The sequence below is a fragment of the Haliotis rubra genome, unplaced genomic scaffold, assembly GCF_003918875.1.
Source record: "Haliotis rubra isolate DU_JTF1 unplaced genomic scaffold, ASM391887v1 Scf271, whole genome shotgun sequence".
Lineage (NCBI taxonomy): Eukaryota > Metazoa > Mollusca > Gastropoda > Lepetellida > Haliotidae > Haliotis > Haliotis rubra.
Genome location: NW_025766792.1, coordinates 77794 through 144643, shown reverse-complemented (window position 1 = coordinate 144643; position 66850 = coordinate 77794). Strand labels below are relative to the sequence as shown.

The 66850-nt window shown below is 39.6% G+C and overlaps 1 protein-coding gene across 1 annotated transcript; it reads right to left on the bottom strand.

The window, feature by feature from the left end:
- Nucleotides 1-39695: 39695 nt before the first annotated feature.
- Nucleotides 39696-48917, bottom strand: LOC124280695 (transmembrane protein 26-like). The gene is made up of 3 exons (XM_046716681.1): nt 48703-48917; nt 43309-43468; nt 39696-41623 (listed from the first exon to the last, which is right to left on the bottom strand). Exons 1-3 carry the CDS (start codon nt 48915-48917, stop codon nt 40514-40516), a joined length of 1485 nt encoding a protein of 494 aa, XP_046572637.1. The 3' UTR covers nt 39696-40513.
- Between the last annotated feature and the right edge of the window lie 17933 nt (nt 48918-66850).

The following is a 66850-nucleotide window of genomic DNA, read 5'->3' as shown; positions in this document are numbered from 1 at the left end:
ATCTGTGACCTGCCCAAGGGACGCTACTCTGAGCAGCTGGCGGTTCCCCGTCTGTCATCAGTAAGGTACAGGGCAAGGACATATTCGCAATAAAGTCCAATATCCGGGAACGTTCCACAGACATTTCCTTTGCATCAAATGTTTGTCTGACTTAACTGTCAAATATTTGCAGCTAATTAAAACCATATCGCCCCTGTGGTCCCGATGCATCAATATCCGGGCTGATATCACCCTATTTGTAATCTCGGTGTATATTTTCTCAACCAAGGAAAGCAGAGAACGAAATTTCCTGTTGATCGAGAACTATGGTAAATCTTTCCACCAACGGTACCGACACTCTGCATAATAACAGAGCACGGCAGAAATCACGTTCAGAGCGTATGTTTGCTCGGTTAGGTGGGATACATCACTGTTGTATGTATGGTGGGATATATTGCTGTTGATGTATACACGTACGTAAGGTGGGATACATCACTTTTGTATGTACGGTGGGATACATTGCTGTTGATGTATAGTTGTAAGGTGGGATACATTGCTGCTGTTGGTTAGGTGGGATAAATCGCTGTTGTATATAAGGTGGGATACATCATTGTTGTATATAAGGTGGGATACATCACTGTTGTATATAAGGTGGGATACATCACTGTTGTATATAATGTGGGATACATCAATGTTGTACATAAGGTGGGATATATTGCTGTTGATGTATACTTGTAAGGAGGGATACATCACTGTTGTATATTAGGTGGGATACATCATTGTTGTATGTAAGGTGGGATACATTACAGTTGTATATAAGGTGGGATACATCACTGTTGTATATAATGTGGGATACATCAATGTTGTATATAAGGTGGGATATATTGCTGTTGATGTATACTTGTAAGGTGGGATACATCACTGTTGTTTATAAGGTGGGATACATCATTGTTGTATATAAGGTGGGATACATCACAGTTGTATATAAGATGTGATACATTACTGTTGTATATAAGGTGTGATACATTACTGTTGTATATATTGTGGGATACATCATTGTTGTATATAAGGTGGGATATATTGCTGTTGATGTATACTTGTAAGGTGGGATACATCACTGTTGTATGTACGGTGGGATACATTGCTGTTGATGTATAGTTCTAAGGTGGGATATATTTCTGCTGTTGGTTAGGTGGGATACATCGCTGTTGTATGTAAGGTGGGATGTATTGCTGTTAATGTATACTTGTAAGGTGGGATGCATCACTGTTGTATATAAGGTGGGATACATCATCGTTGTATATAAGGTGGGATACATCACAGTTGTATATAAGGTGTGATACAGTACTGTTGTATATAAGGTGGGATACATCATTGTTGTATATAAGGTGGGATATATTGCTGTTGATGTATACCTGTAAGGTGGGATACATCACTGTTGTATGTACGGTGGGATACATTGCTGTTGATGTATAGTTGTAAGGTGGGATACATTGCTCCTGTTGGTTAGGTGGGATACATTGCTGTTGTATATAAGGTGGGATATATTGCTGCTGATGTATACTTGTAAGGTGGGATACATCACTGTTGTATATAAGGTGGGATACATTACTGTTGTATATAAGGTGGGATACATCATTGTTGTATATAAGGTGGGATACATCACTGTTGTATATAAGGTGGGATACATCATTGTTGCATATAAGGTGGGATACATTACTGTTGTATATAAGGTGTGATACATTACTGTTGTATATGAGGTGGGATACATCATTGTTGTATATCAGGTGGGATATATTGCTGTTGATGTATACTTGTAAGGTGGGATACATCACTGTTGTATGTACGGTGGGATACATTGCTGTTGATGTATAGTTGTAAGGTGGGATACATTACTGTTGTATATAAGGTGGGATACATCATTGTTGTATATAAGGTGGGATATATTGCTGTTAATGTATACTTGTAAGGTGGGATACATTACTGTTGTATATAAGGGGGGATACATTACTGTTGTATATAATGTGGGATACATCATTGTTGTATATAAGGTGGGATACATCGCTGTTGTATGTAAGATGGGATACATCGCTGTTGTATATAAGGTGGGATACGTCACTGTTGTATATAAGGTAGGATACATTACTGTTGTATATAAGGTGGGATACATTACTGTTGTATATAAGGTGGGATACATTACTGTTGTATATAAGGTGGGATACATCCCTGTTGTATATAAGGTGGGATACATTACTGTTGTATATAAGGTGGGATACATCCCTGTTGTATATAAGGTGGGATACATCCCTGTTGTATATAATATGGGATACATCACTGTTGTATATAAGGTAGGATACATCGCTGTTGTATGTAAGGTGGGATACATCGCTGTTGTATACAAGGTGGGATACATCACTGTTGTATATAAGGTGGGATATATTGCTGTTAATGTATACTTGTAAGGGGGATACATTACTGTTGTATATAATGTGGGATACATCAATGTTGTATATAAGGTGGGATATATTGCTGTTGATGTATACTTGTAAGGTGGGATACATCACTGTTGTTTATAAGGTGGGATACATCATTGTTGTATATAAGGTGGGATACATCACAGTTGTATATAAGATGTGATACATTACTGTTGTATATAAGGTGTGATACATTACTGTTGTATATATTGTGGGATACATCATTGTTGTATATAAGGTGGGATATATTGCTGTTGATGTATACTTGTAAGGTGGGATACATCACTGTTGTATGTACGGTGGGATACATTGCTGTTGATGTATAGTTGTAAGGTGGGATACATTGCTCCTGTTGGTTAGGTGGGATACATTGCTGTTGTATATAAGGTGGGATATATTGCTGCTGATGTATACTTGTATGGTGGGATACATCACTGTTGTATATGGTGGGATACATCACTGTTGTATATAAGGGGGGATACATTACTGTTGTATATAAGGTGGGATACATTGCTGTTGTATATAAGGTGGGATACATCCCTGTTGTATATAATGTGGGATACATCGTTATTGTATATAAGGTGGGATACATTACTGTTGTATATGCGGTGGGATACATCACTGTCGTATATGCGGTGGGATACATTACTGTTGTATATGCGGTGGGATACATCATTGTTGTATATAAGGTGGGATACATCATTGTTGTATATAAGGTGGGATACATTACTGTTGTATATAAGGTGGGATACATCACTGTTGTATATAAGGTGGGATACATCGATGTTGTATATAAGATGGGATACATTGCTGTTGTATATAAGGTGGGATACATCACTGTTGTATATAAGGTGGGATACATCACTGTTGTATATAAGGTGGGATACATCACTGTTGTATATAAGGTGGGATACATCACTGTTATATATAAGGTGGGATTCATTACTGTTGTATGTAAGGTGGAATACATCATTGTTGTATTTAAGGTGGGATACATCACTGTTGTATATAAGGTGGGATACACCACTAGTGTATATAAGGTGGGATACAACACTGTTGTATGTAAGGTGGGATACATTAATGTTGTATATGCGGTGGGATACATCATTGTTGTATATGCGGTGGGATACATCACTGTTGTATATAAGGTGGGATACATTACTGTTGTATATAAGGTGGGATACATCACTGTTGTAAATAAGGTGGGATACATCATTGTTGTATATGAGGTTGGATACATCCCTGTTGTATATTAGGTCGGATACATCGCTGTTGTTTATAAGGTGGGATACATTGCTGTTGTATATAAGGTGGGATACATCACTGTTGTATATAAGGTGGGATACATCATTGTTGTATATAAGGTGGGATACATCACAGTTGTATATAAGATGTGATACATTACTGTTGTATATAATGTGGGATACATCATTGTTGTATATAAGGTGGGATATATTGCTGTTGATGTATACTTGTAAGGTGGGATACTTCACTGTTGTATGTACGGTTGGGTACATTGCTGTTGATGTATACTTGTAAGGTGGGATATATTGCTGCTGTTGGTTAGGTGGGATACATCGCTGTTGTATGTAAGGTGGGATATATTGCTGTAAATGTATACTTGTAAGGTGGGATGCATCACTGTTGTATATAAGGTGGGATACATCATTGTTGTATATAAGGTGGGATACATCACAGTTGTATCTAAGGTGTGATACATTACTGTTGTATATATTGTGGGATACATCATTGTTGCATATAAGGTGGGATATATTGCTGTTGATGTATACTTGTAAGGTGGGATACATCACTGTTGTATATAAGGTGGGATACATCACTGTTGTATATAAGGTGGGATACATCCCTGTTGTATATAAGGTGGGATACATCACTGTTGTATATGCGTTGGGATACATCACTGTTGTATATAAGGTGGGATACATTACTGTTGTATATAAGGTGGGATACATCATTGTTGTATATGAGGTTGGATACATCCCTGTTGTATATTAGGAGGGATACATCGCTGTTGTATATAAGGTGGGATACATTGCTGTTGTATATAAGGTGGGATACATCACTGTTTTATATAAGGTGGGATACATCGTTGGTGTATATAAGGTGGGATACATTGCTGTTGTATATAATGTGGGATACATTGCTGTTGTTTATAAGGTGGGATACACCACTGTTGTATATAAGGTGGGATACATCACTGTTGTATATAAGGTGGGATACATCACTGTTATATATAAGGTGGGATTCATTACTGTTGTATGTAAGGTGGGATACATCATTGTTGTATTTAAGGTGGGATACATCACTGTTGTATATAAGGTGGGATACACCACTAGTGTATATAAGGTGGGATACAACACTGTTGTATGTAAGGTGGGATACATTGCTATTGTTGGTCAGGCAGACATCCATTTTTGTACGTAGACTTCCTATCACCTTGATGTGGAGGGAAGGCCGACATGAGGCAGTCCGAGTAGCTGCATCCATGTGTGTCGTGAGACTCGGCAAACGGGATCGGGTTGGTGCACATCATCTGTTCCCACTTGAATAGATCGATGTTCATGCCGTTTACTCGGGAGTGTCTGGTCCAGAGCCGACTTGCTATAGACGTCCCGTTATATACTGACAGTAAACAACTGAAACATTTAACATGGGTTCCACGTGCTGCAGATGGGCGTATGATGTTTACTGTGCCAATTGCTCTCGAAATGATTGGTGATGATCAGACAGGTTAATTTTGCTGTGCTTTAACAGTTTGGGCGGAATGTTTGAAAGTGATTGAGACAGAGCCTTCAAACATTATCAGCTACAAGGTAATTTAGTGGGAAAAAGAAAGTCAACCCTTGAAAACTGGATTTTACAAAACGATTACAAACATTTTCAAAACGACCGAATACAGATGTTGTCACACAGCAAATGTAAAGTCCAGCAGTCTGTTTCAGCTTTAGATACGTTTTAGTGGCCATACATCTTTTAGCTGCTAGTAATAGCGCCACAAGCACCTGTGCATATACGTACATAGTCCTTAAGGATTACAGCAATGTACATGCTATTAAATATAATGGCTACCCTTACAAACACTGTGTGCCACAAGTGAATAATATAATCGTTCAGGTGGAAACAGAATGGTCTCTCTTGTCATCCGAATTAATAGGTAAGCGGAATCGGTGATAGATTGATAGTTTAGTGTGTTGAAAGTTCGATCAGTTATCGATGCAAGACTGTCGGCGCCAAGACCGGATCTCTCCCCACTGTTTAGCGAAGGGAATCTCTGTGCCTCTTTCAAGCTTCATTGAACGACAAAGTTGAACATTGCTTTAGTGTTAGATCAGTCACAGTGCACTGCGTTGTAGAGGGTTGGCTGGGTTAACCCTTCCTGTGAAAATATCAGTCACAGTGCACTACGCTGTAGAGGGTTGGCTGGGTTAACTCTTCCTGTGACAATATCAGTCACAGTGCACTACGCTGTAGAGTGTTGGCTGGGTTAACCCTTCCTCTGACAATATCACTCACAGTTCCTGCGCTGTAGTGTTGGTTCAGTTAACCCTTCCTTTAGTGAAAAATCAGTCACAGTGCACTGCGCTGTAGAGGGTTGGCTGGGTTAACCCTTCCTGTGAAAATATCAGTCACAGTGCACTACGCTGTAGAGGGTTGGCTGGGTTAACTCTTCCTGTGACAATATCAGTCACAGTGCACTACGCTGTAGAGTGTTGGCTGGGTTAACTCTTCCTGTGACAATATCAGTAACCGATTGGTGTGGGTGTGGGTGTGGTCAAGTGAGTGTGTGGGTGTGGTAAAGTGTGAGTGTGGCAAAGTGAGCGTTTGGGTGTAGTCAAGTGAGTGTGTGGGTGTGGTAAAGTGAGCGTGTGGGTGTGGTAAAGTGAGCGTGTGGGTGTGGTAAAGTGTGCGTGAGGATGTGGTAAAGTGAGCGTGTGGGTGTGGTAAGTGAGCGTGTTGGTGTGGTAAAGTGAGCGTGAGGGTGTGGTAAAGTGACTGTGTGGGTGTGGTCAAGTGAGTGTGTGAGTGTGGTAAAGTGTGAGTGTGGTAAAGTGAGCGTGTGGGTGTGGTAAAGTGATCGTGTGGGTGTGGTAAAGTGATCGTGTGGGTGTGGTAAAGTGAAAGTGTGGGTGTGGTAAAGTGAGTGTGAGAGTGTGGTAAAGTGACTGTGTGGGTGTGGTCAAGTGAGTGTGTGAGTGTGGTAAAGTGTGAGTGTGGTAAAGTGAGCGTGTGGGTGTGGTAAAGTGAGCGTGTGGGTGTTGTAAAGTGATCGTGTGGGTGTGGTAAAGTGAGCGTGTGAGTGTGGTAATGTGAGTGTGAGAGTGTGGTAAAGTGACTGTGTGGGTGTGGTGAAGTGAGTTTGTGAGTGTGGTAAAGTGTGAGTGTGGTAAAGTGAGCGTGTGGGTGTGGTAAAGTGATCGTGTGGGTGTGGTAAAGTGATCGTGTGGGTGTGAGTAAAAGTGAAAGTGTGGGTGTGGTAAAAAGTGAGTGTGAGAGTGTGGTAAAAGTGACTGTGTGGGTGTGGGTCAAGTGAGTGTGTGAGTGTGGTAAAGTGTGTGAGTGTGGTAAAGTGAGGCGTGTGGGTGTGGTAAAAGTGAGCGTGTGGGTGTTGTAAAGAGTGATCGTGTGGGTGTGGTAAAGTGAGCGTGTAAGTGTGGTAATGTGAGTGTGAGAGTGTGGTAAAGTGACTGTGTGGGTGTGGTGAAGTGAGTGTGTGAGTGTGGTAAAGTGTGAGTGTGGTAAAGTGAGCGTATGGGTGTGGTAAAGTGTGGGTGTGGTAAAGTGAGCATGTGAGTGTTGTAAAGTGTGCGTGTGGATGTGGTAAAGTGAGCGTGTGGGTGTGGTAAAGTGAGCGTATGGGTGTGGTAGAGTGAGCGTGTGGGTGTGGTAAAGTGAGCGTGTGGGTGTGGTAAAGTGAGCGTGTTGGTGTGGTAAAGTGAGCATGTGGGTGTGGTAAAGTGACTGTGTGGGTGTGGTCAAGTGACTGTGTGGGTGTGGGTGTGGTAAAGTGAGCGTGTGAGTGTGGTAAATTGAGCGTATGGGTGTGGTAGGATGAGCGTGTGGGTGTGGTAAGTGAGCGTGTGGGTGTGGTAGAGTGAGCGTGTGGGTGTGGTAAAGTGAGCGTGTTGGTGTGGTAAAGTGAGCATGTGGGTGTGGTAAAGTGACTGTGTGGGTGTGGTAGAGTGAGCGTGTGTGATTGGTAAAGTTAGTGCGTGGGTGTGGTAAAGTGAGGGTGTGGGTGTGGGAAAGGGTGGGTGTGGTAAAGTGAAGCGTGTGGGTGTGGTAAAGTGAGCGTGTTGGTGTGGTAAAGTGAGCGTCTTGGTGTTGTAAAATGACTGTGTGGGTGTGGTCAAGTGACTGTGTGGGTGTGGGTGTGGTAAAGTGAGCGTGTGAGTGTGGTAAATTGAGCGTATGGGTGTGGTAGGATGAGCGTGTGGGTGTGGTAAAGTGAGTGTGTGGGTGTGGTAACGAGAGCTGGTGGGTGTTGTAAAGTGAGCGTGTGGGCGTGGTAGAGTGAAAGTGTGAGTGTGGTAAAGTGTTCATGTCCATGTGGTAAAGTGAGTGTGTGGGTGTGGTAGAGTGAGCGTAGGGGTGTGGTAAAGTGACTGTGTGGGTGTGGTAAAGTGAGCGTGTGGGCGTCGTAGAGGGAAAGTGTGGGTGTGGTAAAGTGAGCGTGTGGATGTGGGAAAGTGACCGTGCGGGTGTCGTAAAGTGAGCGTGTGGGTGTGGTAAAGTGAGCATGTGGGTGTGGTAGAGTGAGCGTGTGGGTGTGGTAAAGTGTGCTTTTGGGTGTGGTAAAGTGAGCGTGGGTGTGTGGTAAAGTGAGCGTGTGGGTGTGGTAGAGTGAGCGTGTGGGTGTGGTAAAGTGAGCGTGTAGGTGTGGTAGAGTGAGCGTGTGGTCGTGGTAAAGTGTGCTTGTGGGTGTGGTAGAGTGAGCGTTGGGTTGTGGTAAAGTGAGCGTGTAGGTGTGGTAGAGTGAAAGTGTGGGTGTGGTAAAGTGAGCGTGTGGGTGTGGTAGAGTGAGCGTGGGGTTGTGGTAAAGTGAGTGGGTGGGTATGGTAAAGTGAGCGTGTGGGTGTGGTAAAGTGATCGTGTGGGTGTGGTAAAGTGTGCTTGTGGGTGTGGTAGAGTGAGCGTGGGGTTGTGGTAATGTGAGCGTGTGGGCGTGGTAGAGTGAAAGTGTTGGTGTGGTAAAAAGACAGTATGGGCGTGGTAAAAAGACCGTGTGGGTGTGGTAAAGTGAAAGTGTCGGCGTGGCAGAGTGAGCGTTGGGTTGTGGTAAAGTGAGCTTGAGGTTGTGTTAAAGTGAGCGTGTTGGTGTGGTAAAGCGAGCGTGTGGGTGTGGTAAAGTGAGCGTGTTGGTGTGGTAAAGCGAGCGTGTGGGTTTGGTAGAAAGACCGTGTGGGTGTGGTAAAGTGAAAGTGGGGTTGTGGTAAAGTGAGCTTGGGGTTGTGTTAAAGTGAGCGTGTTGGTGTGGTAAAGCGAGCGTGTGGGTGTGGTAAAGTGAGCGTGTGGGTGTGGTAAAGGGAAATTGTGGGTGTGGCTGAGTGAGTGGGTGAGTGAGCGAGTGAGTGACCTTAGTTTTACGCCACACTCAGCAATATTCCAACTATATGGCAGGGGTCTGTTAGTAATCTAGTCTTGACCAGGCAATCCAGTGAGCAGCTGCATGAACATGGATCCACGCAAATGGGAACCGGTGGCATGTGCCAGACCACCCGATCCCGTTAGTTACTGAAGATAAATTCTAACCCGGAGCGTCGATGTGTTAACGTCAATGTGTGGGTGTGGTAAAGTTAACGTGTGGGCGGGTGACAGGGAGATAAAATGAGAATAGTTGTGAGGGGGGCCACTGAGCGCGGGGGAATTAATGACCGTGCGATGCGAGTTCGACCAGTCAGACAATCTGCGAAATCGGATATTTTACGTTCGCTTTGCTTCTTGGGTGTTCTCTTCATCGATGTCCCACAATTGTGAATACAGTGTCATTTAGAAAGTGGTAAAATGTAACATATGTAACATATAGATTCCAGTAACTTTGTGGGGTTGAGTCTACGGGAAACAGAAACACTTCGGGTCAGTATTACAGCAACTACTGATACTGCTTCTGCTGCTTTTACAACCACTACTGCTGCTACTACTACTACTACTGCTACTACTACTACTACTACTACTACTACTACTACTACTACTACTACTACTACTACTACTACTACTACTACTACTACTACTACTACTACTACACTAATGTCTAATTCAGTCAAACAAAGAATTACACAAACAAAAACAACTATCCACCAAAACTTTATATACCTGTCTCGCACTTTCTGACAAAAAATCGAAGTGTAAAGCGGAAAATACATTATTAAGACTTTAGATCGCACTATAAAGTGGAAAATCACATTATTAAGACTCTAAATCGCACTATTAAGCGGAAAATCATATTATTAAGACTTTAGATCGCACTATTAAGCTGAGAAATCGCACTATTAAGTGGTTCTATAGCAATATTAAGAGGTTAGATCGCACTATAAAGCGGAAAAATTGTACTGTGTAGCAATTAGTTAACACTATTAAGCAGAAAACTCGCATTGTAAAGAGGAAACATTGCACTATTAAGGGGTTAGATCGCATTATAAAACGGCAAAATCCAACCATTTAGATAGCACTATTAAGTATAAAAATAGCATTATCAAGTAACAATGGCACATTTCAGAGGTTAGATCCCCTATCAAGGGAAAAAATCGCACTATTAAGAGGTTCCACTGGAGTATTAAGCGAATAAATCGCACTTTTAAGAGGTGCGATCACATGCCATCAAGTACAGACATGACACTTTCACCCTACATGTGTTTACATATACTGTAAAGAACAGACATCACACTTTCACGCTTCTTGTGTTTACATATACCATAAAGAACAGACATCACACTTTCACCCTTCATGTGTTTACATATACCGTAAAGAACAGACATCACACTTTCACCCTTCTTGTGTTTACATATACCATAAAGAACAGACATCACACTTTCACCCTTCATATGTTTACATATACCATAAAGAACAGACATCACACTTTCACCCTTCATATGTTTACATATACCATAAAGAACAGACATCACACTTTCACCCTTCATGTGTTTACATATACCGTAAAGAACAAACATCACACTTTCACCCTTCTTGTGTTTACACATACCATAAAGAACAGACATCACACTTTCACCCTTCATGTGTTTACATATACCATAAAGAACAGACATCACACTTTCACCCTTCATGTGTTTACATATACCGTAAAGAACAGACATCACACTTTCACCCTTCATGTGTTTACATATACCGTAAAGAACAGACATCACACTTTCACCCTTCTTGTGTTTACATATACCGTAAAGATCAGACATCACACTTTCACCCTTCTTGTGTTTACATATACCGTAAAGATCTGACATCACACTTTCACGCTTCTTGTGTTTACATATACCGTAAAGAACAGACATCACACTTTCACGCTTCTTGTGTTTACATATACCGTAAAGAACAGACATCACACTTTCACCCTTCTTGTGTTTACATATACCGTAAAGATCAGACATCACACTTTCACCCTTCTTGTGTTTACATATACCGTAAAGAACAGACATCACACTTTCACCCTTCTTGTGTTTACATATACCGTAAAGATCAGACATCACACTTTCACCCTTCTTGTGTTTACATATACCGTAAAGAACAGACATCACACTTTCACCCTTCTTGTGTTTACATATACCATAAAGAACAGACATCACACTTTCACCCTTCATATGTTTACATATACCATAAAGAACAGACATCACACTTTCACCCTTCATGTGTTTACATATACCGTAAAGAACAAACATCACACTTTCATCCTTCATGTGTTTACATATACCATAAAGAACAGACATCACACTTTCACCCTTCATCATGTGTTTACATATACCGTAAAGAACAGACATCACACTTTCACCCTTCATGTGTTTACATATACCGTAAAGAACAGACATCACACTTTCACCCTTCTTGTGTTTACATATACCGTAAAGAACAGACATCACACTTTCACCCTTCATGTGTTTACATATACCGTAAAGAACAGACATCACACTTTCACCCTTCTTGTGTTTACATATACCGTAAAGAACAGACATCACACTTTCACCCTTCTTGTGTTTACATATACCGTAAAGAACAGACATCACACTTTCACCCTTCTTGTGTTTACATATACCGTAAAGAACAGACATCACACTTTCACCCTTCTTGTGTTTACATATACCGTAAAGATCTGACATCACACTTTCACCCTTCTTGTGTTTACATATACCGTAAAGAACAGACATCACACTTTCACCCTTCTTGTGTTTACATATACCGTAAAGATCAGACATCACACTTTCACCCTTCTTGTGTTTACATATACCGTAAAGAACAGACATCACACTTTCACCCTTCTTGTGTTTACATATACCGTAAAGAACAGACATCACACTTTCACCCTTCTTGTGTTTACATATACCGTAAAGAACAGACATCACACTTTCACCCTTCTTGTGTTTACATATACCGTAAAAGATCAGACATCACACTTTCACCCTTCTTGTGTTTACATATACCGTAAAGATCAGACATCACACTTTCACCCTTCTTGTGTTTACATATACCGTAAAGAACAGACATCACACTTTCACCCTTCTTGTGTTTACATATACCGTAAAGAACAGACATCACACTTTCACCCTTCATGTGTTTACATATACCGTAAAGAACAGACATCACACTTTCACCCCTTCTTGTGTTTACATATACCGTAAAGATACACTTTCACCCTTCTTGTGTTTACACATACCGTAAAGACAGACATCACACTTTCACCCTTCTTGTGTTTACATATACCGTAAAGAACAGACATCACACTTTCACCCTTCTTGTGTTTACATATACCGTAAAGATCAGACATCACACTTTCACCCTTCATGTGTTTACATATACCATAAAGAACAGACATCACACTTTCACCCTTCTTGTGTTTACATATACCGTAAAGAACAGACATCACACTTTCACCCTTCTTGTGTTTTACATATACCATAAAGAAAGACATCACACTTTCACCCTTCTTGTGTTTACGTACACAGATACCGCCAAAAGACATCACACTTTCACCCTTCTTCATGTGTTTACATATACCGTAAAATACCATAAAGAACAGACATCACACTTTCACCCTTCTTGTGTTTTACATATACCATAAAGAACAGACATCACACTTTCACCCTTCATGTGTTTACATATACCGTAAAGAACAGACATCACACTTTCACCCTTCTCTTGTGTTTACATATACCGTAAAGAACAGACATCACACTTTCACCCCTTCATGTGTTTACATATACCGTAAAGAACAGACATCACACTTTCACCCTTCTTGTGTTTACATATACCATAAAGAACAGACATCACACTTTCACCCTTCTTGTGTTTACATATACCGTAAAGAACAGACATCACACCTTTCACCCTTCTTGTGTTTACATATACCGTAAAGAACAGACATCACACTTTCACCCTTCTTGTGTTTACATATACCGTAAAAGAACAGACATCACACTTTCACCCTTCATGTGTTTACATATACCGTAAAGAACAGACATCACACTTTCACCCTTCTTGTGTTTACATATACCGTAAAGAACAGACATCACACTTTTCACCCTTCTTGTGTTTACATATACCGTAAAGAACAGACATCACACTTTCACCCTTCTTGTGTTTACATATACCGTAAAGAACAGACATCACACTTTCACCCTTCTTGTGTTTACATATACCCGTAAAGATCAGACATCACACTTTCACCCTTCATGTGTTTACATATACCGTAAAGAACAGACATCACACTTTCACCTTCTTCATGTGTTTCACATATACCGTAAAGAACAGACATCACACTTTCACCCTTCTTGTGTTTACATATACCGTAAAGAACAGACATCACACTTTCACCCTTCTTGTGTTTACATATACCGTAAAGAACAGACATCACACTTTCACCCTTCTTGTGTTTACATATACCGTAAAGATCAGACATCACACTTTCACCCTTCATGTGTTTACATATACCGTAAAGAACAGACATCACACTTTCACCCTTCTTGTGTTTACATATACCGTAAAGACATCACACATCACACTTTCACCCTTCTTGTGTTTACATATACCGTAAAGAACAGACATCACACTTTCACCCTTCATGTGTTTACACATATACCATCACACTTCTTTAAAGATACAGACATCACACTTTCACCCTTCATGTGTTTACATATACCGTAAAGATCAGACATCATCACACTTTCACCCTTCTTGTGTTTACATATACCGTAAAGAACAGACATCACACTTTCACCCTTCTTGTGTTTACATATACCGTAAAGAACAGACATCACACTTTCACCCTTCATATGTTTACATATACCGTAAAGAACAGACATCACACTTTCACCCTTCTTGTGTTTACATATACCGTAAAGAACAGACATCACACTTTCACCCTTCTTGTGTTTACATATACCGTAAAGATCAGACATCACACTTTCACCCTTCTTGTGTTTACATATACCGTAAAGATCAGACATCACACTTTCACCCTTCTTGTGTTTACATATACCGTAAAGATCAGACATCACACTTTCACCCTTCATGTGTTTACATATACCGTAAAGAACAGACATCACACTTTCACCCTTCTTGTGTTTACATATACCGTAAAGATCAGACATCACACTTTCACCCTTCTTGTGTTTACATATACCGTAAAGATCAGACATCACACTTTCACCCTTCTTGTGTTTACATATACCGTAAAGATCAGACATCACACTTTCACCCTTCTTGTGTTTACATATACCGTAAAGAACAGACATCACACTTTCACCCTTCTTGTGTTTACATATACCGTAAAGATCAGACATCACACTTTCACCCTTCTTGTGTTTACATATACCGTAAAGATCAGACATCACACTTTCACCCTTCATGTGTTTACATATACCGTAAAGAACAGACATCACACTTTCACCCTTCTTGTGTTTACATATACCGTAAAGAACAGACATCACACTTTCACCCTTCTTGTGTTTACATATACCGTAAAGAACAGACATCACACTTTCACCCTTCATGTGTTTACATATACCGTAAAGATCAGACATCACACTTTCACCCTTCTTGTGTTTACATATACCGTAAAGATCAGACATCACACTTTCACCCTTCATGTGTTTACATATACCGTAAAGAACAGACATCACACTTTCACCCTTCTTGTGTTTACATATACCGTAAAGAACAGACATCACACTTTCACCCTTCATGTGTTTTACATATACCGTAAAGATCAGACATCACACTTTCACCCTTCTTGTGTTTACATATACCGTAAAGAACAGACATCACACTTTCACCTTCTTCTTGTGTTTACATATACCGTAAAGATCAGACATCACACTTTCACCCTTCATTGTGTTTACATATACCGTAAAAGAACAGACATCACACTTTCACCCTTCTTGTGTTTACATATACCGTAAAGATCAGACATCACACTTTCACCCTTCATGTGTTTACATATACCGTAAAGAACAGACATCACACTTTCACCCTTCTTGTGTTTACATATACCGTAAAGAACAGACATCACACTTTCACCCTTCTTGTGTTTACATATACCGTAAAGATCAGACATCACACTTTCACCCTTCATGTGTTTACATATACCGTAAAGAGACATCACAGACATCACACTTTCACCCTTCTTGTGTTTTTATATATACCGTGAAAGAACAGACATCACACTTTCACCCTTCTTGTGTTTTACATATACCGTAAAGAACAGACATCACACTTTCACCCTTCTTGTGTTTACATATACCGTAAAGAACAGACATCACACTTTCACCCTTCTTGTGTTTACATATACCGTAAAGATCAGACATCACACTTTCACCCTTCTTGTGTTTACATATACCGTAAAGAACAGACATCACACTTTCACCCTTCTTGTGTTTACATATACCGTAAAGATCAGACATCACACTTTCACCCTTCTTGTGTTTACATATACCGTAAAGATCAGACATCACACTTTCACCCTTCTTGTGTTTTACATATACCGTAAAGATCAGACATCACACTTTCACCCTTCTTGTGTTTACATATACCGTAAAGAACAGACATCACACTTTCACCCTTCTTGTGTTTACATATACCGTAAAGAACAGACATCACACTTTCACCCTTCTTGTGTTTACATATACCGTAAAGAACAGACATCACACTTTCACCCTTCTTGTGTTTACATATACCGTAAAGAACAGACATCACACTTTCACCCTTCTTGTGTTTACATATACCGTAAAGATCAGACATCACACTTTCACCCTTCATATGTTTACATATACCGTAAAGAACAGACATCACACTTTCACCCTTCTTGTGTTTACATATACTGTAAAGAACAGACATCACATTTTCACCCTTCATGTGTTTACATATACCATAAAGAACAGACATCACACTTTCACCCTTCTTGTGTTTACATATACCGTAAAGATCAGACATCACACTTTCACCCTTCTTGTGTTTACATACACCGTAAAGATCAGACATCACACTTTCACCCTTCTTGTGTTTACATATACCGTAAAGAACAGACATCCCACTTTCACCCTTCTTGTGTTTACATATACCGTAAAGTACAGACATCACACTTTCACCCTTCATGTGTTTACATATACCATAAAGAACAGACATCACACTTTCACCCTTCATGTGTTTACATATACCATAAAGAACAGACATCACACTTTCACCCTTCTTGTGTTTACATATACCGTAAAGTACAGACATCACACTTTCACCCTTCATGTGTTTACATATACCATAAAGTACAGACATCACACTTTCACCCTTCATGTGTTTACATATACCGTAAAGTACAGACATCACACTTTCACCCTTCTTGTGTTTACATATACCGTAAAGATCAGACATCACACTTTCACCCTTCTTGTGTTTACATATACCGTAAAGATCAGACATCACACTTTCACCCTTCATGTGTTTACATATACCGTAAAGTACAGACATCACACTTTCACCCTTCATAGGTCCAGTCATGTTAGGTCGTTATTACCATAGTTTGGTCTTCAGCAAGTACGGTTATAACGAAGGGACCAGTCATGTTAGGTCGTTATCACCATAGTTTGGTCTACAGCAAGTACGGTTATAACGAAGGGACCAGACATGTTAGGTCGTTATTACCGTAGTTTGGTCTACAGCAAGTACGGTTATAACGAAGGGACCGGACATGTTAGGTCGTTATTACCGTAGTGTAGTCTACAGCAAGTACGGTTATAACGAAAGGACCAGTCATGTTAGGTCGTTATTACCGTAGTGTGGTCTACAGCAAGTACGGTTATAACGAAGGGACCAGTCATGTTAGGTCGTTATTACCATAGTTTGGTCTACAACAAGTTCGGTTATAACGAAGGGTCCAGTCATGTTAGGTCGTTATTACCGTAGTTTGGTCTACAGCAAGTACGGTTATAACGAAGGGACCAGTCATGTTAGGTCGTTATTACCATAGTTTGGTCTACAGCAAGTACGGTTATAACGAAGAGACCAGTCATGTTAGGTCGTTATTACCATAGTTTGGTCTACAGCAAGTACGGTTATAACGAAGGGACCAGTCATGTTAGGTCGTTATCACCGTAGTTTGGTCTACAGCAAGTACGGTTATAACGAAAGGACCAGACATGTTAGATCGTTATCACCGTAGTTTGGTCTACAGCAAGTACGGTTATAACGAAGGGACCAGTCATGTTAGGTCGTTATCACCATAGTTTGGTCTACAGCAAGTACGGTTATAACGAAGGGACCAGACATGTTAGGTCGTTATTACCGTAGTTTGGTCTACAGCAAGTACGGTTATAACGAAGGGACCGGACATGTTAGGTCGTTATTACCGTAGTGTAGTCTACAGCAAGTACGGTTATAACGAAAGGACCAGTCATGTTAGGTCGTTATTACCGTAGTGTGGTCTACAGCAAGTACGGTTATAACGAAGGGACCAGTCATGTTAGGTCGTTATTACCATAGTTTGGTCTACAACAAGTTCGGTTATAACGAAGGGTCCAGTCATGTTAGGTCGTTATTACCGTAGTTTGGTCTACAGCAAGTACGGTTATAACGAAAGGACCAGTCATGTTAGGTCGTTATTACCATAGTTTGGTCTACAGCAAGTACGGTTATAACGAAGAGACCAGTCATGTTAGGTCGTTATTACCATAGTTTGGTCTACAGCAAGTACGGTTATAACGAAGGGACCAGTCATGTTAGGTCGTTATCACCGTAGTTTGGTCTACAGCAAGTACGGTTATAACGAAAGGACCAGACATGTTAGATCGTTATCACCGTAGTTTGGTCTACAGCAAGTACGGTTATAACGAAGGGACCAGTCATGTTAGGTCGTTATCACCGTAGTGTAGTCTACAGCAAGTACGGTTATAACGAAGGGACCAGTCATGTTAGGTCGTTATTACCATAGTGTGGTCTACAGCAAATACGGTTTTAACGAAGGGACCAGTCATGTTAGGTCGTTATCACCGTAGTTTGGTCTACAGCAAGTACGGTTATAACGAAAGGACCAGACATGTTAGATCGTTATCACCGTAGTTTGGTCTACAGCAAGTACGGTTATAACGAAGGGACCAGTCATGTTAGGTCGTTATCACCGTAGTGTAGTCTACAGCAAGGACGGTTATAACGAAAGGACCAGTCATGTTAGGTCGTTATTACCATAGTTTGGTCTACAGCAAGTTCGGTTATAACGAAGGGACCAGTCATGTTAGGTCGTTATCACCATAGTTTGGTCTACAGCAAGTACGGTCATAACGAAAGGACCAGTCATGTTAGATCGTTATCACCGTAGTTTGGTGTACAGCAAGTACGGTTATAACGAAGGGACCAGTCATGTTAGGTCGTTATTACCATAGTTTGGTCTACAGCAAGTACGGTTATAACGAAAGGACCAGTCATGTTAGGTCGTTATTACCATAGTTTGGTCTACAGCAAGTACGGTTATAACGAAGGGACCAGTGATGTTAGGTCGTTATCACCGTAGTTTGGTCTACAGCAAGTTCGGTTATAACGAAGGGACCAGTCATGTTAGGTCGTTATTACCGTAGTTTGGTCTACAGCAAGTACGGTTATAACGAAAGGACCAGACATGTTAGATCGTTATCACCGTAGTTTGGTCTACAGCAAGTACGGTTATAACGAAGGGACCAGTCATGTTAGGTCGTTATCACCGTAGTGTAGTCTACAGCAAGTACGGTTATAACGAAGGGACCAGTCATGTTAGGTCGTTATTACCATAGTGTGGTCTACAGCAAGTACGGTTATAACGAAGGGACCAGTCATGTTAGGTCGTTATCACCGTAGTTTGGTCTACAGCAAGTACGGTTATAACGAAAGGACCTGACATGTTAGATCGTTATCACCGTAGTTTGGTCTACAGCAAGTACGGTTATAACGAAGGGACCAGTCATGTTAGGTCGTTATCACCGTAGTGTAGTCTACAGCAAGTACGGTTATAACGAAAGGACCAGTCATGTTAGGTCGTTATTACCATAGTTTGGTCTACAGCAAGTTCGGTTATAACGAAGGGACCAGTCATGTTAGGTCGTTATTACCATAGTTTGGTCTACAGCAAGTACGGTTATAACGAAGGGACCAGTCATGTTAGGTTGTTATCACCGTAGTTTGGTCTACATCAAGTACGGTTATAACGAAACGACCAGACATGTTAGGTCGTTATCACCGTAGTTTGGTCTACAGCAAGTACGGTTATAACGAAGGGACCAGTCATGTTAGGTCGTTATTACCATAGTTTGGTCTACTGCAAGTACGATTATAACGAAAGGACCAGACATGTTAGATCGTTATCACCGTAGTTTGGTCTACAGCAAGTACGGTTATAACGAAGGGACCAGTCATGTTAGGTCGTTATCACCGTAGTGTAGTCTACAGCAAGTTCGGTTATAACGAAAGGACCAGACATGTTAGATCGTTATCACCGTAGTTTGGTCTACAGCAAGTACGGTTATAACGAAGGGACCAGTCATGTTAGGTCGTTATCACCGTAGTGTAGTCTACAGCAAGTTCGGTTATAACCCAGTCATGTTAGGTCGTTATCACCGTAGTGTAGTCTACAGCAAGTTCGGTTATAACGAAAGGACCAGTCATGTTAGGTCGTTATCACCGTACTACATAGTTTGGTCTACAGCAAGCATGTTCGGTTATAACGAAAGGACCAGTCATGTTAGGTCGTTATCACCGTAGTTTGAAGGGACCAGTATGTTAGGTCTACAGCAAGTTCGGTTATAACGAAAGGACCAGTCATGTTAGGTCGTTATTACCATAGTTTGGTCTACAGCAAGTACGGTTATAGCGAAGGGACCAGTCATGTTAGGTCGTTATCACCGTAGTTTGGTCTACAGCAAGTTCGGTTATAACGAAAGGACCAGTCATGTTAGGTCGTTATGACCATAGTTTGGTCTACAGCAAGTACGGTTATAACGAAGGGACCAGTCATGTTAGGTCGTTATCACCGTAGTTTGGTCTACAGCAAGTACGGTTATAACGAAGGGACCAGTCATGTTAGGTCGTTATCACCGTAGTTTGGTCTACAGCAAGTACGGTTATAACGAAGGGACCAGTCATGTTAGATCGTTATCACCGTAGTTTGGTCTACAGCAAGTACGGTTATAACGAAGGGACCAGTCATGTTAGGTCGTTATCACCGTAGTTTGGTCTACAGCAAGTGGTTGGGACAAAGGGAATAGTTCGATATATCCGTCAGTTCGTGGCAAGCGGTTTCTTTATAAACGTTGTTTACATTCTCAAACTAAGCTACCCACTTACCATCTCACCAGATCATTTTACAATGAAGGAAAACCCCTGCAAATTATTACGTGTCTACAATGATGTCTAATGTGACGGCAGTTTCAATAACATTGAGCCAACCCCAGATGCAAATCCCATTCAATGTAATCTGGTCTGAACAATCACATCTTTTAAAACCAACATGGCGGCGGATAAATATCACGAAACAATTACCAGACAAAGAAGTCCAATACCCACACCTCTAATTATCCGTCTTTTAATCCCCCCTGGTCTAATGAAGCTGTCCCAACGAATGACGCTGTCCCTCGCCCCCTCCTCCTGTTTTCTCCTGGGACCCCCTAAGCGAGAAGGCATCTGATTGGCTGAAAGAAGAATGGTGCATTTTAAGCCTCTTGTTAACTCCATTCCTAGATGCCAATCTTCTAACAATTCTCAGCATTCGGAAAAATTAGAAAGATTAGTGGAGCGACTTGTGGTATTTTGACAAGTGAGTTGTAAACCCCATGATAGAGCTCTTGTTCATTCATCAGAAACAGAGATTAGATTAGAGGACGTGTTTGCCTAACCCTCCGTATCTTCCAAACCTACCCAGTCAAGTCCACAGCTCCACCCACGGAAGGTCGCAGTTTTTACGCCCAAATCTACATTGGCTGCAAGGTGCTGACTTGTAGATACTCAACGTTAAGGCATTGAACCGACAGTATGAAAACTGAGAACAGCGACGATGTTGCGGAACGAAGTTTTGATGATGACGACGTCGCTTTGAATATTGTGGATGATGATGCTTCCTCCGCCAGTTCTGAGAGAGATGAAAGTCTTAATGCGAATGATGGTAAGATATTGATCATGCCCCCTCGTCTTTTGATATAATAAAATATGCATAGTGCTGAATCAGTGAAACACCATACTTAGTCCTGTAAATCTGTCTATCCATCCTCCGTCTATGGCGACAACTAGTACGTGTGATTAAGTATTTGTTGATATCCAGATCTCCGGAATCTGCCCGTTAAGAAGCAGTGGTCAGAATGTTGGCTGCCTAAACTTGTTTTTCTTGCCACATATCTGTATTCAATGTAAAACATGTATAATAGAAGTTAATCTTACTGTGGAGTTCAGTCAAATTTGGACAACTGAAGAAAACACTAAAGCTGTCTTCATGTTGATGACCAAAGCAGCATTAGAGGTTTTCAGAGACGTATCTTTCAAATTAATGGGCGTTTAAATGTATTTGAATGGTTTGTCCTGCAATATATAGTTTGGAGATTGAAATTGTTTCTAAGGTTTTGCTGATTGCATTCGGACATGAATATATTCAAGTTGAGAACTACATCATATTATTTATTTAACTTGTTAAAAAGTCCTGATACATACATTCATCCACATATATTACCACACAGGTAACAATTAAGTGTATACTTCGGTAAACGTCGTGACAGGCGTCAGATATTAAGTAACAATTATATATATCTTTTGCTAAACGTCATGACAGTGACAGTCGTCAGATACAAAATAACAATTATATATTAGTATATACTTTGTTAAACGTCATGACAGTGCGCTCATTGCGTCAATATTGTCCAGGACGAGTACCATGTTCTGTTACAATGTCCTGTTTTTTTCTGATTTACGCATCAGGTATATACCACAATATTATTGTGTAAATCCCAACATACAGAAGTTTGTAAATTTACTTAACACCCAAAAAGCAAATGTTATTTTACGCCTAGCCATATTTGTAAACAAAATCCATAACGTTTTATGATACTTTTAAATGCCAGTGTACTTCTCATGCCAGCGCTCCAAAGAACATGATGTCAAAATGTCACTGTACTATTGGCCTCATGGCCACTCTACGAAATAAATCTGTCTGTCTGTCTGTCTGTCTGATACTCTGTGACTGTGATGGTTACACTGAACCATGAGAATACTGACCCCATGATGTGGTCAGCTGTTTGCAGCCAGATCTGTAACTGGGTATTGATATTGGTCGGACAAAGCTAATACACAATACACGACGCTGTGTTTAGACTGTGAGATATATATGTGCACAACACACATTTACCACCTGTACTCCCCCCAGACACTGACCTGTCTCTATCTACGTGTATATGTTGATCCAGTGGTACAGCATCTCCTGAATGTTACAACATTTACCACCTGTACTCCCCCCAGACACTGACCTGTCTCTATCTACGTATATATGTTAATCCAGTGGTATAGCATCTCCTGAGTGTTACAACATTTACCACCTGTACTCCCCCAGACACTGACCTGTCTCTATCTACGTATATATGTTGATCCATTGGTATAGCATCTCCTGAATGTTACAACATTTACCACCTGTACTCCCCCAGACACTGACCTGTCTCTATCTACGTATATATGTTGATCCATTGGTATAGCATCTCCTGAGTGTTACAACATTTACCACCTGTACTCCCCCAGACACTGACCTGTCTCTATCTACGTATATATGTTGATCCATTGGTACAGCATCTCCTGAGTGTTACAACATTTACCACCTGTACTCCCCCAGACACTGACCTGTCTCTATCTACGTATATATGTTGATCCATTGGTATAGCATCTCCTGAGTGTTACAACATTTACCACCTGTACTCCCCCAGACACTGACCTGTCTCTATCTACGTATATATGTTGATCCATTGGTACAGCATCTCCTGAATGTTACAACATTTACCACCTGTACTCCCCCCAGACACTGACCTGTCTCTATCTACGTGTATATGTTAATCCAGTGGTATAGCATCTCCTGAGTGTTACAACATTTACCACCTGTACTCCCCCAGACACTGACCTGTCTCTATCTACGTATATATGTTGATCCATTGGTATAGCATCTCCTGAATGTTACAACATTTACCACCTGTACTCACCCCAGACACCGACCTGTCTCTATCTACGTGTATATGTTGATCCAGTGGTATAGCATCTCCTGAATGTCACAACATTTACCACCCGTACTCCCCCCAGACACTGACCTATCTCTATCTACGTGTATATGTTGATCCAGTAGTACAGCATCTCCTGAATGTTACAACATTTACCACCCGTACTCCCCCCAGACACTGACCTATCTCTATCTACGTGTATATGTTGATCCAGTGGTACAGCATCTCCTGAATGTCACAACATTTACCACCCGTACTCCCCCCAGACATTGACCTATCTCTATCTACGTGTATATGTTGATCCAGTAGTACAGCATCTCCTGAATGTTACAACATTTACCACCCGTACTCCCCCCAGACATTGACCTATCTCTATCTACGTGTATATGTTGATCCAGTGGTACAGCATCTCCTGAATGTTACAACATTTACCACCCGTACTCCACCAGACACTGACCTATCTCTATCTACGTATATATGTTGATCCATTGGTATAGCATCTCCTGAATGGTACAACATTTACCACCCGTGACGTAAACGTGGAACATGGCCCAGTTTAACCGACTGCTGCGAGTATTGTTTCTCATCTACATGCTATATGTCTTGGACCACATATTCTCCCTGTATCAGCAGATGACGAGGCTGGGATCAGTTCCGACGGAAGTGGGTCAAGCAAGAAACAGAGAAGAAACAGAACAACATTCTCTGTCGAACAGCTCCGAGAGCTTGAGTCAGTGTTCCAGCACACCCACTACCCCGACTGCACCCTCCGGGAACAGATCGCAGATAAGGTGGACCTGACGGAAGCAAGGGTGCAGGTGAGACACTCGTCAAACATTATATGTTCAGCACAACATCCAACAGATGGTTATACCGCAGTGGCCTGTTTATGTCGAAGTTAGGCCAGAAAACCCAGTGGTCTGTTAATGTCGAAGTTAGGCCAGAAAACCCAGTGGACTGTTAATGTCGAAGTTGGGCCAGATAACCCAGTGGTCTGTTTATGTCAAAGTTAGGCCAGACAACCCAGTGGTATGTTTATGTCAAAGTTAGGCCAGAAAACCCAGTGGTATGTTAATGTCGAAGTTGGGCCAGATAACCCAGTGGTCTGTTTATGTCAAAGTTTGGCCAGACAACCCAGTGGTATGTTTATGTCAAAGTTAGGCCAGACAACCCAGTGGTATGTTTATGTCAAAGTTAGGCCAGAAAACCCAGTGGTATGTTTATTTCAAAGTTAGGCCAGAAAACCCAGTGGTATGTTTATGTCAAAGTTAGGCCAGAAAACCCTGTGGTCTGTTAATGTCGAAGTTGGGCCAGACAACCAAGTGGTCTGTTTATGTCAAAGTTAGGCCAGAAAACCCAGTGGTATGTTTATGTCAAAGTTAGGCCAGAAAACCCAGTGGTATGTTTATGTCAAAGTTAGGCCAGAAAACCCAGTGGTATGTTTATGTCAAAGTTAGGCCAGAAAACCCAGTGGTATGTTAATGTCAAAGTTAGGCCAGAAAACCCAGTGGTATGTTTATGTCAAAGTTAGGCCAGAAAACCCAGTGGTATGTTTATGTCAAAGTTAGGCCAGACAACCCTGTGGTATGTTTATGTCAAAGTTAGGCCAGACAACCCTGTGGTATGTTTATGTCAAAGTTAGGCCAGTAAACCCAGTGGTATGTTTATGTCAAAGTTAGGCCAGAAAACCCAGTGGTATGTTTATGTCAAAGTTAGGCCAGAAAACCCAGTGGTATGTTTATGTCAAAGTCAGGCCAGAAAACCCAGTGGCATGTTTATTTCAAAGTAAGGCCAGGCAACCCAGTGGTATATTTATGTCAAAGTTAGGCCAGAAAACCCAGTGGCATGTTTATGTCAAAGTTAGGCCAGAAAACCCAGTGGTATGTTTATTTCAAAGTTAGGCCAGACAACCCAGTGGTATATTTATGTCAAAGTTAGGCCAGAAAACCCTGTGGTATGTTTATGTCAAAGTTGGGCCAGAAAACCCAGTGGTATGTTAATGTCAAAGTTAGGCCAGAAAACCCTGTGGTATGTTAAATTTCAAAGTTAGGCCAGACAACCCAGTGGTATGTTAATGTCAAAGTTGGGCCAGAAAACCCAGTGGTATGTTTATGTCAAAGTTAGGCCAGAAAAACCCAGTGGTATGTTTATTTCAAAGTTAGGCCAGAAAACCCAGTGGTCTGTTAATGTAAGCTGGGCAAGACAACCCAGTGGTCTGTTAATGTAAGCTGGGCAAGACAACCCAGTGGTCTGTTAAAATCGAAGTTGGGCCAGACAACCCAGCGGTCTGTTAATGGAAGCTGGGTCAGACAACCCAGTGGTCTGTTTATGTCAAAGTTAGGCCAGACAACCCAGTGGTATGTTAATGTCAAAGTTGGGCCAGACAACCCAGCGGTCTGTTAATGTAAGCTGGGCCAGACAACCCAGTGGTCTGTTAATGTAAGTTGGGCCAGACAACCCAGCGGTTGGTAATGCGAGCGCCGATCCAGGCCGTCCGGGAACGGTGACACGCAGTCTACGAAGTCCCGGACACTGACCATCCGATCCCCTAAGTCGCCTCTTGCTGGCAGGGGGTTGCCGGGCAACCATTAGGCCAGGCTGGTTCAGCTCATCAAGTGTTTCGTGAGTTGGCAGTAACCCGGATGTAGACATCAGTTTAATATTCATGACATTTTAGTTCCTGGCAGCGCAAAGATGAGACGCATGTTGTGATGGTCGTAACGCCGCTGCGGAACTACGCAGCACGTGTCTGGGGTGCTCACATCAGTTACCAGAATACGGGATTCGAACCAACAATCATAGGATCACTATACGACCAAGGGATGCTTTGCAAATTGCAAAGTCTTAGCGTATAGGACCGACGGGCTGCTATACTCAATAAGTGAATGAGTTGGGTTTGAAGGTTTGACACGTAATGTGAACAATATCGTTTGTTTGTTCTTACTGTTTGTTATTCAACGCCGACTAAACATGAATATACAGTAGAGTATGGAAACCAGGGTCCCATTGAACTGTAAGATTTCCTTCTCAGACGTACTTGTAATATATATATATATATACAGAGATGTGTGTGCTTGTTTTGTGTGTGTGTGTATGTGTGTGTGTGTATGCATATATAATTGTTTTTATGGCGCCTGGTATCTAACTTGAAGCTGTTCAACGGCGCATCACAAAGTCTTCGAGGGAACATTATTACCCCGGATAACCCAAGCTAGAAGGTTATGGTCACATGACTTTATCCCACCGGGCACCCATTTTGCTTGCTTCTTTGTTGCTTGTAGAGGAAGGGCCGCTAAAACGTGCCATAGATAAAATGCCATTTTAATACCGTTAAAAGATATTCAAAACCAATACACCGTACACGCCCCTTTTTAAAATGAATGCATCATGTAATATAGCGGTGCGTTAAGCCTAAATAGGGGAATAAGGTCCATGGAGTAAGAAATACAATGTATCCAGTGATCTGATGTGGATATGCAACAATGTCCATGTGTATTGAACAACAAGGGCATGAAGGTCTTCACTTCATCATACCTTGTGTTCTTTGTTTGCTACCTGGTAATTGGTAATCGGCACCTTTGATTAAGCCTTCTTGAGAGCCAGGTCGTTGTTATCACTTGTTTAATGAAGTGTTTAAATCTGGCTCGCTATTCACGTCCCCCTCCCCAAAGATCAGTTTGCCTGGGGTAGGGGTGCACTCCCGGGGGTCGGGGATAGTTTTCAGGCCATTGTCCAAACATTGTCCGTCTATTGACTATCGAGGGGCTTCTAGTTATATGGGTAATTGTGATAATTATTGGCTCATTTAAAAATCACTCGAGCCCGAAGCAGCATTCACTGCGGACTGCCTCCCGCTGACATCACGTGACCTCAAGAGCGCCACCTTGCAATTTACCTCCCTTGATTGGCCAACGAGAGACTAATTAGGAACAGATTAGGGAGCTCCGGGAATACAATTTAAATAAGGACGGACAATGCGGACTGGGGCTTTACAATTGTTATGCCATCAGTAGAGCTTGTTGAACACATGTCATGGTCTTTGAGAGGAGTTGTTTGGCAGAGTGATCAGCTCAGGCGACCATGAACTACCAGGTCGGAGGTTAATGATCTTCACTTGGCACAGACATTCAGGGGCGCAATTTCTTTAGTAAAACATGAATCAAGAATATCAAAGAAAATGATTGTCAGAACAACTGAACATTATTTGGTTTTGAAAGACAAAATGTATTATAAAACAGATTAAATAATACCAAACTAAAATTGTTGTAAAAATCACAAGTTTAATTACTACACCGATGTGGATGGTCCCATACTGAAATGGACGGTCGATCAAACATTTAGCATAAACAGACAAACAATTGCAACTGGCGAGGGCGGAGTCTTTCTTTGTATAATCCATGTATATTAGTATAAAATATACTAATATTATGGAACTTCTTGATATGGAAAGGTTGAAGTTATAGGCTACCTGACGCTTGTCCTTGATCATGTGTACATTCTGGGATTTGTCTGGAACCTGCAACGTATATGCCTGACCTCCCACGAGATGGTAAAAACACTCCTTCCCCAATTTCAATTCATTCTCCTTCTTCTACCTTGCCACGTTTCAGAAAGAAAAAAATCACCGTGCATAGGCAAGATTTTAATCACATGAAGGAACGTCTTAAGCCGATAGGATCAGGGTGAGCTAAACTATCAGTCACGAGTTATTCAGTAACATGCTTTAATAAAACCAGATAATAAACCTGTATTACAACGCTTTCTACAATCCCAGCTGGTCTTGAGACGCTAAGCATGTATTTGTCGCGAGTAATCGGATTTGTATGTGGTTTTAACCTTTCATTAATAATCGCTTGTTTACTTGTGGAGATTTGTGTTGGTCGGAACTAAACAAGCTACCCACTTGTTGTATAATATTCCCATTGTCCTGAAAACACATACGTCTTGATACCTAGATCATGAAAGTAATAACCTCAAGATATAATGCGACATGAAAGGCGTCAGATCGTGGCATGTTGGTTAATGAAAGGGAGGAGGTTTAGTTAAGAATTTCAGATTTTTTAATTTCCGCATACAAATCTGGAGTTTATATCTTAATGTTCGCAAAATTGCTGAAGCCACAAATATGTATACTATGCCTGTTCCGCCATATTGGTTTGGTGATTTGCTCGAAACAAGACATTCAGGGCGCTGACACCCTCACAGGAACAATCATGTCAAACAGGATCAAGGCATGACGATCCTCCTACCATCACTGTTCTCTGAATCGCTTGTATCTAAATAGTAGCAACAAAACCCTTTCCACATTCATAAGAAATGTCTGCCAAAAGGAGAGTAGATTGTAGAATTGTGACTATATCCTGAGCAGATATTTGTTTCAGCAGCATTACAGCTGCATGATGTTGTTTGTAAACAAATCGAGTCTGGACCAGACAATCCAGTGATTGTCACCATGCGATACGATGACAGAGCATGTGTTTATGAATCACTGCGAAATAGTGATGATACCAGGTTTTCGCTAAAAGGTGAGGGTATCCTTCACCACGGTATCTTCCCATAAGACAGACCTCCTAAGAGACAGACCGCTCAAAACAACACATTTTATGGTTGGTTGCATAAAGTTAATTAAGCTGTACCCTTGATAATAATGGCATGTGCCCAGATAAAAAAAACAACATTAGGTATTAACTATAGTTTTATCAATTCATGTAATCAATTATGCTTTTTAAATTAAGACATATTGCATCAACATATATGTGCATCAACATATATGTACATCAACATATATTTGCCAGATTACATTTACTTGTGAATATTATCAAACAACAATAATTTATATACATGTACCTATCATATGAGACCAAGCACCATATTATTTTACATCACATGTTTGTCAGATAACACTTATTAGAAAGACACTTGAACATCATCATTTTCTCCTTTCACCTTGTTCTTGGTATACTGGTAGCCATCTAGAAGGGTGATCGAAAAAGTCATAGGAAAAAAATGTCATGGGAAAAATAACTATTATAAAACATCCTGTTCTCCAGTTATATACTTTCTTTATACTCAATTTTATAAATGCTATTTCACTTTCATCTTCAGTAATAACAACATCCTGTTATCCAGTTATTTGCAAAAACTATTTCAACAACAACAACAACAAAAAACTCATGTGAAAAATAACTTTTACAGAACGTCCCGTTCTCCATTTACTTTGTTAATACTGGATTTTATAAGTACTATTTCACTTTCATCTTCAAATAATCTTAGGTAATGAAAACACCCTGTTCTCCAGTTATTCATACTTGTATTATACTGGAAATATTACATTAATTTTATAAGTTAGGTTCAAATGTGGTTCAGAGAAATTTATGTAGTACTATTGATGATAATATCGTTATGACTTATTGAATAAATACATTATCAATATTGATGTTTTTCATATTTTTTACTTTTTTTTCTACGACTTAATTTCCTCCCCAAATCTATGATTTTTTTCCATGACTTCCTACAGCGTGGTAGCGATTGGTCAGTAAAGGGATTAGTAATATGTTTTGAGAAGGGCACAGGAGATGGGAGTGTGTTGTTACTATACTCTGTAGTGGCTCTGGGTCAGCTCATTAATTTAATAGGGGTGGACAGCATGGCTCAGCTAATTAGTGTACTCATTGAGTCTGTCTTATGGGAGGCCTATCTTTTGGGAGGTCTGTCTTTTGGGAGTGAACCTTCCCCACTGGTGGCACCCGTCATAAACATATGCTAAGTCTAGCCATTTGTTCACCTGAAATAATTCGGGAACGCATGGTATAAGTCAAAACAGGGAATTGCATCGGACATCATATTTGTCACTTATGCATCAAACTTGGAACCAATGATGTCAGATAGGATCATGTCATGAAGACCCTGCTTATGACTTATTTTGCCTTGGATTATGTCTCCGATCATATTTTTAAAATACTTAGTTCTCTGTTTTTACCGCAAAGAATAGTTCATTGTACACGCATGCCCGGTGCTGCAAATCAACGTGCACAGTATAATCCCAGATATAGCATGTGTTACCTTTGACCACTTTCTAAACGGCAGTGTGTATTTATAACGTGCTGCTAAATAAACGGTTAAAAGAACCTATTAAATTGATAAGAAAACCATCACCCAAAAATATCAAATGATCGGTGCATGAGCGGATTAAATGTTTCAAAAATATTCATCTCTTGTTTGAAACAATACGAAATGAGTGAACGTTTCCTGTCGTGGTGTCATTTTGTCATCATCTTGTTAATTCTGCCGCTGGTTTGGAACAGGAATAGACCCCCCCTGCTGTGCCTTTCCTTAGAACACCCCACCCTTGCAGCAAGAGACGGCTTACAACTGATCTTCTGGCTAACAAATCCTCTAGAAATATAATGTAGATTCTTCAAAAAGTCCCGATTTTCTAACTCAATGGAGACAATGTCTATCGGATTACATCCCTTTGACGAAATCACGCTGAGATCTCGCATCGGCGTAATCGGATTAGTCCATTTTGTAAGAAGGGATTCGATACCCGATGTTTAGTGTCTGGTTTGTTAAACGTCCCGTTACGTCGATGTAGAACAGTGATGTAGAGTTCAATTGATGCTGGTGTGTTTGGAATGTGGAGAAAGCTCCCGACACGGATAATAATACCCTATTTTAGGGATCAGAGATTTAATAGGTGCTTCAAGGGTGCTTGAGGTTCACCGCGTGTTCATGTCCCAATGCGGTATAGGAACTATACCAGTTTCTGCTGTTAGCAACAAGCGAACAATTTAATTGAAATAGGTTATGTGTTCTTCTATCAAAGTTTGTAAGTTGATTTGAAACTAAACTGCAAATGTTATATCAACACAACGAATTAAAGTTGTAGTCACACGTAAACCTTAATGATTAGGGCTTCCGTAACCTGAATATTCAGTATTAAAATGGTACAACCAACGCTTAATGATGTTTTATGAAAGGCACAGATTATGTATTTGTTTGTGCAGTCATCTAGTGGTAATTAGACTTACCAGCTGCAGGCTCTGACGATTGTCAGATGAGAGATTCGTACTGGTTATAATTATCTGCCTCTCAAATATGTTTTAATGTATGACAAACATTTCCAGTACTGGTTTAAAGGAAGCCACTGGCAGTTCCCACCGATCTAAAGTGTAAACAAGGGATGTAATAAATGACATTCCTTTTAGCGACCAACACAAGCATGTCATGACGTTAGGGAACCCCGGGGAACGCCAAAGGGTTATGGGTAGAGAACCAACGTGATGTTTCTAAAAAGCACAATAGTGTTATGGCATATCGTTTAGGGCTCTTGCGGCACTTCGAGCTTGTATTCGATGGTTTCCTTTAGACATGCTTCGCGGTATATTCTTCTGCTATATGTTCGTGTGTGTGCCCTACGTGAAGTTTCTTACACATATTTATTGTATATGTGTGTTGTATAAGCGTCGTGTATATGCGTGTTGTATAAGCGTGTTGTATATGTGTGTTGTATATGTGTGTTGCATATGGATCGTGTATATGCGTGTTGTATATGTGTGTTGTATATGCATGTTGTATATGTGCTTTTCATGCGTTGTGTATATGCTTGATGTATATGTGCCGTGTATATGCATCGTGTATATGCGTGTTGTATAAGCGTGTTGTATATTTATATAGCTCACATATCCAGGCAACTCGTGGATGCTCAAGACGCTGGTATTTTTTTCCTTTTCCATCGATTAGTGGATGTTCATCTCAACGGCACATCACCATTCATTACTTCATAAAAAATGTACATCTCTGAACACGGTACTACCACTAGACTTGCAGAGCTGCGATGTCATAGCATTGTGACGTCATCAAGTTCATGACGTAATTGTTTGGGCATTTACAAAATCTACTGTCAAAACGATATCTCCAAGGAGATATATTTTTATCTTACACAAGAGACATCTCCTGTGGAACACAGTTTTGGATGATAAATGGGTGTTGTATATGCGTGTTGTATATGTGTGTGGTATATGCGTGTTGTATATGTGTTGTATAAGCCTGTTGTATATGTGTGTTGTATATGCGTGTTGTATATGTGTGTTGTATAAGCGTGTTGTATATGTATGTTGTACAAGCGTGTTGTATATGGGTGTTGTATATGTATGTTGTATATGCATGTTGCATATGTGTGTCGTATATGTGTGTTGTATATGAGTGTTGTATATGCATGTTGTATATGTGTGTTGTATAAGCGTGTTGTATATGAGTGTTGTATATGTGTGTTGTATAAGCGTGTTCTATATGCGTGTTGTATATGCGTATTGCATATGTGTGTTGTATAAGCGTGTTGTATATGCATGTTGTATATGTGTGTTGTATATGTGTGTTGTATATGAGTGTTGTATATGTGTTGTATAAGCGTGTTCTATATGCGTGTTGTATATATGTGTTGTATATGTGTGTTGTATAAGCGTGTTGATTATACATGTTGTATAAGCGTGTTGTATATGTGTGTTGTATAAGCGTGTTGTATATGTGTGTTGTATAAGCGTGTTGTATATGTTCTGTTGTATATGCGTGTTGTATATGTGTGTTGTATAAGCGTGTTGTTTAGACATGTTGTATATATGTGTTGTATATGTGTGTTGTATAAGCGTGTTGTTTATACATTTTGTATAAGCGTGTTGTATATGTGTGTTGTATAAGCGTGTTGTATATGTGTGTTGTATATGCGTGTTGTATATTTGTGTTGTATAAGCGTGTTGTATATGTGTGTTGTATATGCGTGTTGTATATGGGTGTTGTATATTTGTGTTGTATAAGCGTGTTGTATATTTGTGTTGCATAAGCGTGTTGTATATGTATGTTGTACAAGCGTGTTGTATATGAGTGTTGTATATGCGTGTTGTATATGTGTGTTGTATAAGCGTGTTGTTTATACATGTTGTATAAGCGTGTTGCATATGTGTGTTGTATAAGCGTGTTGTATATACGTGTTGTATATGTGTGTTGTATATTTGTGTTGTATATGCGTGTTGTATAAGCGTGTTGTATATGTGTGTTGTATATTTGTGTTGTATATGTGTGTTGTATATGCGTGATGTATATGGGTGTTGTATATTTGTGTTGTATAAGCGTGTTGTATATGTGTGTTGTATATTTGTGTTGTATAAGCGTGTTGTATATGTATGTTGAACAAGCGTGTTGTATATGAGTGTTGTATATGCGTGTTGTATATGTGTGTTGTATATGTGTGTTGTTTATACATGTTGTGTAAGCGTGTTGTATATGCGTGTTGAATATGTGTGTTGTATATACGTGTTGTATATGTGTGTTGTATATTTGTGTTGTATAAGCGTGTTGTATATGTGTGTTGTATATTTGTGTTGTATATGTGTGTTGTATATGCGTGTTGTATATGGGTGTTGTATATGCGTGTTGTATATTTGTGTTGTATAAGCGTGTTGTATATGTGTGTTGTATATTTGTGTTGTATATGTGTGTTGTTTATACATGTTGTATAAGCGTGTTGTTTATACATGTTGTATATTTGTGTTGTATATGCGTGTTGGATATGGATTATTTGTATATGCGTGTTGTATATGTGTGTTGTATGTGTGTGTTTGTATATGTTTGTTGTATATTTGTGTTGTATAAGCGTGTTGTATATGTGTGTTGTATATTTGTGTTGTATATTTGTGTTCTATAAGCGTGTTGTTTATACATGTTGTATAAGCGTGTTGTATATACGTGTTGTATATATGTGTTGTTGTATATGTGTGTTGTATATTTGTGTTGTATATGTGTGTTGTATATTTGTGTTGTATGTATTATTGTTGTATATGTGTGTTGTATATTTATGTTGTATATAATATTGTGTTGTATAAGCGTGTTGTATATTTATATGTTTGTATATGTGTGTTGTATATGTGTTGTATATGTGTTGTATGTGTGTTGTATAAGCGTGTTGTATATGTGTGTTGTGTATAAGCGTGTTGTATATATGGATTGTTGTATATATGTGTTGTATAAGTGTGTTGTATGTGTGTTGTATATGTGTTGTTGTGTATGTGTTGTGTGTTGTATATGTGTGTTGTATATGCGTGTTGTATGTTGTGTTGTATAAGCGTGTTGTATATGTGTGTTGTATATGCGTGTTGTATATGGGTGTTGTATATGTTGTGTTGTATAAAGCGTGTTGTATAAATGTGTTTATGTTTGTGTTGCATAAAGCGTGTTGTATATGTATGTTAATACAAGCGTGTTGTATATGAGTGTTGTATGTGTAGTATTGTTGTATGTGTGTGTTGTATAAATGCGTGTTGTTTATGCATGTTGTATAAGCGTGTTGTATATGTGTGTGTTATTATAAGCGTGATGTATATACGTGTTGTATATGTGTGTGTTGTATATTTGTGTTGTATAAGCGTGTTGTATAAGCGTGTTGTGTATGTGTGTTGTATGTTTGTGTTGTATGTATATGTGTGTTGTATATGCGTGATGTATATGGGTGTTGTATGTTGTGTGTTGTATAAGCGTGTTGTATGTGTGTGTTTTGTATGTTTGTGTTGTATAAGCGTGTTGTATATGTATGTTGTACAAGCGTGTTGTATATGAGTGTTGTATATGCGTGTTGTATATGTGTGTTGTATATGTGTGTTGTTTATACATGTTGTGTAAGCGTGTTGTATATGCGTGTTGAATATATGTGTTGTATATACGTGTTGTATATGTGTGTTGTATATTTGTGTTGTATAAGCGTGTTGTATATGTGTGTTGTATATTTGTGTTGTATATGTGTGTTGTATATGCGTGTTGTATATGGGTGTTGTATATGCGTGTTGTATATTTGTGTTGTATAAGCGTGTTGTATATGTGTGTTGTATATTTGTGTTGTATATGTGTGTTGTTTATACATGTTGTATAAGCGTGTTGTTTATACATGTTGTATATTTGTGTTGTATATGCGTGTTGGATATGGGTGTTGTATATGCGTGTTGTATATGTGTGTTGTATATGTGTGTTGTATATGTTTGTTGTATATTTGTGTTGTATAAGCGTGTTGTATATGTGTGTTGTATATTTGTGTTGTATATGTGTGTTGTATAAGCGTGTTGTTTATACATGTTGTATAAGCGTGTTGTATATGCGTGTTGTATATGTGTGTTGTATAAGTGTGTTGTATATTTGTGTTGTATATGTGTGTTGTATATTTGTGTTGTATATGTGTGTTGTATATTTGTGTTGTATATGTGTGTTGTATAAGCGTGTTGTATATTTGTGTTGTATATGTGTGTTGTATATGTGTTGTATAAGTGTGTTGTATATGTGTGTTGTATAAGCGTGTTGTATATGTGTGTTGTATAAGCGTGTTGTATATGGGTGTTGTATATGTGTGTTGTATAAGTGTGTTGTATATGTGTTGTATATGTGTGTTGTATATGCGTGTTGTATATGTGTGTTGTATATGCGTGTAGTATATGCGTGTTGTATAAGACAATAGTATATGTGTGTTGTATGAGCGTGTTGTATATGTCCAGTTTATACAAAGAACGCGTCTGTATGTTTCAGGTTTGGTTTCAAAACAGAAGAGCTAAATGGAGGAAGCAGGAGAAGAGTATGGTTCGAATGATTGATGTTTGGAGGCAAAGATGCGACACCTACCCACAAATCATCTCACATCCTCTCCAGTCCCTTCCGCCGTCACTTCCACCTACCATACGACCACCATTGTTTCCATGGATACCGAGGTTTCCGGTTTCCTTTCCTCCACTCTTCCACCTACCCACGTTTACCACAGACAATTCACAGCCCTTGTTCAAAGGTAAACCCTCTTCCTTTCTTCTGCATTGAACTTGTTACCTTAATAAGGAGTTGTGTCTCAGTCGTTTGAGCGGAGCGGTTCTCTGTGGCGAGTTGCGTCCCTTGTCTAAAACCTGCATTACATCCCAGCTTTTGATGTGTCATCAAATCAGACAAATCTTCCGATAAAACATTCTCAACAGAGCATACTATATACAATGGCAACACAAATACGTTTCAAAGGTAGAACAAATTTGCAATTGTCTGTGGTTACATGTTAATAGAATACAAGCGAAAACAAACAAACCCCGAATTAAAAACGTTCGCTGTTGTTAGTACATGTAACGAAAATACCCTTTGTATGATAACAGATTGAAAACCCGAACAGTGTCTACTGTACGACTTCGACTGTGATATTAACATGTAAATGTATCACTAGCAAATGGTGATGGTACACAGTATTCGCCCTCCCGGTGGTACCCAGGGGTGGAAATAACTTTAAAATAGCTAGTGTACTTCGGTACAGTGGCACATGTTAAATCCCCTGGCTTGATAATTTTTCCACTATACCGACTGATTTTCTTGTTGATTTTTTACATAGCAACATAATTAACATTGAAAAGTCAACTGGACACTGCAACAGCATCATATTAAAATTTGCTTGCCCACGTCGGGCAATGGGTTATTTCCACCCCTGGTACCGATGACAAACCCATGCACAAGAACGTCTACTGTTTGTCTGAAACACAGGCAAGGGAACACAAGCAAGGGAACACAAGCAAGGGAACACAGGCAAGGGAACACATGGTATAATTCAATAATGGGGCAGTATCAGACATTATTGACTGACATGACACCACAGACCATATAATAGATTATATGATATGGTCTCTGATGATACACATTCCGAAAGCGTTCAAAGGTTGTGCTTTTGATCTGATAACCAACGTATTTGGTTAGATAACCAAGATCTTACTTCTGTAAATCATTTTTCCTTCACTCAAATAGATATTGGAGAGAGAAATGTGTTAGAAGTAGTCTACTGCCTATAAGGACGTGTGTCGCCCCTAGAAGGTAACAGTTATCCCATCAACGACTACACGTTGAAGTACACGTCAGATGAAATATGTAGCCATTGTTGAATCCAGGTCTGGATGTTAATGATACAAAATGCAATCTATTTAAAATAAACGTTTTTTAAATTTTCAGTTGACTTGAACCTGCAGCCTCCGAAGTCTCCGACAGTTCCATCGCCTTCACGGAAATATGAGACTTACGCACGGGACTACCTTGGAAGACTGTCAAGTGAATCAAAGGAACATTTTACAGCAACATCGGAGAAAAAATCGTCAACTCATTCCAAAACATACGATACGTCATGATGACGTCATTCCTAGATGCTACCTGTAAATAAATAATGATAACACGCTCTGACGGTCACCCAGTGGACGAGCGGAGATTCCGTCTTGGACGTAGTCGTCGTAATTCATGGTGCGGAGTGACGTCCATGAGCGTGCCAGAGTTGTATATGATCAAATGTGTACCCCAAGTGTTTAAGTGCATTGACGAATCAGCGCTTATATGCGCCCTCCCTGAAACATACAAATAACCCCGTCCCCACTGTATATCGACCCAGAGTATCCACGGGTGGTGGGGGAATATATACAAGTACCACCGGTGGGGTGTTACGGGTCCTACATTTAGAAGTGATGCACATAAGAAAGAAATGGGTTTTTTATGGATGTCAACTTCTTTTTTATGAGGAACACAACGTTTCTGGTTTATCATCCCTGTGTTCCTCGTGATAAAGAAGCTGACATCCATATAAAAACTCTCTTCCCTGGGGGTGTTACAGGTTCTCACTCACTCATAGTTGGGAATGACGGTTTTACATTCGCCTTAGCCAGATGATTAAGTATAGCAGGCAGTGAAGTAAAATAGTCCTGTAGCCCAAGTGCTGAGGAGATCTTCATGGGCATAGTTTGTACATCCTTGGTGAGTTTGTATCAAGTGCTGAGGAGATCTTCATGGGCATAGTTTGTACATCCTTGGTGAGTTTGTATCAAGTGCCGAGGAGATCTTCATGGGCATAGTTTGTACATCCTTGGTGAGTTTGTATCAAGTGCAATGTTGATAAATGAAGATATTCAAATCTGTTACTTTGTAAATATATTGTTATGCAAGTATATATTATTTACATATTTTTTGAAAAGTATTGTTTTCATTCCAAACAAATTCATTCTTTGGCCATTACATGGATGATGTTAAATAAACACTATTCGTTGTTTATGTATTAATGGTGGTTTACTGTATCCCCGCTGTTATCCCCAGGTTATAATTTCCTTTTTGTTTTACGCCGCACTCAGCAATATTCCAGCTATATGGCGGCGGTCTGTAAATAATCGAGTCTCGACCAGACAATGATCAGCAGCATGAGCATCGATCTATGCAACTTGGAACCGATGACATGTGTCAACCAAGTCAGCGAGCCTGACCACCCGATCCCGTTAGTCGCCTCTTACGACAAGCATGTTACCAAAGATCAATATTCTAACACGGAATGTCACGGGTTCTCTGCTAACAGGGGTGTTCATACACACTATTAACGTGACGTGTCATTGAGCAGTTGTAACTGTGTGTGCACATTGTCCATTACAGACAGGTTGTGTTTGCTGCCCCACCACAGTACGGGCAACTGTCCTGCATGTATCGATTGCTGTAAGACTCTCAATATATACTCTTCAAACAATTAACCTGAACTTTCAATTTGGAGAAGAAGTATAAGTGTTAACAAACTTTTCAAAGACAGGCATCTTATGAACGCACTACCATTTATATATATCACCACCCCTAAACACAACGCATGGAATGCACGTGCACAACGCAATAGCCCCATACACGTGCATGGGGTGTTATTATTGAGTTTGACGGATTTCAAGAAGGTCGATAATCACTGTAGACCATTAATTTTGACAATCATGTTGCATCACACAGTCGTTAGTGTGTGCTTCTAGCCGTTGTTTTTATGTTTGAAGATGAAAGTGCAAATTTCACGGCACACACCAATCAACTGTAATGAGCGATTACCATACAATCAACTATGGTCATAAGGAAGTGCAAGTGGTGATGCACTCTCAAAACATTCATTATTATCATATTAACATTGATTGACTCCGATATATCTCCCAACTGTTTCAATCGAAATCAAAAATGAAATTCCCCTACTTATTTTAAGAGTATATACTTTGATTTCGTTGAGATTTAGTACATTTTACTTCATGCGCCAATACTATTTTCCTTGCTTTGTTTAATCTAGAGTGTATTTGAAACTATGGCAAAGTTGGTTTGGGCCGTCAGTTCCGGATGTCTTGCCAAGGCATCTCACCTAACTCATCTTCTTGTCCTGGAACTAGTGCATGGCGTCGTCCGACTAGCTGATGTAACTGACCGCTTGTCCTCCTACACCGATAACTATGGTCGTTGGGGATAATATCAATCATTGGTTTGCATCACCCAGAATATTTATTTTCCTACACTAATATTCATTACAAAATGAATCGCACTCTTGATAAACACCCAGCACAAATAAGAGACTGTATTTTTTCTATTTTCCAGGTCTCTGTTGTTGAATGAAAGAATGAATATCTCACTTAGATATTTCTCATAAAGCTACATTTTTGTCGTCCTATCGGCAGAAATAGTTGTTTGTCCTTAAATCTGTTATATACTACCTTGAACTAAACATTACAGCACTGTCGAGCCTAAACAAACATGGCATGACAATACCATATTTCCAAAATGTTGGCCATATGTAAATATAGATATAGCCCTCCTCGGACATATGAAACCATAGCATGAAAAATGTCCAATCAACAGGAGTTCTTTTTATCCTATTCAATACCCATCCTTGAAGTTCAAGTGTATTATTTTGTGTTTAATCATAAACAGAAGCCTCCATCACCCGAAGAGACGTCACCAATTCCATTCCTCTTATCCGTAATGTCTGATGCCTTTCACGTGACAGTGATTTCAGGGAATGTTCTTCTTCAGTGTCGTTGCTATTGGGGCTATAGTAGTCAACGGGTTCAGGGTGTTTATAACAATCATTTGAAAATATTAAACACTGTATGATCGAGGATGTTCACAGTCTACGAATCGTATATACTTATCATGCGTAGTCCTCTGTTTCGTGGCTCATTGCAGTCAATTCATATTTCGGCATGACTGGGTTAATCCACACAAAAATGGCGAAAATTGAATTCATTCACTGTCTCTTGCTCTCTGACAAATGCAAGATGGATATTGCCATACATCTGGTCCCAAACCACCTCTCCAGAGCAAATGTCAATGTCCCTTGCCAACCATTTCCTTGGCACTCGCTTCATCCACAATCAGCAGCCTATGTTCGTTACCGCCAGTATTCACAACCACTGTTCGACATTTCCCAGTTTCATTCAGGAACGCTAGTGCTGTTGCCATCTTCCTGACATCCGCCCAATGATTTTTGTCGTCAAGAGTAAGTTTACTCTTTCCTTTTCCTGACTTGTCTTCTTTCTTCCTTTTCTTCTTCTTGGACTTTCCTTTGTCTGTGGAAGGTTCTTCGTTCAGAACTGCAGCAAAAGAGATGTCAGCTTCTTCATCCTCGACATGGCTTTCTTCAGTCATGAGGTCCATCACGTCAGTGTCCTGCGTCTGGCTGGAATCTGTGACAGAGTCTTGCCTTATCAGTGAAGATTGTCTTCTCTCAGCCAAACCGTCTGGCTTTTCAAGAGTTATATCCAAACTCATCTTCCTGGACAGCTTTGGAGTCCCTGTCATTTTCACCGATCCCGTTTTAGCCGTCGCGTCAGTGGTTTCAGTGGAATTCAAACCATCCTTAGTTATGATCAGTGTGGATTTGTCTTTCTTTTGACAGAATAAAACCAACAGGCGGTAGAACTGAAGAACAAGGACAAGAGTATTCTTGGATGTGAAGAACAGATTAGTGTAGCTCAACACACTGTATCGGAATATCAACATCATCCTCACGATCAGGAACGGGCCATCCTGAAGCACGACACTGATCATGATAGATATCACCTCGGTGGGGCAGCATGGCTTCCCTCCCAGGGAGACTGTGGAGGCTGAGCTCCCGGAGTGAAACAGGACAGGGCGCATTCGTTTTGACTTGGTGGCAGTTAGGACAAACGTGAACTGCATGAGACTGGCAGTCCACATGGACAGGATGATCATGGTAAGGATCTTGTTGTAACGGACTTCCTTCTCCTTAAAGGCTTCAAACAGCTCGATGATATCTGCAGCCATCCCGATGTACACCAGCAGGAGCTGGGAGAGTTGTTCACGGGTTATCTCCCCCTTGGGCAGCAGCCATCGTCCAATGATGAGGACAAGCAGCATCATCTGCTCCAGTATCTTGCACCAGTCGTCAGGGGCGAATATGACTGGGATACTTATCTGAAAGAAGAATAGGCAGTGGAATCCCTAAATGTAGTCACAAACATCTCTCCATCTGGACAATAACCCTGATACTTAAGTCATGGATGCATGATGGGCGAGCTGCCTAAGGCGCCGCACTAGTAAGCGAAAGGTGCCTGGATCGATCCCCACCTGTGACCGGGTGTAAAAACCTTGTAGCTAACATTACTTGCAGGCTCTTTCAGTGTTGTCACAACCCCTGGTGAGTAGCACACAACCGTGTGCACTTAAAAGAACCCACTCATCCGACGGTACGTGACACATGAATACGTGCAGATACCTAGTTGCGGGTATAGTAATGTGCAGTATCGTTGGACAAATACTGTGACTATGCGTCCCTGTTCACCCAGCTGCAAATGGGTACCTTGTGAGGATGAGACTGTGTGATAACTCGTAGCGCCTAACAGGCTGCATGAGCTGAATATTCCCCAGGCAGTTGGTTAAAGGAATGCTAGACAAAATACATCAGTTGATCAAGGGAACAAGCGCCTTGAGCATGTACTAGTTGCGTGGAGATGTGCTCTTTCTAAATATACTATCATCATACAAAAGAGTAAAAAGGTGCACCAAGTGAAGAAATGCGAATAAGTGAAGTTTGGTACAACTAATTGTCTCAAGACGTCGTTCATATGTTTAAACTGTGCCCTCAAAATTAGTGAGGCAAACATACACCCGCTACATTACAGAGACCTAATACACCCCAACGCTACGGAGATAAGATACACCCCAACGCTACGGAGATAAGATACACCCAACGTGAAGGAGATAAGATACATCCAAACGTTACGGAGATAATATACACCCAATTTAACGGAGATAAGATACATCGAAACGTTACGGAGTACGAAGATAAGATGCGCCCAAACGTTACGGAGATAAGATGCACCCAAACATTACGGAGATAAGATACACCAACTTTATGGAGATAGGATACACCCAACGTTACGGAGATGAGATGCACCCAAACGTCACGGACATAAGATACACCCCAACGTTACGGAGTATGGAGATAAGATGCATCCAAACGTTACGGAGATAAGATACACCCCAACGTTACGGAGATAAGATACACCCCAACGTTACGGACATAAGATACATCCAAACGATACAGAAATAAGATACGTTCAAACGTTACAGATATAAGATACATCCAAATGTTACGGAGATAGGATACATTCAAACGTTGCTTTGATAAGATACGCCCAACGTTACGGAGATAAGATACATGCAAACGTTACGGAGATAAGATACATCCAAACGTTGCTTTGATAAGATACACCCAACATTAAGGAGATAAATACTCCCCAACATTACGGAGATAAAATACACCCCAGCATTACGGAGATAAAATACACCTCAGCATTACGGAGATAAAATACATCCCAGCATTACGGAGATAAAATACACCCCAACATTACGGAGATAAAATACACCCCAACATTACAGAGATAAAACACACTCTCTATATTAATGAGGCAATGAACATTGCCACAAACAAGCTCACGCTACAATGTATGGAATTAATCGTACATAATGTGACCTAAAACCATTGTATTTTCAACGAAAACTACTTTTGTGATCAGTTGAGAACGAACTCGTTGGTGGAACGTCGAGGATGCCGTGTAATAACTGATCAGTGCTCTCTGTCTCGGTTCATGTCCTACCTGGCTGTTCCACACAGTAATCTTCTCGGTCCTAGAGGCGTTGACGGATGCCCTGCCCCCCGTCCTGACTGCCAGGATCCTTCTGTCCAGGAGGTTTAGCTCCAGGAACCAGATAGCAGGAACTGTTGTGGCCAGGTACAGAAGCACACTGGGACATATCCTGAAAACAGCCAATCATCAACTCGCTGTTAGATTTGTGTACTTGACACAGTTACTCCAAGTCGGCCGGTACTTCTTTATCCCTTAAGTGGGGAGCGTCAGGCAAAATGTAACAAAAAGTACAATATTGTATCGAGCTTGGGTAGTACCAAGCCGGGGATCGAATCTCCAACCTTCCGCTCTCCGAGCACACTCTTGTTCTACTTCCCGACGAGGTCATCATACGTTATAATTTACGTAACATAATATTACGTTTAGTTAAGCCAGTTGTTTTTAAAATCGACAAAACCCTTTCGGCACCCTTATGTAGTCTCTGCTACAGGCAGAGTCGATTATACCATTCAAGCTATATCATGACCATGTGAGTGAGTGAATTGGGTTTTGCGCAGTTTTTAGCAATCTTCCAGCAATATCACGGCGGGGGTCTCCAGAAACGGGCTTCCCACATTGTACACGTGTGGAATCGAAACCGGATCTTCGGCGTGAATAGCGAACGCTTTAACCACGAGGCTACCCCACCGCATCAGCTTATATATATATATAAACAAAGCATCACCCTGTATTTTTACCAATAAGTTTGGTTTGAAATGAAATTCTAAAGTCTTTCCAAATAATAACCTTTATAATTTGATAGAGCAAGCATTTAACATTTCAAAAACGAAAACATCAGTGAAATTACCATGTACTTAATTTAGGATAATTGTCTATATTTAAAACAGGTGTTTTTCTGTCCTGAAACAAGTTACCTTATTTTGAAAAGTGAAAGTAATAATTGATTTTTGTTGTTGTGTGGCCTATAAATTCGTTATTTATTGTGAATGGATGAAAGTTTGTAAACTAAGATTTTGAAAAAGTTACTGTCAAACTAAAAACAGGAAACTTTTAAAATGCAGTAAAAGGTGCTTTACAAACACAACAAACAGATTTTAGCTGTAATCATCAGTATCCGGCAAGGAGTAGTGTTTATTGATTACAATCTGAATTAGCAATCTGAAAAAGGTCTGAATCTTGGACATTCGGGTTCATCCTGATTATGCATAATTAAAGCTTACTTAAAGTGTAAATGTCATCTTGGTATATAACAGAATTGTTATTTTTAGTCAAAATTAATTTAATTGTGTAGTTTGAGCAGGAGAGGAATAGTTATTTTGGGTAAAAATTAAGACCCATCACATTTTCATCAACATATTCTTTCATAAAAAATAGAATAGGTTATGGTATTTGTAAAACTGTCAGTGGGTAAACTTCTTTAACTACAGGTTGATTAAATTGATGGCTATACCCTAACGTTTCTGCAGCATCACATCTGCTTTTCAAAATAAGGTGGTGCTTAATTAATACACGACTATATATGTATATGCGAGAACACGTGATAAGATATCACAGGTGGACACATAAGGCAAGCCTTGTCACGAACATCGCTGTATTCACAGGTCGTCCTTATCAACTAGATTAATAAATGCAACAGTACACAACGGACAACGATATTTGTTTCAAATTTGTACAAATAAATGAGGCAAGCCAATCACTATCGTGATGATAATATAATAGCGACAAAACTCCCCCCAAATCTGTGCCTGACGTTGACAGTACAATTCCAACTATATCAAGAGCTCGTGTTGATGGATCACTATCGAGCATTAGTGATGATAATATAATAGCGACAAAACTCTCCCCATATCCATTACAAATCTGTGCCTGACGTTGACAGTACAATTCCAACTATATCAAGAGCTCGTGTTGATGGATCACTATCAAGCATTAGTGATGATAATATAATAGCGACAAAAGTCTCCCCATATCCATTACAAATCTGTGCCTGACGTTGACAGTACAATTCCAACTATATCAAGAGCTCGTGTTGATGGATCACTATCGAGCATTAGTGATGATAATATAATAGCGACAAAACTCTCCCCATATCCATTACAAATCTGTGCCTGACGTTGACAGTACAATTCCAACTATATCAAGAGCTCGTGTTGATGGATCACACTCGAGCATTAGTGATGATAATATAATAGCGACAAAACTCCCCCCAAATCTGTGCCTGACGTTGACAGTACAATTCCAACTATATCAAGAGCTCGTGTTGATGGATCACTATCAAGCATTAGTGATGATAATATAATAGCGACAAAACTCCCCCCAAATCTGTGCCTGACGTTGACAGTACAATTCCAACTATATCAAGAGCTCGTGTTGATGGATCACTATCAAGCATTAGTGATGATAATATAATAGCGACAAAACTCTCCCCATATCCATTACAAATCTGTGCCTGACGTTGACAGTACAATTCCAACTATATCAAGAGCTCGTGTTGATGGATCACTATCAAGCATTAGTGATGATAATATAATAGCGACAAAACTCTCCCCATATCCATTACAAATCTGTGCCTGACGTTGACAGTACAATTCCAACTATATCAAGAGCTCGTGTTGATGGATCACTATCGAGCAGTAGTGATGATAATATAATAGCGACAAAACTCCCCCCAAATCTGTGCCTGACGTTGACAGTACAATTCCAACTATATCAAGAGCTCGTGTTGATGGATCACTATCGAGCATTAGTGATGATAATATAATAGCGACAAAACTCCCCCCAAATCTGTGCCTGACGTTGACAGTACAATTCCAACTATATCAAGAGCTCGTGTTGATGGATCACTATCGAGCATTAGTGATGATAATATAATAGCGACAAAACTCCCCCCAAATCTGTGCCTGACGTTGACAGTACAATTCCAACTATATCAAGAGCTCGTGTTGATGGATCACTACCAAGCATTAGTGATGATAATATAATAGCGACAAAACTCTCCCCATATCCATTACAAATCTGTGCCTGACGTTGACAGTACAACTCCAACTATATCAAGAGCTCGTGTTGATGGATCACTATCGAGCATTAGTGATGATACCAGGTGGTCACGATAAGCTGAATGTAGCCTAGGTATAATGGGTGAAGCCTATTTCTGGTGTCCCCCGCCGTGATGTTGCTGGAATATTGCTGCTATTGCGTAAAACTAAACTTCCTCACTGTACACAAACACACACGCACGTCCGCGCCCCAGTGGAACCCGTTTTAAACGAATGGAGGTCACATGTTCACCTTAAAAACACGGGCCTGTATGGTACACGTCCTGGCCTGTATTGGCCTGTATGGTACACGTCCTGGCCTGTATTGGCCTGTATGGTACACGTCCTGGCCTGTATTGGCCTGTATGGTGCACGTCCTGGCCTGTATTGGCCTGTATGGTGCACGTCCTGGCCTGTATTGGCCTGTATGGTACACGTCCTGGCCTGTATTGGCCTGTATGGTACACGTCCTGGCCTGTATTGGCCTGTATGGTACACGTCCTGGCCTGTATTGGCCTGTATGGTACACGTCCTGGCCTGTATTGGCCTGTATGGTACACGTCCTGGCCTGTATTGGCGTGTATGGTACACGTCCTGGCCTGTATTGGCGTGTATGGTACACGTCCTGGCCTGTATTGGCCTGTATGGTACACGTCCTGGCCTGTATTGGCCTGTATGGTACACGTCCAAGTAGGAACTGCGCCGAACATCATTTTGTCAGTGATGCGTCCATTTAAAAAATGTTTACCTTAGTACTAGGATGTTCGGTGTTAACTCAAAAGACGTGAAATGTTCATACAGAAGCCTGGAGCTGTTTGAATACTGCACGACATAAAAGGAAAGTTGACTATTGGAAAGTTGAATTTGTCAATGCGGATCTTTATCAAAACTCTGGACACTATATTTTGTTAAATGGTAGGGTAGTTGTACGCGAGTGAGACACTAAGATCTACTGTGAACAAAATCAAACAAACTCCTTAAGATAGTGTCACAGAAACCATAGCTTGTTGTATTTCAGACCCGGTGTGCTATTGTCAGTCTAGAGACAGGTTTACTTAGTGCGACAGGTTCAGCGAGTCTCAGTCTGGTGCTCGATTGTGGAGTACCAAATTCTAGATTGTATAATGGTGTATTAGGGATTCTGGAACTGTTAGTAATACAAAACTTGTTCTCACATTTGCACTTGCGCATTGGTGACAAGTTTTCTACTCGACTTCAGTAGACTTAACCCTAATAACTGTCTTCTTTATGTCGAATCTTACAAGTTACGGATAAAAGTTTCATTATGAGGTTTTTTTGCCAGTATTTATTACGCATGTATCACTTTAGTTGTCTCTTTATGCATGGGGGAAGCGACGCGCCCCTACCCTTTCATAGCTTACTGAACAAAATCCAACTTGAATACGCAGAGAGGTAAATCAATGAGAAACATATCCATGTAACAATTAATGATGATTAGAAACATATTTCATGAAACTGAGAAGAGAATCAATTTTATATATTAAACAGACAGATTGATAACACTTCAGAGATAGTACTTCCATTCAAACTACTAACTGTAGAACCCAAAGATATTCTCAGTCATTTTTACCGAGCGCGATTATGTCGTGGAATTCATTGCCCGATGGAGCTGTAAACGCTATTTCCGTGAGGCAGTTTAAAACCATGATAAATCCAACAGAAACTGACAACTACTTCGATTTAAATCTTGGGACTAGATTTTGTCAAATCATCCATTGTCGCCTCAAGCTCGGCTGTAGTGATCTGAACGCAGACAGATAGTGTTCATGTGGTCATTATAACGAAGACGTCATTCACTACCTTTTTACATGTCGGAACTATCAAAATTTAAGAACAACGGTGTATTTTTATATTCAAGGATACGATGTGAAAACTACCTTATACGGTAACGGCGCATTGGATAACTCAACAAATTGTGACATTCTAAACTCATTACACCAGTTCATTTCTAAAAGTAAGCGCTTCCAGTGATTATCACCTCTACATATACATGTATATTCAACGCAAGACAAGATTTATATTACTAGTACTTGATTTTCTGCGGCAGCTCTTTTCGTTGCTAGGCTCAACCAACACCATAACCAAATATTTATTATTCAATCATTTTTCTGAGTGTAATTTTGTTTCAGTAGTATTCTTTTCTTGTCGGACTATTTCAAATATGTATGCAGCTATATTGGAACCTTGAACTGGAGCGGCGTTTATATAAGCCACTTGGCTTGTTCGCCTATCCAGGTTTCTGTATTGACGGAATAAAAATATGTTTAAACCATAACACTTCAAAACAGCCTCGAGGGATACTTAACACACCAGGGTGGTATTAAAAGAGAAGTAAATAACATCATACCATTTCCACTCTCTGCCCTTCTTTTTCTTCAATGTAAAAACTCCTTCCAGAATGAGCAGCGGGAGCGAGCCTGTGAGACACCAGTAGAGAGGGTCTCCCTTCATCACCACCACTCTCCAGATGCACACAAACCCATGGGCAGCGAACAGGCACCTGCTGGTGACCGCCTTCACGATACCTATTGCTGTCATTGCTTTCTTCAGACACCTCTTCATCATGAATAGATGTTCCTTCGTCTCCCCCTTGTCCTCAATGTTTAAACAGGCTTCAATGAAGGTTTCAACAGGTTTCAAATTTCAAGCAAGTGCGGAACGGCGAAGCAAGCGATTTAAATGTATTTTTATGACAATTCCACAACGGGAAACGACCATGGCCATTCCACGACTGCTAGATCAAATATATATCGTTCAAAATTAGACCTAGTTAGAATGAACATCCAAATTCAACATTTGGTCCTCGTTGCGTTTTACCCATGGTTTCCTGGGGTATAATTTTAATCACATCAACTTAGAAAGAATTATCCAAACGAAGATCACATCAAATGCCAAGGATTCCTTCCAGTACATTTCAGACTCAGGAAACTGTTGTGTACTTCCAAACTGAAGGTCAAGTGAAAAAAAAAGAAATTTCATTCTCACCCCATTCCAACAGAAGTATGCGCTCGTTGAGTATTCCTGTGAAATCTCTACCACTTCCTGAGATCGCCTTATCTGTATCGCCAGTGACCGTCACATCGCAGATATTGTTCTGTTATCGACGAATATGGCATTAAGAGATTAATGATCACTGTCTGACAGGAACCCGTGTTTTTTGAGTGATTTGAGTGTTATTGACATGATGCAGCCCTTCCTATCGTGTTGATTGTCTTCACCCGTGACTTCTCGGGCATTCAGCACATTATTAAATTGTTCTCACTTTAGAAATATTTCGAGCACCCGTGCCTTGATACCAACACACAGTGTATAGTCTGGCACGACGGGTGTCTGGTGACCCCCTACAGGCACGTGGGCATGCTTTGAGAGGCAGATTTGTGGACCACGTTTTAATTGTTTTCTGTTGGCGTCATTATAGGCTTATTTGCTTTGGCTGATAATCTTGATTATGAAAGAGGTTAGTTTAGCGGACACACCGAAGCAAAAGGCCTCATGCTCAATAACAGTAATGACATGTGTGTTGTTACTTTGAGAGTTAATAAGTCATCACTGTATATATGAAATACTGTACGCGATCCGTTGTCCCACAGGCTAGGGTGAGTGAGTGAGTGAGTGTCCCACAGTGTGTTGTGTTATCACAGAATGTCTTCATTGTTGTCCATGCGGACTTTTCCTTAAATATTCTATTTGGTGAGATCTATATGTGATAGCCATCGAAGTGTTCTTGTGGAAGTAGTCACGATAACACAGGCTAGGGTGTGAGAACTGTTTATTGTAATAGCCATCTAAGTGTTCTTGTGGAAGTAGTCACGATAACACAGGCTAGGGTGTGAGACTGTTTATTGTAATAGCCATCGAAGTGTTCTTGTGGAAGTAGACACGATAACACAGGCTAGGGTGTGAGAACTGTTTATTGTATCAGCCCTCAGGGAAGCTACCATATACCTTATTACAAAAATAAATAATGTATTTCTCTCAATAATACTAACTATCAGCCCTCAGGAAAGCTACCATATACCTTATTACAAAAATAAATAATGTATTTCTCTCAATAATACTAACTATCAGCCCTCAGGGAAGCTACCATATACCTTATTACAAAAATAAATAATTTATTTCTCTCAATAATACTAACTATCAGCCCTCAGGAAAGCTACCATATACCTCATTACAAAAATAAATAATTTATTTCTCTCAATAATACTAACTATCAGCCCTCAGGGAAGCTACCATATACCTTATTGCAAAAATAAATAATGTATTTCTCTCAATAATACTAACTATCAGCCCTCAGGGAAGCTACCATATACCTTATTGCAAAAATAAATAATGTATTTCTCTCTATAATACTAACTATCAGCCCTCAGGGAAGCTACCATATACCTTATTGCAAAAATAAATAATGTATTTCTCTCTATCAATAATACTAACTATCAGCCCTCAGGGAAGCTACCATATACCTTATTGCAAAAATAAATAATGTATTTCTCTCTATAATACTAACTATCAGCCCTCAGGGAAGCTACCATATACCTTATTACAAAAATAAATAATTTATTTCTCTCAATAATACTAACTATCAGCCCTCAGGGAAGCTACCATATACCTTATTGCAAAAATAAATAATGTATTTCTCTCAATAATACTAACTATCAGCCCTCAGGGAAGCTACCATATACCTTATTGCAAAAATAAATAATGTATTTCTCTCTATAATACTAACTATCAGCCCTCAGGGAAGCTACCATATACCTTATTGCAAAAATAAATAATGTATTTCTCTCAATAATACTAACTATCAGCCCTCAGGGAAGCTACCATATACCTTATTGCCTTATTGCAAAATAAATAATGTATTTCTCTCTATAATACTAACTATCAGCCCTCAGGGAAGCTACCATATACCTTATTGCAAAAATAAATAATGTATTTCTCTCAATAATACTAACTATCAGCCCTCAGGGAAGCTACCATATACCTTATTACAAAAATAAATAATGTATTTCTCTCAATAATACTAACTATCAGCCCTCAGGGAAGCTACCATATACCTTATTACAAAAATAAATAATGTATTTCTCTCAATAATACTAACTATCAGCCCTCAGGGAAGCTACCATATACCTTATTACAAAAATAAATAATGTATTTCTCTCAATAATACTAACTATCAGCCCTCAGGGAAGCTACCATATCATGTATTTCTCTCAATAATACTAACTATCAGCCCTCAGGGAAGCTACCATATACCTTATTGCAAAAATAAATAATTTATTTCTCTCAATAATACTAACTATCAGCCCTCAGGGAAGCTACCATTTACCTTATTACAAAAATACATTACGTTTTTAGATTACAATATCAAATTCAAAAGTTCGAATGAATTAATGCAACATTGCATTAAGTCGACTCTCGCGCCCGCTACCGGCCGAACATTATTTCAAGCGAACTCCATAGAGTTATTTGGAATATCCTACACATAACTTGTGATTGAAACCAGTTCGACAAACACCGACAACACCACGTGCGACAGTTTTCGATGTACGGAGCTATTGCTTACATACCATATATGGAAAGTGTTCTCTGTTTGAAAGCTGTTCGCCTCGAAGTTTCAATTATCGATTTCAGGCAAGTCGTAACGGATAACAAGTCTTTTATTGCATCATTGGGCCATATGCCCCAATATATATAATGTCGGCATTGTGCCTTTAAATCTAATCAAAATCATCAAGCCGAGACGTGTACTCGATGCTGTTAAGTCGCCCACGTTGACGACTGGTGCTGGGAATGTCGGTGTATATACAGAGTGACACTGTCATACGGCTTAGTATTCATGACTCATTAATCTAAACAATGTGAACGAAATGCTCCTCTTCTGATACTTGTTTCACTGAAATAAATATCAACCATAATAAACACAGAGGGACGTAACCTTCTCCCCATCTGTTAATCTCCTCTGCCTAAAGACGAGTGGTAGTAGGATTCCGACTGTGTATTTGTTTATGGTCAACTACCATATAATAATGATATTTATGTTACCTTCATGTAAAATACTTTAATTTCATTGGTCAATGACGCTTTAACAAGTTTCCGTGTCACCCATCCCAGGAGGTTGACAACTGGAAAAAATATTACCCGCCGCCACGGTAACCGCCAAACTCTCCGCCGAGAAACTGAAGCGCTAACAATCGTATGACGTCATAATATACTGAGTCAAAAAAGAAACTTCACAAAATGTAATTTGAAAAATAATGAATAATTTTTCTCTGATGATACATCCATGTATCCGAAATGGGACTCTAGAAAAACGTTAGCAAAACCCACGGACGGCAGGCATAGAATCTGGAGACGACGTCGTGAACGGTATGCCCAATGTTGTGTACAGGAAGTCGACAGATGGGGGGCGGAAGTTGCATGGTGTGGGGTGCTTTCTGTGGGAACAACCGTTCCCGACTTCTGGTCATCCGTGGTGCTCACCCCTGAACTCGGCGGCTCATGGCCCAGGTCTACAGTTCCAGCATGATAATGCTCGGCCGCATACTGCGATGTTGACACGAACTTTCCTCCAAAACGCTGGAATCAACGTCATGGACTGGCCATCGAGGTCCCCTGACCTAAATCGAATAGAGCACGCTGGGGATGCACTTGGGAGAAGGCTTCGTGGTCTTAGGAACCAACCTCAGAATTTGCAGGAACTTGGCGCTGCCTTGCAAGAGCAATGGCGCAGAATTTCCAACCACGTGTTCACAAGCATCAGGCAGTCGATGAGGAGACGGTGTTTGGCAGTGGTGAATGCGCGGGGCGGCCATACACGATCCTGAACTGAGAAATTTCGCATTTTTATTCTTGTGACTTGACATTCTGTATACCCATGTTTTGAAACGGCGGTGTAGCCTAATTGAACTGATTATGGCACTGTCAGTGTATCGAGTACATCACACAGATCTCAGCAATGAAATAATAACAATGTAACCATCTTACCATCTCTTGTTCTTTTATAGTGCCCTGAAGAAAGAATGTGCAGTTTCGTTTTTGACTCAGTATATGACGCATGCAGTGCACGGACTTCGAAAACCGTTCGATCAACTGTTTTTGAGTTCACTATGTACACATGTATTTTACAGACTTTCACTGCTTTGTCTCAAATATTTTATACATTGAATCGTTTGCACACTCAACTTAAACATAATTAACCATTTTTATAGCTGTTTTTAGCTTGTCAGAATATGCTTCACTGATTTTAAAATTCCAGTCGAGAAACAGACGCCATTTTATTTACGTGTCATATAGTCGGTAGCGATCTTCAAATTATATTTTGTACATTAAACATGGTGGTAACATAAATACGTTGTCTTCTCCCTCGGGTAATACGGATGATGTACGCCTTTCTGCAGCAGTGTCATCCCTCGCCTTCCGGCTCGGGTGACACTACTACAAACAGGCGTACATCAGACGGTATTACCCTCGAGAGAAGCATACAACTTATATTTGTTTATGATCAACTTCCATATAATGATGATAATGATATTTGTTTATGATCCACTACCATATAATGATGATAATGATATTTGTTTATGATCCACTTCCATATAATGATGATAATGATATTTGTTTATGATCCACTACCATATAGTGATGATAATGATATTTGTTTATGATCCACTACCATATAGTGATGATGATGATATTTGTTTATGATCCACTACCATATAGTGATGATGATGATATTTGTTTATGATCCACTACCATATAGTGATGATGATGATATTTGTTTATGATCCACTACCATATAGTGATGATGATGATATTTGTTTATGATATTTGTTTATGATCCACTACCATATAGTGATGATGATGATATTTGTTTATGATCCACTACCATATAGTGATGATGATGATATTTGTTTATGATCCACTACCATATAGTGATGATGATGATATTTGTTTATGATCCACTACCATATAGTGATGATGATGATATTTGTTTATGATCCACTACCATATAGTGATGATGATGATATTTGTTTATGATCCACTACCATATAGTGATGATAATGATATTTGTTTATGATCCACTACCATATAATGATGATAATAATATTTGTTTATGATCCACTACCATATAGTGATGATAAAGACACCAGGTGCCCGGAGAGAGGTCAGCATATCCTGCACCGTTCACAATCAATGCACGGAGTCATTAGATACAAGTCACAATACAGGTTTGCATGTGACATCAGGTTGGTGGTCGCAGATGTCCTCCACATGTCTACATGAGCTGCGGATGAACACCTTACCCGAAACCCACCGACAGACATAGGGCTGGATATTGCCCTGATTCTGATATTGCGATATATTGCATTAATTTAAGGTATTGCAATACATATTGTAATATATTGACTGGAAGGTTTCTGTCCATGTGCGTACATCATAAATTCATAATAGCTCTCTGTGTGCGACATCATCTTCTCAGTTGCTGTTACACCATACTTTCAGGCTCCCAGTCCCCATTGTGTATGGCTTTATGCCAATGGTTTACAGAGCGTTAATGTAGAATGTTTCATTGAAGTACTGTATTGCAACAGAGCTTTGCGAACATAATGATAAAGGTAATAGTATAACATGATTTTCATGGTCAGTGTTGTTTGCTTCAACAGAATGCACTTCAATGCAGTACGTAATTATTGTTACTGTATGTCAGTGATTCATTCAGATTCTCTAATATAAACATGTGTTAACATGAACTATTGCAAAATGAAACAAAAACATGATTTAGATGAACTACTTGAGCTTAAAACGTCATGTGACCTCCAATAACTAAGATCCTTGACTAGAATGTCATTATACAGTCGTACAAAACATATAAGATTTTGGCCTGTTTGTTAAATTGATAACAATTGTCCGATTATAAAACAAAATGGTCACTCAAAACCAGAAGCTCTACTAATATATCTAAATAAAAGATTGGTCAAATCTTTGAAGGGCATTTAGAAGTGGAATGCATAAGAAAAGCAAGATTAATGGAAATCCTTCTATATTGTGAAGAGCCCGACGTTTCGGAGTGTATGCTTGCTCCTTTATGACCTGATGAACGAGTGAGTGAACATACATTCCGATACGTCGTGGTATTCACAACAAGAAGTTGGCATCCTTTAATCTCGCTTTTCTTAAAATATTGGTCCATTTGAGGCCACTTAATTCGTCCAAAACGTCACATATGAAACCATTCAAACCCCAAAACTTAAAGCATTTGGTAGAATATTGGGAACCTTTGGAACCACTTATAAAGACACTTCCACTTGTAAAATGTTACATGAAACCAACAGAAATTAAAGTACATGTATATTTGGCACTTTTAGAGGACATTTTGTTGCTATGGAAATCAAGGGCAGATTATTCAAAGGGAGCTAATTTTGGATGACCCAATATTTTACAAAATCTGAACCATATCGCACGTGCACACTCCACCACACCGGCCCACCAACCTACCCGCCCGTACACCCACACAGCCAACCATCCACAAACATCCACCCCTCTCCATACCAACCAACTCACTCATCACACCGCACGCAGTCACAAGCAGCGTCCTATCCCCCAGCCACACCACGCAACTACCACCACGAACACATAATACATCTTATATGTCCGGGTATTTGTACACCCAAGTGCACCCAAGTACATCCAGTCAGCGCCAGTACAACGATATTTCATAAATACACGTATATACAGGCACAAACACTTACCCACGCAAGCACACGCACACACATGCGCGCGCACACATGCCATACAGGCAGTAAATGCAATACACACAAGTACAGACTGAGAAACACTGATACGAGTACACACCTATATAACATCTACAACAGGGATCTGAAGTTGCTGAGGTCTGTATATTTAGAAAGAGGGCCGGCGAGTGGTTATGTAGTTATTATGTAAACGTGTGAAATATCCGTTAAACTGAGGTCGGCCCAGCTACAGTGTCATGGGGAGAGGTTAGTGCAGTAATGAGCAATGCGGCTTATTTGGAACAGACCATGGCTTTATGCTAATTAGTGTGCGAGGGTATTGTATTATAAAGGACACTATTTAAATGCCCATTTTGAAATTAGACTTAGCTTCATCATAAACGATAGCCTACGTAAAAAACAATGTATTATTTTATATCATAAAATATATTTTGAGTTAGGACAAGAGTTACCTCCCTTTGACCACATCTTCGCTTATAACGGCCCCCTGCAATTGCTTAGGGGATAAGACGTGCACGCTGCCACTGCACCTGCCAGTCTCACTGGTAGAGAACTTGGTTACAGTGAGAGTGGAGTCTTTGTGATTTTTGCGCCAGAAACTTTATGATTTCTGACAGACTCTTTGTAATTTGTCACAGAGTCTTTGCATCTCGTCACGATATGGCTGAAATATTGACGATGTGACGTTAAATATTAACTCACTCACTCACTCACACACTTTGCAATAATACGTGTTATAATAAGATACAATGGTAATTATAGCTTTAGTTTGTGATATTAAAGGCTGTATTAAAGGCCATGACATCATCTTGTAACTTTATAATTTACTTTAATAAATCTAGCAAAAGCACATATCTCATCTTTATCATAATTTGCAATGAAAGTTCTTTTGATAATAAATAAGAGTAAAACATCAAGATTAACAACCCACGAAGAACAAAATATTCACAACGAATTATGTCAAGTTTTCCACATGTGTCATATATGTATCAATATTTCAACATCAATTTCACTAAAATAAAATCTTTACCACTGGTAACGGAGAATTTGAGATTGAAAGATGATGGTAACGGAACATTCCTATTATTTTGTGTTCATTCAGGATAAGGCAATAAGTTGTTCTGTTGTATATAAACATTTTCTTGGCCAATAAATGGTGTGCTACGTGCAATTTCAAGTCGCCCAAATGAAAAAGTCATAAGATAAAATGATTTCTATATTATCCCAAGGAAAACTTGGTGTGCATCATGAACTGTTCTCCAGTTATTACATTCTTAAAGCATGTCTATATAACATTTGATTGCAAGTCACGATATCATTACCTCTCGAAATGGAACACATATACATAGATAGTATAAAGCTCCATTCACAATGTTTAACTCACACAGTCTGTACAAAACCAATCATTCTTTTCAATAGAAGACAATTTAGTTAATGTTCATGAAGATTTTGATGATGATTGTAATCTACACGTTGTTGTAGATAATGATGACTATCTGTCAATCATAAATAGACTTCAAAATGTAAAGTGTTGCCTCATGTAACACAATACCTGTATGTGAATAAACACCACAAGCTTAAAAAAGCTTGTGAAACACAGGACCAAAAGCCGGATAGTAAACAATTGAAATAAACGTAAATACAGTAGGAAATATATGCGATTGACCGGATTTACGTATGTTTCCAGAGATTTCCCAACTTCGGGCATATATTTCATATGAATCTATACCTTTGAAACATATGGCCATCGTACATTTTCGTATGCACAAGTACTTCGTTCATGTATGCCATGACCGGATTGTCAAGTATTTCCACACATGAATTGCAAAACAGATACCCCAGTAAATACATGATCATACAGTATTACCGATGCATTCCTTTGAATTTCAATGGGTGCTGAAATTTCCGATTTCGTTCTAAGTGTACTCAAGTTTGAAACATATAAATTTACGTAGGTGGGGAAACACATGTAAATTTTCAAATTTGCAAATGTTTACACACCTTAGGTATTTATGCATCATACCGGATTTCAGGGGTATGTATATGAACGGTTCATATACCTTCATGTTACCTGTGCTCAAGCAAGATGATCATTCGTTTCCTTCATGTGAATCACTTTGTTCATGTAATTTCATTTTCACACATTTTAGTACGTTTGAAATCAACGTTCACGTGATCTCATTATTCTTATCATCAAAAGAGCCTGACTAAGAAAGCAATATTACGCAAGCTAACATGGCTTATTCAGCTGCACTCGCTTTTGCTACCAGTATCAGTTACGCTTTGTCTGCGGTGTTGTCAAATCTTGTGAGTGGTGAAGAAAAGGGCGATGAGCTGCGCCTTTGTCCTTGCAAGCACTTTATCTCTCTTGGAGCGCGGCCAAATACGCTACACGAACCAACTCGTAATTTCTTAGTCTCTTCAGCTCGCGCATCAGTACTGTAAAATAGTAAAATAGTTGTTGGCAGTACATAATTGGAATATTATTGCACTGCATGTGACCTTTCTTATTACTCTCATAGTGCCAGAACCATGTGTTTTCTCCTTTCGCTGAGCCCTTGCTGTAATAACGCCATACATGAACTTAAAGTTGTCCACATTTGTTTCATTAACACAAACGTATATGATCACAAACATTGCCATATCAAATTATATATTCTGTGAGACATGAAATGAAAAATAGTTTTTTATCGTGTAGCGATTATGACTGGATAGCACAGGCGGGTGCGTTCTCTGAGTATATCATAGGCATGTTGGACCTCCGTGCCTTTTGTGAAATTCGTCTTGATTGGCCTGTTTAAATTGACGATCCATAAACCCAGATTCCGAAAGCAAATGTCACACAAGTAAATGTGATGTTGCACTGCTGTAATTTTCCCTGTGGTAGAAGTCCTTCTCACAAGATATATATTCCGTTGTTTGGAGCAGGCCTATGACTATTATGCCTCAGTGTTGCTGAACATCTTGCAGACCTTAAGTCTGACACAGACGCAGACCTCGCGTGTTCAAGTTCAGATCTGACAGGTGCCGAAAATATTGATTGCAGCAAGAATGCAATATCTCAATGGGTTATTGTTTTCTTAAGTAAGTGGAGTGCTTTCTACAACATTGGAGAGAATGGTATCGCTGTCCTTCTGATATTCCCCCGAACGGAAGCTCTACCCATTTAGGGTACAATGTGTATGTTACAGATTTGTAGGGGATAGTCTTAAGACTTTTCTACTTTGACCAGGATTCTTCGAACTTGCAACAGTCGTTTGAGAAGATCAAGAGAGAAAGGGGTAGTGTGCGATGTATCTGGCAGACGTATATGGAGAAAGTTCGAAGAATGTTGCTGTATAAATACAATAATAGAAATACCGGTTATGTTTGAAAAGTTCCCTCAATCTGATAGCCAGTGAGATTATTGTGAAAGATCGCAATATGTATCATCATAAACGGGCCCAGATAAAAGTACATGTCATTCATTCCCACATTATATCCCCTTCATAGACACGGTACATGGTTGTTACAGGTAGGGCAAACACTTTCTTCTATAGGTATCTACCGGTTTCACGCTACATACATGTATTCAGATTATTGAGAAAAGTAGCGACGCATGTTCTCCTCCATCATACATATAATTGTATAGATACCCAGTGATTAGGGATAGCACTGCAGCAACATACACTATCATCTGCAGTAGTACTGCTATACCCAGCATCGTATGTATTACTCTCTTACATAAGGTGAAATATCACAGGGTTGTCATGGTAACGATAATTTGGCATACCATTTATTGTCTTATTCTTTTATCTGCGATCAGAATTTAAATCAGTTTTGACGTGAGCATGTTAAGAGAAAAGAAGCTGTAAAACGAATATTAATGTGATCGAACCGATAGGCCTTTGTAAAAGCGAGTTTCAAACCATCTACATAAAAAACCCTTCATGATAAATATCTGCTAATCTGTGGCACGATTCCAACAATATCATGAGCATGTGTTTGTGAATCATAATGAAATAGTGATGTTACAAGGCGTCCATGCCGCGTCAACAACACATGCAAACGCACGAGAATTGCAATACGGGCCCCTAAACCACTGATGCTCCGTGACCTGGAGACATGTGATTGAGCGTATGTAGGGACGGGTAGAAGACAAACGACAAAATGGATAGTCGTGCTGTAATAGTTTTGAATTCTGAATTCGTTCTTATAAATTTATACTTTCCAGTTTCAACCAAATCAGAGACCATATACTGACCAAATGTTCATTCGAAGGTTATCTAAATCTAGGTTGAGTTATTTGAATCATATTTACAATTAAAAGACCCAAACAATGGTATGTTGTCAAAACATTTTGTTTTCCATGTCTTGTCCCAATCTGTATCCAGAGACCATATAATAGTCTATTATATGGTCTCTGCTGTATCATAGTCACAGAACGATATTATTTCCCCTTCCACCCAGCCCTTACTGTAATGCTTACGCCCTAAATGAAGCATATCTAGATATCCCCAGGTTCAGCATTTGTTATAATCTGCAGGAAAACTCACTGCAGGGTTCGGGTTACAGAGTAAACAATACCAAACACCCATGGCTGGCGTGACCAACATCTTCAGTAACATTTACATCTGCCAACGCTTAATTCGCAAGTGGTGAGGCAATACGCTAATGAGGCTAAGGGTCCTGTACCATGTTTGTGAAATGTCTATGATGCCTTATATGAAGTCTATAATCTAAGCAAGTCTAGCTATGTGTGGCTTTAAGTCAATGCTTGAAGAAAGGCTCCTTTAGAATTTTGTTTGGTAAATATTAGCATTTCGCTGACTTAATCATATTGGAAAACACATGGCAACCTATACTTCATTGTGACTATGATTAAGATCATTGCAAAACACAAAGGTTATTTCTTTTGAGTTAATTGACAGGATTTCGGTATCAAATATTTGGAGCTCCGGCCCAAGGTGATGTTATGCTGTCTGGAAATATAGCGTTTTTGTAATGCTTTGGTTGCACTTAATAAGTGATTGTTAAATGTACATATGATGTTTTTGAAGGATAATCTCAGCTGACTCAGAGACTGCACGTGTTTTCCCCCACTCTTTCCACATCCATCCTTCAGTTTTTATGTTTGTGACATGATCTGCACACTGATAATTTAAAACAGGTATATGAATAATAACTGTTTGCAAACTTTACCCAGTTTAGTTTTCCATTTATTTAGCAATTTTCAGTTTCTATTATTTTCTGGAAATTTTGTACGGAGGTGCATTTAACAGTTTCACCCAATAACAGTAAAGCATACAGATAATACGTTTCGGTAGTTTGATAGGTTAATAAGTTTACATCATATTCTATGATATTGGGATGCCAAAATGATTAACATTATTATATAATGTATAACAAATCAGACAGCAAAAAGCAAAAATTAAAAACGCATGAGCAACATAAATGATGTCAGGTAGTAAGCTTTCAATAATATACAGAAACTGCTTAGTTATCTAACTTTATGAACTAATTGCAGTCACTAGAGTTTTCTATAATCTACCCCAGAGATGGACTCTAAATAGGTGTACAGTATATTCCGTCGGGTAACTGAAATTTGAGGAAACGTCCTTCGGGACAATATCTGTATTCCGAATAAATAAGAGGCCATCCCAAGTAGTGGTGTAACGATTCATCGGTAGTATCGATGTTTGCATAGTCAGCTATGCGATACGAATGCATCAATACAAAACACATTTAAGCAATACATCAGGATATTTATATCGCGAGGGTCCATGATACATCGATGTATCGCCACAAGAGACGATATATCCCGATACTACTTAAGTACTACTTAAAGTTGTAAGGAGTATTGCATTAGGAATAGGAAGAGAGTCTCTTTGAAATCCTTCTGAAATTTAAAAACAAATTGAGCCTTATAGGAATTTGTTTGTATCTGTTACATGAACAAAGGAGTTGGTGTAGAAGTGAAAGAGTGTGAACATGTTTCAAACTCTGTGAACTGTACAATACTTGTCTTCAAGTAATTGAAATATGTTTTAGTTGTTTGACAAATAACACCATTTATTCACAACTAGGAATGATGCCTTAGCTTTGTTAAGAAAGAGAACAAAGATAAGATACAATTTAGACAGCAGACTTAAGAGTTTTTTCAGTGATTCTGATATAAATTACATTGAATTGTTTGTGAAAGAATTTGTGTAGAAACACAACTTCCCAAAGGAAACTTCAGTTTCAAATTCATTTTCAGGCGTGCTGAACATGTTTGACTGAACCTTCTTCTACATGAAATGCTGAAATTTTATTAGCTCAACAGCTTTTTAAGTGTGTGTGTGTGTGTGTGTGTGTGTGTGTGTGTGTGAATGTAACACAGGTTTTAATGAATTTATAACTATTTTAACTCAAGATATGGCTGAAATATTGCCACTATGACTATAAACTTTAACTCACTCACTCACTCATGTTATATCGTCTCGCCTCATTAAACTGGTATCAGGATATATCGTCTCCCCACTTATATGCTACGAAACACAGCTCTAATACCAAGTATGTGCATAGTAACACAATTACAACTGTTACAGAAATTTACATCGGGAATCATTAATACATTGTAATCATCCTTTTTGAAAATATAGATGATCATGAGTATGAGAACTCATACAAGTGTGCACTAAAATTAGGGACCTACCGGTTCATGTCTGTGTGAACACACCTGTCTGTGTTTTACTGCAATAAGCAGTCTCTCCTTGTATGTCATATATAAGAAGTGTACCTAAGGTCAGTTATTTAAACTATAATGTAATTTCCATTGCAAAAGTATAAACGGTATTACCTACTGATCAGAAATGCTTATCAGTACCCCACCGCCACCACCCCACCCTATGCCTACCCTATCCCACACCCCTCTCCCTCTCACACACGTGCACACACTCCCTAACATACATATCGCTCTGGCCCATAGACCCAATATTTGAACCTTTTAAACAGACATCATGTGTATGTCAAGAAAGGCAGGCACGTTAATAGTGGTGCTCAGTCATGGGTATCACTTCGCCATGTGTTTCTAATGATCCCCGTGCATTATGGCGTAGTCCGACGCGCTAACGAACCCGATGTGACAGTTACATTACAGAATCATTGAAATACATGTTAAAGTAGTGTTAATCTTGAAACACTATATTTACCAATTACCAACCATTTACGCGTGTACTAAATATATGACAAACCTAACCCTGGTCATGCGAGATTTCAAAGGTATTAAAATGCATGTCCTACAATCACAGCATTTACATATGTTACACATGCAAGAAAACACATGAAAACAATGGCCAGATTTACACACCTGTGAAATACATGTAATGACAGAGTTTTAGTGTTCGTTTATTTTAACACCCCTTTAAACGTGTGTAAATCTGACAGCCAGATGATACGTAGATTTCAAACGTTTGTTCAAATGGACGCCGGATGAAACATATATCTCTTAACGTTAGTAAATTTGGGTAATATAGTCATTTTGTGTGGTGGAATAGACTGTAGTTTTACATCCCTGTAGTTCAAGTGGCGATTCATGACTATTTAATCCAATAACTGGATTCATTAGGTTGGTTTTAACTGAACTTTATATTTTTTCTTCCTTAAGTGGCATATAGAAGCTGGTATGATGAAGTGGAACACTTTTATGGGTAGACAACTTCTTTGTTGCAGTAGTAGTTGCGACGTTTCGGTGTAGACCATAACACCGTTATCAAGCAAACTTTATATTGCCGGAATATTGAAGTAAATCTAAGGATAGAGAAAACTATGCGAAAAAGGAAGGTATGACAGGTCCGCCTTACAGCAATATTCATGCCAGGAGATTTTCAACCAAAGTGAACCGATTCTCAACAATTCTATTTTAAGCAATTCACGCAAAATTCACACGCTTCATGGTGGAATTAAAGGTACGGGGCAAATATCACCACATTATACTTGACCACTTATGATGTTCTAGTCAACGCTGACCTGACATGGAACACTTGAGAGATGAAAAATGAAAATGAAATATTCAGTTTAATTCACCTCGAATTACAAAGTCAGACATTCAGATGATCTTTAGACACCATGGATACATTAACAGAAACGTCCTATTCCAATTTATGAACACGATTTTACAAATTGTGTCCCGTCAATTCCATTTTTGCGATTGTGAATTATCTGTGACCATGAATGAATTTTCCGTTGCAATAATTTCATGATCACAAATTTTCTGTCACATTAGACCAATTCAGTGTGTTAGATATGTGTCTTCTTTTCGCTGATAAAACAGTACATTCTTCTTTGTAGCGGAAGATGAACCCAACCAGCTGACTTTATAAGCTACACTAATGTATTCAACCATTTCTAACAATATATTAATTCATTATAAACAAGTATGAACATCTTATGACAATTTATGACTTTAGACAATATCTAAGTATTATTTCAAATATACACAAAGAAAGTGGCTTTCAAGATCCCATCAATGATCACTGGCGCATAGCACAAACCCTGCGTGGTGCTAGACGAGAGTTAGGAGACTCTCAGATTCCAGATACAGCCATAATGTCAAATCATGTTCTCATCATCAAGGACAGTGTGGATGTCAGTGTGGTGACTATGTTGGTCCCTTGTCTTATAGTTTTGTAGGGTGGGGGATGCTCAGATGCTTTTTCACTGACTGGAACTCATGATGAGTCGAGGTTGCTGTTGATTAAACAATTGCTGCTGTGCGGTGACGCATTTTGATTTTAATTAGTCAAAAACTCCTCAGTTTAGAAAAAACACTTTGTATGTATACCTACCAAAACTTCCGGATCACCCTTTAAATCTGGTTGTGGCAATTCCCGGACTACTTGGCATACATCCAGGCCGGGGTGACAGTGTGACAATCAGGGGAACGCTCGATCTTGCAGGATAGTCATTGACACGGTACACTATATTATGAATTCAATATTACTGGCCACACGTTTAAATGAGGAGGGGCTACGTGGGGTTTCCAATCAGCTCTAGCAGGAGAGACTGTGCAGGATTTAGGATTTGGAAGAGCAACGCCCACATCCATTACCTGGACATTATCACAAAACCAAACTTAAATGCTATGACTCAGTTTGGAAGATCCCTGCCCGCATATCGGTGAAGGAGTTTGATGGAAGTTGAACGTGAATCTGAGTATTGTGCTTGTATAACATTAATTATTATTACCATATGTAATGATCGTGCAGCTTTTCCGGGCGGTGGGGTAGCCTGGTGGTTAAAGCGCTCGCTCGTCACGCCGAAGGTCCGGATTCGATTACCCACATGGGCACAATGTATGAAGCCCATTTCCGGTGTCCCCCGCCGTCATATTGCTTGAATATTGCTAAAAGCAGCGTAAAACCCAAATCACTCACTCACTCCTTGTTGCTTTTCCAGATATAGTCTAGAGTACATGTTACAATACGTTAACTCTTCCATGTTTGGACGGTTATAGGCTGTGCAGCAAATTTTCTTTGCATAAACAATGTTCCTTTTCAGTCATATTTGTTTTCCATATTGAGACCACAAAACGTAATTATATAGATTCAACTACATGCATTATTATTCTATTTGGGCTCGGGGAATTTTGATTATCTCATTTCTGTTAGCCACCGTAGATTTCCTGTTGCATTTTCTCTCAGCCTGAAAGTATAAATGCCAGTTTCCATTACAATGCATACATTTTGCTTAAAGGTCACATGCAACGTAAAACACAACTTTGCAGATTCTGATACCTTTCGGTATGGACATACCGAAACAAATCGTCAAAAGTGCAAATTCAACTTATAAAGTTGAAAAATAACGCGATGAAAAAACCCGCGCGAAATCGGAGTTCAAACGTTTCACTAATCTTCCCCAGACTTTTCTGGGGAAAACGGGTTTCAACAGCTGGGCTGCGCTCATAGCATGTGCGCAAGTAAATAGGTTCACGCAGTTTGGAAGCGGGTTGTCGGGTGAATACTCTGTGAAGGCTTTGGTGTGAGCTATTTTTCTAATGTTTTGTTGATATCTCACAGGCGCGAGCTTTTTATATGTTATGACAGTAAATTAACTGTTTATATAATTTCATTTGTCTATTTCCCCACACGTTCTTCTTACCGAGACACTTTCTCAGTTCGATACTTAAAAGTAATGTCATTATTTAGCGTTGACAGAATTTCTAACTGTGATATAGATATGTCGTTGTCACAGACAAAACTCAATGTCTTGTTTTATTGACACCTATGTGTCTGCCTGCCTGTCTGCTAATGACAATATTCAATACACAGCTGCTATCACTGACCACATGCAATTTGAACTTAACACCAATCAGGCTATACACCATAAACAAAATGCATTGATTTATGGCCCGAGTTCGGTCTCTGTCACATTACGTAATTACACAGACAGGCAGGTGTGATAGTTGAACACATGACATGTTATGATGTCTGTTGATTGCAAAATGTTATACACAAAAAATGAGCATGTATTTACAAAACCCAACATCTCTCTCTCTATATATACACACAATTAGCCGTGAAGGCATCTGCAAATGAACCAGCCGTTACACTTGAGTGCACACCCACCTGCTCTGACTGGGTTCGGTATCCCGGCTGCTTCGTTTTTTGGGAAGTAAACCGAAGTACACAATTTTGCACTTTCGATTTGCGATTGTACGCTTATGATTTTGTTTATATATTTTTTCGTAACCAGCAATGTATATTATATGTCATGAATAAGTGATAATTG

What these genes read in the sequence shown, in the direction of transcription:
- LOC124280695 (XM_046716681.1), bottom strand. Translation starts at nt 48,917, where the DNA reads ATGAAGAGGTGTCTGAAGAAAGCAATGACAGCAATAGGTATCGTGAAG. An exon ending in AAGGGCAGAGAGTGGAAATG is followed by an intron (nt 43,469 to 48,702) that starts GTATGATGTTAT and finishes GGCTGTTTTCAG; the next exon opens with GATATGTCCCAGTGTGCTTC. An exon ending in TTACTGTGTGGAACAGCCAG is followed by an intron (nt 41,624 to 43,308) that starts GTAGGACATGAA and finishes TTCTTCTTTCAG; the next exon opens with ATAAGTATCCCAGTCATATT.